The sequence below is a fragment of the Myotis myotis genome, unplaced genomic scaffold, assembly GCF_014108235.1.
Source record: "Myotis myotis isolate mMyoMyo1 unplaced genomic scaffold, mMyoMyo1.p scaffold_m19_p_6, whole genome shotgun sequence".
Classification (NCBI taxonomy): Eukaryota; Metazoa; Chordata; class Mammalia; order Chiroptera; family Vespertilionidae; genus Myotis; species Myotis myotis.
The window spans coordinates 6,027,543-6,096,806 of record NW_023416368.1 but is presented as its reverse complement, the minus strand read 5'-3'; the positions used below and the strand labels follow the sequence as shown (position 1 = coordinate 6,096,806).

The window sequence follows — 69,264 nt, the reverse complement described above, 5'->3', positions numbered from 1 at the left end:
GTATTTTCTTCACTGTTTTCTGAAAAGCACCAGGATGAAATTTCTACATAGTAAAGAATGTATTAGGTCAGGTTACTGCTACGGAGATGATCAAAACGAAATGTCTCACGTTGTTATGGCATAGCTACAGATGCAAGTAGGCACTATAGAAAATTTCCCATTGCTTGTGCATGCAGTTTTCCTTATGAAAAAGTGTTGCTTGTGAGGATTTGGCTAGTAAAATCCCTTCCAGATGGACTTTGAGAAATAGCAAATTTCTGCAGAAACTCTTGAATTAAGAGGTGAAAAAAAATCAAGACTGTTCTTTATAAAGAACATTGTTTATGAATAGAAAAATGCCATCTTGAAATAGATTATACTGTACTTACCATGACTCATGAAATAGATTTTTGTATCACTTGAACAATTTTATTTTTACATGGATGTTGCTGAATTACCAGCATGAGAACAAGTACAGGGTGGGACAAATGTAATTACAGTAAATTATAAGAATGCTGTGTTTTGCATATTTACAACTATAAGCCTACTTTTGCCCCGCCCTATAGAAATCATCTGTAAGTAGAAATTGACAATGATACTTTTCCTTGTATAAGTTTTTTTAAAAATCTTAATTATCTAGAGTGAACCTTTTTGGTGGTAGAGTGAAAACTAGGTATGTTGAGCTGTACAAAGAGACGGGGTTTAATTTATTGGTTGTCTGAAGTGCTGTGGTTCTTTAACCACATTTCTTTTTTTTTTTTTTTCCAGGCTATTCAAGATCTCTGGCAGTGGAGGAAGTCTCTTTAAGAAAATAGTTTAAACAGTTTGTTAAAATTTTCCGTCTTATTTCATTTCTGTAACAGTTGCTATCTGGCTGTCCTTTTTATAATGCCGAGTGAGAACTTTCCCTACCGTGTCTGATAAGTGTTGTCCAGGCTCCATTGCCAAGAATGTGTTGTCCAAATGCCTGTTTAGTTTTTAAAGATGGAACTCCACCCTTTGCTTGGTTTTAAGTATGTATGGAATGTTATGACAGGACATAGTAGTAGTGGTGGTCAGACAAATGGGAATGGTGGGGAGACAAAAATATACATGTGAAATAAAACTCAGTATTTTAATAAAGTAGCACTGTCTCCATTATTCTCTTTATACTTGGTCAGAAATAAATGTACACAGTTAAGTGTCAAATAATATCCTAAAATCTCATGAGAAATAGTCCCTCTAAGTAGTTATGCTTCTCACAGCTAACCAATCTACTGTTCATGTTTTTAGTGCTTATACCTTCTTGTCTCCTGATTATAGTTAATTGTAACCATGCTAATGTGTCTCCAAATGGTCCATCAGACCCCCTATTTAACCAGAACAGAAAATGGACTACTTTCTCAGCTGCACCCCCCCTCCCCCAGATTGAGCCCACAACCTGGGAATGTGACCCTTGACTGGACTCGAACCTGGGACCCTTCAGACTGCATTTTGATGTGGTCTGCAGCCTTTTAATCTGGATGATTTTCCAGGGTAACCTTGGTTTAGAGCAGCGGTTCTCAACCTGTGGGTCGCGACCCCTTTGGGGGTCCAACAACCCTTTCACAGGGGTCACCTAAGACCATCGGAAAACACATACATAATTACATACTATTTTTGTGATTAATCACTATGCTTTATGTTCAACTTGTAACAATGAAAATACATCCTGCATATCAGATATTTACATTGATTCATAACAGTAGCAAAATTACAGTTATGAAGTAGCAACAAAAATAACTTTATGGTTGGGGGTCACCACAACATGAACTGTTTTAAAGGGTCATGGCATTAGGAAGGTTGAGAACCACTGGTTTAGAGGGTGGGGGAAGGATTGGTGCAGTACTTAGCCTTTGGGTCCCAGTTCCAGGTGTCAGTTCATTTACTTCAGGTTGTAGTTTTCTTCATTGATCAGTTCTTTCCAGGACAGTCTGTCCTCACAACTTCCCTCTACTTTTATTAATGGAGGCTCAGTAGGAGAAGGTAAAACTGCCTCACTGGAAAGTTCCTGTATTTAAAAAAAGACGTTTATATACTTTAAATTGATAAGACAATCCCAAGTAAAACACTACAACCAACCTGCATATTAATTAACAAAGGTTGCTGTGTGTGATACTGGAGTATGGTAGGTAGTTGTTAGTATCAGTTAACATGTTCAGAAGTAGAAGTGTAGTAGTATAAATGTCAACCAAAAGTAGGTCTGAAATTTTTAGTGTTTTAGTGCTTTGTGTAGAAGTTAAACCTTACCTTTGGTTTGGCTGATTATTTTTTTATTTCTTATTAAGGTATTACAAATGTGTCCTCATCCCCCCCATTAACCCCCCACCTCCCCCCCTGATTAGCACTTTTAAACGGGTTTAAAACCCAAAAGGACTTTACCATTCTGAGGGGAAGCAATTGGCCTTACTGGTGGTTCATGCTTATTTTAAATAAAGAGCTAATCAGATCCACCATTGAAAAATGTTCAGGCAGGGCTTAGTTATTTGGAAATACAGAAATTAAAAGAGTCCTCTTCCCCCACTGTCACTAATAGTGCTAGTTATACGTCAGCCAACTCAGTGTATACTGACAGTGATCTGAAAATGGAACTCCTAGGCTCTGTAACTTAGAAAATAACCTTTTTAAAAAATGGACTTTTCTTAGCACAGTGCAGACTGGTAATGTGGCCATACTTGGGTCAATGTAGGTTTAATTGCTAAAAGCAAATATTAAGGTACCTATTATGGAAAACAAAGTTTTGTTTTTAATCAGCATTTTTTAAGTTTTCTAAGACCAATAAGGGAAAAAACGATTTCCTGTGTTTCCTAGTAAAAAATCTTGATCAATAGTGGAGGACGCTGTAAGAGAAGCTGGTTTATTATCAAATTTGGGGTTTAGAGTGCCTTCACTAGGATGCTACTTGGCTTTAGGTGGGTCTGCAGTTTGCATTTTTAAAGTACTTGCTGCTTGAATCACCTGTATTTCCCATAAGCCAGTCTGCTGAACATGAACGTTAAACGATTTAGCCTAAGCAAAATACCATTCATTATTCTGCAAGCATTTTCTTTAAAATCCCCACTTTTATTGCCTCCATTTGTACCTAACTTTGAAAAATATTTTTGAGGTTTTATTTTGCCAATTTTCAGGACGATGGATTCATGTCCTAGCAACCTCAGAGTAACTAGTGAGTTTAAGTATCCCGAATCCAGACTTTTAGGTATTTGTGTTTCAGTCCAGTGTATTTTATCTTTGTGCAATGGCATCCCCTTCAAGCTTGCTCCTACCATCACAGACTCCAGTAGTCTTTGATGTCAAGCGTCTTCATTTTTTCAGACCTGGATTGCTCCATTTCTCCAAGGAGCTTTGGCTCTTGAGAAAACTGGTATTCAGAGACCACAGTGGGTGAGAGCACTGCTTGTTGATGTTTAGCTGACTGGATGAGCTAACCCAGTCAGCTCATCCCTTTGGGAAAAGCAAGGGGGGGGGGGGGGATTGTAAGAGCACTTGGAGGATGGCTGCAGGAAGCTTCTCTTCATTCGATGTCTTAATTGTGTAAGGTTAGGTCATGGGTGAGAACTAGAGCTGTTACCTTCAGCCTCACCAGAGAACAACATAGGTTAATAAGGCCGTTTGGGGAGAGCAGATTGGGCTGTTTGAACTGGATGGTGCAAAATGATGGGGCGTGATGGAGGGAGGTTTATAGTGGTATGTCACAAAGCTTGCAGAAGGGAGTATGTGGTTTTGACTACTAGCTCAATGAAGGGAGGTAAACATTGTCAAGGGTGGGGCTTTTATTCAAGGGCAGAATTTTGAGGGTCACAAATACTGAGCTTACTAATCAAAGTGAGTGGTGTGGGCTGTTGCGATAGTAGAGTTAAAGTTAGTTCTGAAAGTTAAGGCTATCTTCCACCCATTTCTCACCAAAGAGCCAGTTGCTCCGACTTACACTTGGCGGTAGAGGTGCTGTGAAAGCTTCAAGAGGTGGTTTTGAGAAAATTTTAGAGCCTCCTCTGCTAAGGGTGTACTTTCCTTATTAAACTGCTTGATTCTTTTGAAGACTGGAAGGCTGCGTGTGTCTTATGGTCTTGGGCTGAAGGTTCTCCCATCTTTGTTTAAAAAGTTTGTATTCTGCAGATTACCTGACACTTAAGAGTTTTATCATTGGAGAGAGGCTGAAACAGATTGAGATGCTGTTAAGTTTAACTTTCACTTGAAAATGAGATAGAAAGGATCTAAACATCCTATCTAATAAAAGAGAAACATGGTAATTAGCGTACGACCGCTACCCTTCCCATTGGCTAATCAGGGCAATATGCAAATTAACTGCCAGCCAAGATGGCGGCCGGCAGCCAGTCAGCTTGAAACTAACATGAGGCTTGCTTGCTTCAGTGACGGAGGACTCCAATGTTGCCTGCCTGCCGCTGCCGGCCTCTGAGCTGCAACTCTAAGCAACTATGTCACAAATATAGAAGCTAAACAAAACCCCAGAAACCTGCTTTAGTCCGCCGGGCTTCAGCCAGCAGGATTGCAACATTGTTTCAAATACAGAAGGTAAACAAAGGCCAGAAACCTGCTTTCAGCAGTGGAGGACTAAGAGCTGGAGCCTCAGAGCTAAAGCTGGCCCAGAATAAAAAAGAAAAAAAGGAGCGGTTGGGAGCTTCAGTCACCTGCCAGCCTGAAAACAGCCCTCAGCCCCTCACCCAGACTGGCCAGGCACCCCAGTGGGGACCCCCACCCTGAAAGGGGTGTGACCAGCTGCAAATAGCCATCATCCCCTCACCCAGGCTGGCCAGGCACCCCAGTGGGGACCCCCACCCTGAAGGGTGTGTGACCAGCTGCAAACAGCCATCATCCCCTCACCCAGGCTGGCCAGGCCCCCAGTGGGGACCCCCACCCTGATCCAGGACACCCTTCAGGGCAAACCAGCCAGCCCCCACCCGTGCACCAGGCCTCTATATAGTAAAAGGGTAATATGCCTCCCAGCACTGGGATCAGCGTGATGGGGCAGCGCCCAAACCCCCTGATCGCCCTGCGGCTCTGTGTGTGACAGGGCGGGGCCACAACCTCCCTATCCGCCCTGCTCTTCGTGACAGGGGAAGGCGCCCCAACCCCCTGATCAGCCCTGCTCTGTGCCTGATGGGGGGAGCTCCCCAACCCCGATTGCCCTGCGGCTCTGTGTGTGACAGGCTGCGGTGCCCCAACCCCCTGATCGGCCCAGCTCTGTGTGTGACAAGGTGCGGCGGCCCCCCCACACACACACACGGTCCCTGCTCTGTGTGTGACGGGGGCAGCGCCCCACCCCTGATTGGCCCTGATCTGTGCGTGACGGGGTGGCGCTGCAACCTGCCCATCAACCCTGCCTTGAGTGTGATGGGGCGGTGCCCCAACCCCCCAATCAGCCCTACCCTGAGCATGACTGAGGGTGGCATCGCAACCTCCCGATCCGCCCTGCTCTGTGCATGACAGGGGCGGCACCCCAACTCCCCAATCAGCCCTGCTCTGAGCCTGACCAGGGGCTGCACCTAGGGATTGGGCCTGCCCTCTGCCACCCAGGAGCAGGCCTAAGCCAGCAAGTCGTTATCTCCCGAGGGGTCCCAGGCTGCGAGAGGGCACAGGCCGGGCTGAGTGACCGCCCTTCCCCCTGAGTGCACAAATTTTTGTGCACCGGGCCTCTAGTCCTATATAATAAAACCCTAATATGCAAATTGACCAAATGACAGAACGACCGGTAGCTATGATGCACACTGACCACCAGGGGGCAGATGCTCAACGCAGGAGCTGCCCCCTGGTGGTCAGTGCGCTCCCACATGGGGAGAGTCGCTCAGCCAGAGGCCAGGCTCACGGCTGGCTGGCACAGCAAGTGCAGCGGCAGTGGCGGGAGTCACCTGCCTCTGGGGCACTGCTAAGGACCCCTTGGGGGGAGCAGGCCTAAGCTGGCAGTCAGACATCCCCTGAGAGTTCCCGGACCAAGAGGGCGCAGGCTGGGCTGAGGGACACCCCCACCTCCACCCCTAGTGCACGAATGTTTGGATATATACTGACTATTCAAGTGTTTAGGACTAGTCAGTAAGCAAAGCAGGTACCTGCCCTGCGGGGCTGACATTCATTGGGCTAGCAGTCAACATACCTTCTCAATTTTCCTTAAGGCAACCAGGGGTTTTGCAGATGTGAGATGTGAATCTCAGAAAATTGAGAGTTCACTAGCCTAGAGCTGGGGAATGAAATGCAGGTCTGATGGTTCCAGCAGGACTAGCATGGCCACCTAATCCCAACTACCGAACTTTGGCCTGGACTGGCAGCCTGCTCACTGCTGCCACTGTTAAGTGCTGCTAGTTCACCTGCAGTTTCTAAAAATGAGTTTAACCTTCAGTTTCAAAGCCTTTGATAAACTGTCAAACAAACTGGTATATCCACACTGTTGAGTACTACTTGACCATAAAAAGGAACACCTAGATAAAAGCAACAACAGACAAGGATGAGTCTCAAAAACAGGCTGAGCAAAAGGAGCTGGACACAAGCACCTAATATATGGTTCCATTATGTGAAACTAGAATCTAGGGCCAATAGATTAATGGTAACTTGGGTCGAGTGATGGGTGTGGGGAGGTTACCTGGAAAGGTGTTTGCATAACTAAACTCCATTTGTTAAACTCCAAGTACACTTGAAACATGCATTTAACTTTTTTATGTAAATAGTGCCTTTTAGGAAAAAAGGCCTTTGCAAAGGATGACCAAGCATCGCCTGTTCTCACCCTCATCTCCTCCCACTCTCCCCCCTGGCCAACCCTGCCTGCCACCCAGCCTTTTCCTACTTGCAGGCACTTGACGCCTTTTGCCTGGAATATTCCTTTGCACGGTCAGCTCTGCTTATTGGCCTTCTTCACGCAGGACCCACTACACCGGATCTCAATAAGTGCTAATTAAATTGAGAAATGACAAATAGTGGCACATACTAAGTGCTATATGAACACGCCATATTCAGATGGAAAGAACATTTAAGATTCATGCATGTTATGTGAGAACTATATGAAATGACTGGATTTGGAGTCAGGTTGAACACCTTCAACTGTAAATTGAGCATGCTCCCACCTGCCAACTGCATGAAATGAAAACAATGTGAAAATAACCTGGAAATCATAATGAGCAAATTAATAAAAGCTAAAAGCTCCTGGAGTCTTCATGTGTGCCTCACCTCATTCAGTAACACAACTGAGTGGTTACTGTTCTTAGCCAGGGTTTGTTGGTAGGAAGCACACACTTGCTGTAGTTTATAAGAATGTCAGAAGCAATACTCAAATCTAGGACCTCTGACTTGAGTTTGTATCCTTACTCAGAACTGTTCTCTTGACAACTCTTTGGTCAGTTGTATTTGAGTGACAGTCTTATTTGTGAGATGGACAAATACGCTTTGAGCATTGAAAAAAATTGCAAGCATTTTAGAACATATAGATCTATTCCATCCCAAAGTAATAGGGAACAGGATAGAAAACTTGGAAGATTCTTAGCCAGGAGATACTTCAAACACCGCAATTGGCCAAAACTACCTCTTGACTGGTGTCTCAGAGTTCTTCATATAAACAGAAGCTCCAGGATGGTGGTGATGGCTTGGGCCCGGCAGGGCATTTCTGTCCATGGCTGTGGCATCTGGCCATTGCACCTATCTTGGGGTAGGTTCGTTTTCTCTAGGACTTGGGACTTGCCAGTAACTGCAAGTCCAGTTCTGGCAATGAGAATGTCTAAGTATCTTCAGCCCAGCACTTCACACAAGAATTTTCCCGATCACTTGGCAGCTAGGTTTTTTTTTTTTGTTTTTTTTTTTTACATATATTTTATTGATTTTTTGCAGAGAGGAAGGGAGAGGGATAGAGAGTTAGAAACATCGATCAGCTGCCTCCTGCACACCCCCCAGTGGGGATGTGCCCACAACCAAGGTACATGCCCTTGACCAGAATCAAACCTGGGACCCTTCAGTCCGCAAGCCGACGCTCGATCCACTGAGCCAAACCAGTCAGGGCTGGCAGCTAGTTTTGAAAAGGTTTTCTGCACTTGTGTCCAATGCTGAAACAGGCTATCTGTTTAAAACAGCCTCAGCTTTGAAAGGGAGCCCCACATGGCTGGCCGAGAGGCCTGGTATTTTGGACAATTGTTGCCATTTCATATTCCATGACTAGGGAATAGCAGTGTTCAGTGGCACCTACTTCAATTTACACGCCAGTGAAATGGGAACATCAACCCCAGCCAATGACACAAGGAGGTTTTAAACCCAGTAATTTGGATTCCTGGGTTTTGTTTTTTTGAGCTTGCCGTCTGGGCTCTGAGTCCAGCAGTTGCATGTGACAAGAACATCGTTTTGAGGTTGGAGGGGAGGATGAGCAGCGCCTCAAAAGGGGCAGAGGCGGTGAGAAGAGATGTCCTCAGAGGGGTCCTGGTTAAAGGAGTCAAACTGCTTAGGATGCGAAGGCAGCAAGTCTCAAGCCAGGAGACCAGAGTTGGGCCTGGAGTGGTCGCTGACCAGAGTCCTGCTGGCTCCTCCCGGTCGTAGTCAGCCCGGGCTGGGGTTGCAGTGAAGCCTCTGAGCCTCTAGGTGGCAGCCATGCGTTTCCAAAGCTGGCTCGTCTACGGGAGAGCCCGGCTGGGATCCCGAGTACCCAGCCGCGAGCCCCGAGGGGAAGAGACACCCTGGAGACCCCTCCCCCTCAACCTCACAAGGTTTTCTGCACTTGTTTGTATCTAATGCAGGGAAGGAGAGTGGAAGGGGATCACTTAGTGTGGCCAGGTGTCTGAGAGGGCAGCTGGGACACGCCATCATCCTGCGTGGGCTCACAGGGCGGGTGAAAGTGACCCCTCTTAAAAGGAGCCGCCCAGGGGCTGGGCCTGGCCCGCCCCCTCCTTGCTCCCCTACTCAAGCGCTAGTGGGTGTGAGAATGAGGAGGGAATGTGGGCGAGTGAGGACGTTCCGCAGCTAACTGCGTTCTAGGGGACCACTGCCTGCCCAATTCGGGCACCTTTTGCGCCGCGGCGCGGGTCATTGCTCGCTGGCGCAGAGCTCCGACGGCTTCTAACGCTTACCAGCTCCAGTCTCGCGGGCTCTGCCCCTTTGGAGCTGCCGGTCCCGTCGCCGAGAGTCTGAGAGCCTCCCTCCAACCGGAGCCGCCAGGAGAAGGAGGAGGCAGTGGAGAGGCCGCGGCAGGCAGGCTAGCAGGCAGGGCCGCCTTTGATGTGGGCGCGGCGCACCCAGGCGAGCTGAGCGCCCGTCCGGCCGCGCCCCGAGGGGGGAGCCCCCGGGCCCCGCATCCTCATTGTGCCGGCTCGGGCCCGGGCCCGCCCCCGGCCCCCCGCCCCCTCGCCGCCCGCGCGTAGAAAACGCCCCGGCCGCCGCCAGTGGTGGGAGGCGGCGATGCGCACGGCCGGAGAGACGCGGAGGAGGAGACATGAGCCGGCGGGCGCCCAGACGGAGCGGCCGTGACGCGTTCGTGCAGCAGCCGCGCGCTCCAGCCCTGGAGCGCTGACCCCTGGCCCCGCGCAGCCCCGCGCCCCGGCCAGAGAGCGCACCCTGCTTCCAGCCCCGCCACGCATGCTGTCCCCGGAGTGAACCGGACAGCCAGTTTCCCGTGGACGCCCGGACGGCCGGCCGGCCGGCAGTGAGCAAGCTTCCCCGCACCGGCTGGGCGCCTCCTGCATAGCGGCGGCCGCCCCGCAGCCCCCGCGCCAGCCCGGAGGGCGCAGCGCTCGGGAGGAGCCGCGCGGGGCGCTGATGCCGCAGGGCGCGCCGCGGAGCGCCCCGGAGCAGCAGAGTCTGCAGCAGCAGCAACCGGCGAGGAGGGAGCAGCAGCAGCGGCGGCGGCGGCGGCGGCGCCGGCGGAGGCGCCCGGTCCCGGCCGCGCGGAGCGGACATGTGCAGGCTGGGCTAGGAGCCGCCGCCTCCTCCCCGCCCAGCGATGTATTCAGCGCCCTCCGCCTGCACTTGCCTGTAAGTGCTCGCGCCCGGGGCTCCCCATCCAGGGTCGTTTGTCTGGGTGCCCGGGCTCCGTCTGCACGCCCGTCTGACTTTCGGACCGCGTCTCTGTCTGTCCGCGCGCCCCCCTCTGAACACCTCTCCTTCTCTCTCCCGCAGGTGTTTACACTTCCTGCTGCTGTGCTTCCAGGTACAGGTACGTGGGCCCCTGACTCTGACCTCCTCCCGCCCCTGCTTCGCGGTACACGCCGCGCCCCCTCCCTGCGCCCCACCCCTCCCGGGCGCCGAGCCCAGTGCACCTGTTCCCAGGGCGCGGAAGGGCGGCTCCGCGCGCGCCCTGCGCCGGCGGGGGACTGGCCAAGGGCAGGGGTCTCCGCTTCGGGGCGCGCTGGCGCGCGGCCCCCGTCGGCCTCTGCTGGGAGGGGCTGCTGGAGCCGGCGGGCTCAGCCGCAGCAACGCGCCGCTCCGAGCCCCCTGCCCGCAGCCGGCGAGGAGTTGGGACCTAGGGATTTTCTGCCATCCGTCCCTTCACATCCCCGATCGCTCTTCCAAACAAAAAGGCTCCTTTCAGCCGAGTGGATTTCGAGTCCGGGGAGAATTAGCTTCAGTTGTAAATTACTCTGTGGTTTTTAAGGCATTTGCAGCATTGAGAGAGACAGACAGACAGACTGACGAACACCGAGACGCGGGACTAGGGGCGATGGGTCTAAGAGGGAGCAGAGCAGGGCGCTTGGGCCGCGGGGCTGTCTCCGCGAGGCCACTCCTGAGCCGGCCCCGCTCCGCACACCCTCGCCCAAGGTGGTGCAGCCCTCGGCGGGTTCCCCGCCTCGCTCCCCGCTCGCTCGCTCGCTCTCAGTGAATCAGAAGAGGGCTTGGCGCGCAGCCTGGAAAGCACTTGCTAAAATCTGATCTGTTACTTCAGCAGCTTTCAGACTCGGGAAGGTCTTGGCACGCAGACAGTTGGAACACTCCGGCTTCCAAAGCCGTGGAAATGAAGGAGGGGGGGGGGGCGGTGGAGAGAAGAGGGAAAGAGGGAGCCGACTTCAGCCCCGATTAGAACCAGACCAGGGCTACCTCAGCACGGTGGTTGGCGGGGGTGGGGGGTGGGGTGTGGGTGGGTGTGGGTGGGGGGGTGTGTGTGTGCAAAGGGAAAGAGAATAGGAAGTGCCAGCGGCCCTCGCCCCCCACCCACCTAGAGCCGCAGGGGAGGGGCCCTCCGAGGAGCTGGACTGGGGCCAAAAGAGATTATCTTCCCTGTCCACCTCTGGGTTGCAGGCAGGTGTCCTCACAAGGTTAGGGAGGATGCTCGGGCTTTAGGCTTCTGGGTTCTGGAGGGGCTGAGGGGGCCTTGAGCAGGGGAACCGGTGGTTCTCAGTTTCCCAGCGTGAGGAGTGCTGTGTGCTGGTGGTGGGTCTGCTTATTGCCCTCCCACTTCTGGGAGAGGATTGCTACCATCCGTCAGGCATTGAGCTGGGGACAGCTTTTGGGGCTGGGGACTGGAAGGAAGGATGGACAGATAGATGGATGGATGGATGGACAGACTGATGGGTTCTTTCCTCCTGTTGGTCAGGCTAGGGGGTCCCCAGTGACTCCTTGAATCAATACAACTGGAGTCAGTAACTTAAGACTGGCTGTTTGCCAAAGCAGATGTGACCCTGTGTGGTGGCGGGGGCGGGGGTGGGGATGGGGGAATGGCTGGTGTCAGAGAGAGAGGCCAGTGCCAGGCATGGCCTGCCTGGGTTGCAGCTGAGTCCCTACGCAGAGGGCAGGCCCTAGGGTCACGCTGGCGGATCTGCTTGTGTTACCAGGGCAAGAGCTCTCTCCCCGAGGGCTGGGCCTGCGGAGAGATGGCTGCGGACTTTGCTGCCTCTGCGTCCTTGAAGTGGGGCCCAGGAGGGGTTGCTGTGTGGTCTTTGTGTTCTCGGGGGGGAGTGTGAGGGAGGGAACCTGGCCCCTGCATCCCACCTCCACCTCCTTGGCCAGAGCTGGAGCCAGCCTCCCGGGAAAGAGCTGGGTGGTCTGTCTGGGTTACGTCCATCTGGGTGAGGACTCCAAGCAGGTGAGGGAGCCCCCTCTCCTACCTCCCCTTTGCTTTGCAGCTTTCCCCCATTCAAACTGCCGTGGGACTGATGTTTTTAACCCCTTCACCCTAAGAGGGTCTCAGGATGGGGGGCGGGGGAGGGCCCCCCAAAACATTGCACCCAAACGGTGTCCAAATGTGCTTGTGTCTGGGCTGGGGTTCCCAGCTCCCCACAGATTTCAAAGGCACTAGGACCCCTAACAGATGAAGAAACAGCGCCACAGGGTGTCACAGCAAGGTCGGCAGGCTCACGTCCCCCCTCATGCTCTAGGGACAAAGGTGGAGTGGCCATAGAGATAGAGGTGGGACCCAGGAGTTAGTTGTGGGCGTCTGAAGTCTGCTCCCTCGGGCGGGGATGTGGGGCAGATTCCTGCAGCAGCGCTTCCTGGGCTGGGTGAGCTTCGAGGGAGGTAGCGGGAGGTCCCCCGTGAGCAGGGCTGGCCCCCTGCACAGTGGAGGGGCTGTGCAACCCCGTCTTTCCCTATCTGCCCACCCCCGTGTGCCTGGCTTCCTCGCTTCCTCATTTGTGAACGGGGCGGCCCTGGTAGGTGTGCAAGAAGTCTTGCAAAGCCGCATCCACCCAGGAGCACACCCATGCCCTCCCCCCACCTCCATGTTTTGGGGGACTGGAGTAGTGAAGTTTTGGGGCTCCTCCCCTCTTCCCATTCATCAGCCCCGGGCCCACAATGGGCCCCCGCCCGTCCCCCAGCCACAGTTCCCCCAGCATAGTCAGTGCCAGGCTTGGTCCTCCCCATCCCCGCGGGGCGAGCCCCGCCTTCCCGCCGGCTACCCCAGGAAGTGGGAAGCTGAGATTTAATAAAATCCCTTCTCCACACGACCTGGGACGCCGCGGATAGCTCAAATCGGAAGAATTTTAAAAATTTCCAAGGGGAGCAAGCGGCGTGACCAGTAAATTGCTTTTCTGCACTTGGCTGAGCGCTGACAATGACACCGGGCTGGGCCTTTCACGCAGCTCCGCCGGCACCTGCCCGGCATTGTTCCCGCCGCCAGGCTCGGCTAGGTCCCGGCCTTCCCGAGACAGCCAGGCTGAGGGGCGGAAGGGGGGCCCCCCCGGGGCCGGTCCCTCCTGCAGCGCCGCTTCCTCTCACCGCCGTGCTCCAGTTTCCAAGTTTCTCTCCATGCCCCTCGCCGAAGCCTGGCACTCGGACCCGCGCCCGGCCTCCCCAGGGGGGTTTACCCTGCAAGCTGAACAGGATGGGAAGCTGCCCTGTCTGATAGAACTTCTAATTTAATTTCTTTACTATTTATTGTTGACAGTATTACAGATGCCCCCATTTCGCCCTCCTTTGCCCCCCCTCCGCCCAGCCCCTGCCCCAGGCCCCCCCACACCATTGTCTGTGTCCATGGGCTGTGCCCATGTGCATGTATGTTCTTGGGTTAATCTCTTCCCGTCCCTTAAAGCGGTGACATCATCTTTTCCATCCATTCAGTCAGATGTTCATTCAACAAACACTTGCTGGGAGCCTGCTTCCTGCTGGCCCCGTGTTGCTGGCCTCCAGGGTTTCCGTCTAGAGGGGTGCAGCGTTGGGGAAACAGGAGCTCCTTTACCGCCCCCCGCCCCCGCCTTGTCCCCCCCTCCCCCGGGCTGTGACGTGTGTGTGTGTGTGTGTGTGTGTGTGTGTGTGTGTGTGTGTGGTGGGGCAGGTGTGTCCAGCTCAGGTGGGAGAAACCACCTGCCCCTCCCGACAGAGCCCCGCTTGTAGGGCTTTGAAAGCGGTTCTTGCATCATGCGCCTGTTTTATTCTTCCTCCTGAAGGAAGTGAGGGTAACACTCCTACTCCACAGACGGAGAAACTGAGGCACAGAGCAGGGAAGGGATTTGTTCAAGCCCAGGGTCTGGATTCAGGGGCGTGTATTTCTTTCCACCACACCAGGCAGGTGTTTTCAGGAAGAATAAGGAAATTATTCAGAGAGACTACTGGTGGGGAAACGGAGTCCCAGGAGGCATGCTGGGGGTCCCCGGGGAGAGCTCCCTGTGGCCCCTGTGGTGGGGGATGGGCTTGCCCAGGGAGGGGTCTGCAGTGGAGGGCACCCGGCTCAGCCTGCAAGCTCTGAACTCCCTGGAATGTTCTGGTCTGAAGGGTCTCAGAGCCAGTGATGGGTGTTTTGGGGGGTGGGGATGGGGGGTGGGTGGAGGGGGGATTCGGCACTCCCCTCCCAGCTTCTTTCCCAGCCTGGAGGGGGAGGGGCACCCTGCCAGCATTCCTGCAGCCCGGGGGAGGGGGGTGTCACCTGCCCTGAGATAAGAAGGTGGATTTTTAAAATTTCTGGTGGTCGGCATGGCCAGTGTCAGCAGGCTCCGGGCTTTGTGTCCGGGCTGCAGCACTGCCCCCACCCTGCCCTGGGCATGGGGCCCCCAAAGGGAGCGGGCGGGGCAGGGAGGGGACTTCCTGTCCTCGGCAGGACTTTTTGGCTCTGACCTTGTCCTCCAGCAGGAACGCTGTGAGTGTGGGAATCAGAGTGCAGGCTGTGGGCCTGACAGGGACACCGAGCCGCCACTGGGACAGGCAGGCGCTTTCTCACAGCTTCTGGGGCGGCCTCCCAGCCGCTGGGACGCGGGGATTCCGCAGGTGAAGACAGTGAGGCTCAGAGCCTGAAGTAAGCTGCCATTGGTCCAATGGCAAGAGGAGGCGCAGGTGGCTTCACCTCTGAGTTGTGCGGCTCTAGGACCTGGACTTCTTTTCAATCTTCATTGTTGAAAGTTTTACGTTTGTCCCCCTTTTCCCTCCATTGACCCCTTCCAGCCCGCTCCTGCCCCCCACCCCCAGGCCTTCAGCACCCCGTTGTCTGTGTCCATGGGCCATGCATATGTGCATACAAGGTCTTTGGTGGATTACCTCCCCCCCCCCCTTCCCTCCCAGATTCCGCACTCTGTCCCCTGCTTCCAGGCTCTGGACCCACTCCGTTCCTCAGTTTATTTTGTTACTTGGATTCCACATATGAGTGCGATCATGGGACACTTGTCTTTCTCTGACTGACTTATTTCACTTGGCGTGATACTCTCCAGGTCCCTCCACACTCTCTCAAAGGGTAAGAGATCCTTCTTTTTTTACAGCTGCATAGTATTCCACGGTGTAAATGCACCACAGCATTTTTATCCACTCATCTACTGATGGGCACTTGGGCTGTTTCCAGATCTTAGCTATGGTAAACTGTGCTGCTATGAAATTGGGGTGCATATATCCTTTCTGATTGGTGTTTCGGGTTTCTTAGGATATATTCCTAGAAACAGAACCCGGACTTCTTAAATAACAGTGTGAGGGCTGAAGTCTGCCAGCCTGGCTCAAATTGTTGCTCGGCCTTGTCTTTGCTGTGTGACCTTGGGCAAGTTACTTAACCTCTCTGGGTCTCAGCTACTGCACAAGTAAGATGGGAAGAAAACCACCAGCAAGACGGCCCCTCCTCCCTGAGGGTGTAGAGCAGGGGCAGTGGGATCCCAGCCCTTTGACCTCTCATCTGCATTTCCAGACCTGGCCCTGAGCCCCTGGGAGGCCTCCCTCGCCACCAGTCTCCTGTCAGTGTAGTAAGTCCCTTGGCCAGAGCACGGCCACCTGCTGGTCACAGGGAGAGGGGAGGTATTGGCTGTTTCCTTCCCGAGGGCAGGGGCTGGCTCCGTATGCTCTGTATTTTTTGTTGGGTGGGTGTCCCCACTCGAAAGGCCGGTGGCCGAGCACTCCGGGACGGGCAGCACTGGGGCCCTGCCAGTGTGGGCTCGGCTGGGGGAGAGCTCCCGGGCCTCAGAAAGTAATGCGTAATTGAGGCCCACTGTCCGCACTTTGGGCCTGCGTGTGGCCATTGGGGATGGGCCGTCAGTGAGTAAGCGGCCCCTCTGGCTGTCGTCAGGCTTGCTGGGAGGGGCCAGGAGGTGTTCGGATTTCATTTGCTGTGACGTGGAAATGGCATAAGCCTCAGGCCCATTTAAAATGCTGCTGGGCCGAGGATGGGGCCCAGGACACATCTCCTGTGCGTCACAGAACACAAAAACTCTCAGGGTCCCAGGGATTCTGGCTCATTGGGTGACCTCCCTCTCTGTGCCTCAGTTTACCATCCTGGGTACTAGCAAGGTGAGTTAGGCGGCTTCTGTGGTGCTCGCATGCATGGGCTTTGGCCAGGAGAGACCTACATTTGAATCGTGTCTATGCGGCAAATCTCCTCACCCTCCTTCAACCCTCTGCACCTCGGTTTTCCCATCTGTAAAATGGGTAACCCCTTTAAGGACTATTGCGAGGGCTAAATGGATAATGCACGGGGAGTAGTTAGCACGCAGCTGACACGCAGTAAGTAACTGAGTAATGGTGATGGCCCAGTCGATTCTAAGTTAGGTACGTAATATGCTACAGGTGCCGGAGAAAGCCAGAAGGACACCATCAGGCCTCCAGTCGGAGGCTTTGGACCTAAGTCTGCATGGCATCCTCACTGCACCACTTGCAGGCTGTGTGGCCTGGGGCAAGATCCTTGACCTCTCTGAGTCTCTGCCTCCTCATCATGGGGAATGGGTCGCAGACGACACTGTGGTCCCTGCTGGGAGGAGTCACTGAAGCTGGTCTTGGACCAGCTGAGAGCAGTAGGCACTCAGCACACACTCGAGGGACGCCCGCTGCACGGCTGGCCCTGGACTGGGTTTTGAGGGGCATAAAGCAGACATCCAAGGCTTCAGCTTTGTCCTCAAAGTGCCCCCTGGGGAGGGGCGGCCGGCACTTCAGGCAGCTTTATTCAGCACCATCCCCCACCCCCTCCCTCCCACCCCACCTCCGCTTTGGGACCCCTTGGCCTATGACCAGTGTGTTCTCTGTTGGGGCTCTCAGGGATGCAGAGGAGCTCAGGCTCTGGCCCAGGCCCGCCCCTGCCTTCCTTCACACCTGCTCGGCCCTTGGGAGCCCTGTATTGAGCAGGTTGCCTGAGCTCTGTGTGGCTCATCTTTCATATGCGCATCCGGAGAGAGCCTCCCTCTTGGGGTTGCTGTGAGGGTGGGTTGTGGTCCCCTGGGGATGACTTGGCAGGGCACCGGCTCATTGTAAGTGTTAAGTGAATGAGCTGGAGTGACTGGGGGGCTGGTGTTTCTGGAGGCCTGCTTGTCAGCCAGCCCCTGGTTCCTGGAAGGCAGGGGTGGGGGGGTGGGGGGGGGAGTCCTGCCCCATCCCCCGCCCCTGTGGCACCTGGCACAGGCCTGGCTGCAGGAGGAATGCGGTCAGTGCTGGCTGGCGGGGAGGGGAGCAGTTTCTCTGGGGGCTGGGCACCTGGACTGAGCACCCCTCTGCACACCCCAGGGTGCCAGGTATGTGGCACAGGGGGTTCAGGGTCTGCCCTGCCCGTGGGGACTTGAGAGTGACCTGAGGGATCTGTGCAGGGGACAGGGTGCCATGTGTCCTCTGATGAAGGGCCCAGAAACCAGACGCTGGGGCAAGAGGACCCGGCTGGGGATGGTGCCCCATTTGCATCTTGAAATAGGAGCCAGCCAGGTGAGGTGAGCGTGTGTGTGTGTGTGTGTGTGTGTGTGTGTGTGTGTGCGCGCGTACCAGCCTTGCAGGCAACAGAACATCTGTACACAGAGCAGGGAGCGTCCTAATGTACTCAGGGGACTCCCAGCCGCCTGGGGTATCTGGAGCCTCAAGTCCAGGAATGGGGTTGATGTAAAAGGCCGTGGTGGGCATTGAATGCTGAAATAAAGGGCCTGTTTATTTATTACCCTGTAGGTGTGCATGACTATCTCCTCACCCAAGAGCTTTAAGGGAGAGGGAGTTGAAACGGGGCAGGCGGGGGGGGGGGGGGTGAGGGGGAGAAAAGGGAAAGAGAGCAGGGGTCGGTGGGTCTCTAGACCCACCCCCAGCCTGCCCCTCCCCCAGGCTGGCTCTAGAGCTGACCGCCAGCAGCACCCATATTGATGATCTGTACCGAGAAGGCTGATGTATGGGAGAGGGAGCTCCGGTCAGCTGCCTTGGGTGGCAGCACCCCCCACCCCCATGCTGATGGCTCAGCCCTGCCAATCAATACATTGATAGCCCTGGGAGCTTAATGGCCAGGCTGGGGGTGGGGAAGGGCTGGGTTGGGTGTGGGGAGTGTAACAGGAGAGGGGGGAGAAGCCTGGGGCTGAGCAGTGGGTGTGGGCATCGAGCTGAGCCAAGTGCAGATTCAGGGGTGGGCCTGGCCTTCCTCCTCTTCTTTCTGTCTGGGGGTGCCAGCTGGGAGAAATTTGGGGGCTCTAGAGCCAGTGATGGGCTCAGATCTTGGCTCTGTCACTCTCCGTATGGCTCGGGCAAGTCCCTTGGCCTGTCGGTCTCCCTTTGTCCTGGGAATGGCAATCATCAGACCTGCCCAGGTCATGCAAGGAGGAAGGAGACGGTGCCTGGAAAATGCTTAGCTTGGGCCTGGCACTGAGCAAGCGCCCACTGAGTGAGAGCCAGCGTCAGTCTCGCTCTCCACGATAATAATAATCCACGGAGCCCTGGGGCTGGCAGCCGCTCCGGCGCCTGCTCCAGGCCGCTCGCTCTCGAGGAAGAGTTTGGGGAGCTGCATTTTGGGGTGGAGAGTGGGGCTCACTCTATCAGGGACCACTCCTGGAGTACGGGGTGCAGGTCTCAGGTTCGAATCTAGAATTTGGAGAAGGCTTGGGCACGGCTGGCACATGCTGCTGCCACTGAAGGAGGCTGGCGGTGGTGGAATGTGGCCGGAAGTCTGTGGGCTGCCCCTCCTGGGACCAGGGAGACCCTCCCTTTTCTGGGCAGGCTGCCTGGAGACAGGGGCACGGCTGGCTTGTATGCGGCCTCAAGGATGGGGACCTGGGCAGGAGGGGCAGTCTGACCCCACCCTGCTCTCTTGGGTCGGGGAGTGAGCCCAAGGCCTTCAGCCAGTCCCTGCCCCAGCAGTGGCTTGTGGCCAGAACCAACTGCTGTCCTGCTTAGGAGAGAGGGGTGGGTGAAGGGAGAAGGAGATGGAAGCCGGCGAGGGGGAGGTGGTGAGAGCTGGTTTCTAGAATAGACAGAGGGGGAGCTGGATTTGAATCAGGATTCCTATTCTCACCAGTTCTGACTTTGGACGAGGCCTCAGTTTCCTCATCTGTAAAATGGGGATAATAACCATACCAGGTCCCAGGGCCGCTCTGGGGATGATGTAGGATCATTAACGTGGTTCTTAACACAGAGGACATGCTCAGGAAGTAGGCTGTTTAGAAAACCAAACCAAAGAAGGAAAAAGGTTGTGGCTATTGCTATTAGTATACTTTTTTTTTCTGAGATAAATACTGTGAACAATTCCCATGCTGCTAGTGAGAAAACGGAGGGCCACAGAAGTCAAAGCAGGGGGTGAGTTGGGGTGGGCCAGGTTCTAAGTTAGGTACATAATATGCTACAGGTGCCAGAGAAAGCTAGCAGGACACCAGCTGGGGTCGGTGCTGGCTGTGGGTCGTTGGCGTGTTTGTGTTGTGTGTGCGGGAAGGTGATGGGGCAGATGTCCGTGGGAGGTGGGTCTGTGGCCCGGGAAGAGACAGGAAGCCCCGAGACGTGTCTTCAGAGCCGCGAGTGGGTGGGTGAGACCGAAATCTCCCGGGGAGCTGTGGCGGCTGTTGCGCTGGTGGGAGTGGGGACCTGGGCTGATGGCTGGGAGCTGCACTGGGCTGGGGGCTCACCCCAGCCTCTTTTTATCCCATAGAAGGTCCCCCTCGCCCCCCAGGAGCCTCAGAGAGGAGGCTTGGTCGGCAGGGGCTCGATGACAAAGATCGTTCCCACCTGGGGACGCGCCTGTGGGTGGTTCGGGCGGGCGGGGCGGAGCTGGGAGCAGGGAAACAGCCTGCCCTGTGCGTTAGGGAGCTGGGCTGCCGAGGGTGAGGCTGCAGTGGAGGGGGTAGCCCAGTCCCACTCGCACCCTGTCCCTGCGGGAGCCTGGGGGCAGAGCTGGGGGGAGAGTTGGACCTGTGGGGTTCTTGCTGCTCCTGGGCAGCCCTGGGTCAGGGAGTCAGTAGTTAACCCCCCACCTGGAGGGGTGTCCCCGGCAGAGAGCAGTGCTGACTGTTCTAGGAAGGCCCGGGAGACAGGCCGCCTCTTAGGCAGCGGGGCCAGTGACCTGCGTCCCAGCTCGCAGGAAAGGCGGGGAGATGGTTCCTGAGTGGGCTGCTTGTGTGAGCCCCACGGGCAGACCTGGGAGCTCTGTGGCCTGGGGAGCTGACGCTGAGGTCCCATCTGTGCAGTGGGCTCTCACGGGTGCCCCCCTCCATGGGTGGCTGAGCGGCTCAGATAAGGTACCATGTCTAGAGGCTTCTTAGCCGAGGAAAGCTAGCAGCTGATGGCTTTCATCCCCCTGGGGTCCCTGCGTCGGGCCCTCTGGGTGGTGAGCGGTGGGCTGATTTGGCCGCCAGGTTTCCCTTGTCCCAGCCACAGTCGTTGAGCATGTATTCGCGGGGTGCCTCCTGGGGGCAGAGCCAGAGATCCAGGATGACCCAGACCAGCTGGGCGCTGGGGACAATAAGCCATTACAGTTCCTTCCGGAGGCCCCAACCTGACCTGGGGTGGGCGGGCAGGAAAGGCTTCCGGCCGAGGCACCTGAGGGCAGGGGTCAGGTGTGCAGAGGGGGCAGGGTGCCCTGCGCAGAGGACACGGCCCTCCCCTCCCCCCCCAAAAAGGCCTGGAGCCCTCTGAGGTCTTCCCCAGAAGCCCAGGGGCCTCCTGCCTTTTCGGGAGGATGGAGTGTTTCCGTGTCAGAGGCCACCCCCCTGCCCCCCTAGGGATGGATGGGGCCACAGAGTGTGGCTTGAACGGTGGAAGCTGGGCAAGATGGATTATCCCTCCCACATCCGGGGGCAGGGCCACCAGATAGCGCCTGCTGACCCCGGGTCACCGCCCGTCTCCGTCCAGCGCGCCAGGGAGAAAATCGGTAATGGGGGGCTGGCTCTGGGCAGGGCAGCTCCCCTCGGGGCCCGGGGTGAGGAGATTGGTTTGACCTCTGGTCGATAAGGTCTCCTGTGAGCAGGAGGAGACTTGGAGGACAGGGAGGGAGGCTGGACGCCTGCCCCTGGGGGAGGGGACAGGGCCAGGCCACCTCGGGAAGGTTGAGGGCCACGGGTGGGAGGTCTTAGGACACATGCCCACTGGGGGGTGGGGGGGGGGCGTCCCTCCCTGAGCATCAGGATGTGACACGATTGGGTCCTGGCTGTGGATGGTGGTGGGGAGCGGGGAGGAGAGGGAGGCGGGGAGAGCTGGCGGTGAGGGTGGTGGAGTGAAGGGTGTGCACGCTCGGTGGGCCAGCGGCCAGGCTCCACGTCACCAGACTGTGAGTCAGAGCAATCGACTTACCCTTTCTGAGCCTCAGTTTCTCCATCTGTTGAATGGCTGCGTTAAGCATCCTCATGTCACAGGGTTGTCCAGGCGACCCAAGGCAGCAGTACTTTCGCAAATTGTATCTGTGCCTCAGAAGTGCCTCCTTAGGGACAGGGCCTGTGATCTGCTTGCGCCGCAAGAGGCTTCTGTTGGCGGGCTTCCCGGGGAGCCGTTCGAGGGCTGCCTGACCTTCTCCTAGTAGTTTCTTACCGAGACTTACTCTGCACCCGGCACTGTGCTAGGACTTCGTGCGTTTGAAGCCAGCACCCTGGTTTTAGAGGTGAGGATACAGGCCCAGTGAGGTTAGTAACGTGCCTGGGGTCCCTTAGCTAGGGAGCGGCACGCCCTGGGTTTTGAACCTCGGTCCTGCGCCTGATGGCCCTGGTTGGGCGGGGAGAGGGGGTGCGGGGGGGGCGGTGCGGGGGGCAGCAAGATGGGGCTGAAAGCTGGGCTTTGGAGCCACGAGGTCTGGGCTGCCATTGCCTGATCTGTGACCTTGTCAATTCAGCTTTGGAGCCTCAGTTTCCTCATCTGTAATGTGGGTTAACCCTTCCAGTCGGAGGATGGTAGTGAGGGTTAAATGATGTGGTCCCGCGGATGTGCCTGGGGGTCCCGGCTGGGGTGGAGGATGATGTGCAGGTCAGCTGGGGGACAGAGGCCCCGGGCTGGGCGTGGGGTGTAGCCATGAGGGAAACACGGTCCCTGACCCCGGCCGCTCACAGCTGAGGGCTGATGCAGCCGCAGCCCAGGTCCCAAGAGCTCTGCTGTGGGCTGAGTGGGCTGAGGTCCTATTGCCTAAATGGGAATAAGCCTGGACCTTTAAGAACTGTTCAGCTTTCTGGTTAAGATGAGTTAGGGCAGGCGCGCCATTAGCAGGCCGTAGAAAAACCCAATTTAATGTTAAATGGAATGACAGGACTCTAGATCTTTTCAATGTTAATTTGTTCATTTCTTTTTTCATTCATTCAACAAATGTTTGAGTTTCTACTGTGCTATACATGCTGGGGATAGGGCAGCCAACGACAAAGGGAGCATTTCAGCTTTCCCGGTGCTGCCAGTCTGCGCGGGGAGGACAGACGAAAGCCAGACAAAGAGATGTTATGGCAGGTTGATAAATGTTAGAAAGAAAAACAAAGGGTGGTTGAGAGACGGATAGTGACAGAGTGGGGCCTGGCCTCAGAAAAGCAGGCAGGATGTGACATTTGAGCAGAGACCCAAAGGAAGCAGGGAGGCCAGAATGTGAAGATCTGGGGAGAGCATGGAAGCGGTGGGAGGGGCCAGTGCAAAGGCCCTGGGGCAGGTGTGCACTCTGTGTTTGACATGCTCTGCGGTGTGAAGTGGCAGCCCGTGGAACTGGTGGAGAGGGGGTGATAGGAGATGAAAGCAGTCGGGGTGGGGACCTCATCTAAACGTGATGGGAGGCCCTGGAGGGGGAGGATCACAGGAGGGAGGGAGGCGACTGGGTTTGCCGGAGGATAGACAGCCAGGGGGCAAGGGTGTGCGGGTGAGAGGCTGTGCTGGTGAAGGGAGGCTGGAGAGTAAGTGTTGGCGTCGCCAGAGGCGGCTTCGCAGAGGATGTGGGGAAATGCTTGGTGGCCTGGGCGAGCATGAGGACCCTCAGGGCCTGGGAGGGGCTCCCTCAGCATCAGGCTCCGGGAAGAAGTGACATGACCTGGCCCATTCTTTCCGGGATGAGATGAGACTTGTCGGGCCTCCCTCCTCCCCGCCAAGGACCCGAACAGCAGTCATATGCTCCCCACCCCTCTCCCATCTCCATATCCTCACAGCCCCCTGGGATGTGGCCGGAGCAGGGGTTCTGGACTCTGAGACCAAGCAAATTGTGTGCCCAAGGTCCAAAGAGAAACCTCCGTTCGTTTGTTCGGCACTTCTTGCTCTGATGTGAGGCTGTGGTGGGAAGATAGTGAGCTTTGTTTCAAACAGACCTGGGCCTGATTCTTATCTTCGCCGCTTCCTGGCATGGCCACCTGGGGCAACTTGCCTCACCTCGCTGCCTCATGTGGGAGATGGGGGTGGCCTCGGGCAGCTGTGCGTGTGCGCCGAGGCCTGGCCCAGAGCTGGCGTAGAGGAGGCCCTGGCCTGCAGGGGACCCCGGACTTCCAAGGGTCTCACCGTCGCTCCTTGCCCTGCCCAGGTGCTGGCGGCCGAGGAGAACGTGGACTTCCGGATCCACGTGGAGAACCAGACGCGGGCTCGGGACGATGTGAGCCGTAAGCAGCTGCGGCTGTACCAGCTCTACAGCCGGACCAGCGGGAAGCACATCCAGGTCCTGGGCCGCAGGATCAGCGCCCGTGGCGAGGACGGGGACAAGTATGGTAGGTGCCAACCCCCTCCTGCCCCAGCGTGCACATGCTTCCCCACCCCAGAGACCTCAGGCTCAAATCTCAGCTCTGCCCGGCCTTGGCTGTGTGACCTTGCCCCTTGCTGGCCTCGGTGTCCTCGTCTGTGACACGGGGGTGCGGGGTGCGTCCCTGAGAGCCTCGTTGGGAGGACTAACGGAAAGGGGGAATAAGAAGTGCCTTTGCGGGTAAAGGCCCATCAGTGGCCCACAGTGGATGGCTTAGAGCCGGCGGCTGTGCCCCACGGCATTGCTCACCAGCCCTCGGTTCTGAGGCTCAGAGGGGGCGAGCCTCTGGGAAATGCTTTTGGAGGCTGGTGGTGGTGAGAAGCAGCCTGGTGTGTGAGTGTGTGTGTCTGTGTGTCTGTGTGTGAGTGTGTGATTGTGAGTGTGAGTGTGTGTGTGTGAGTGTGAGTGTGTGTGAGTGTGAGTGTGTGAATGTGAGTGTGAGTGTGTGTCTGTGTGTGAGTGTGTGTGTGAGTGTGTGTGTGAATGTGAGTGTGTGTGTCTGTGTGAGTGTGAGTGTGTGTGTGAATGTGAGTGTGAGTGTGTGTCTGTGTGAGTGTGTGTGTGTGAGTGTGTGTCTGTGTGTGAGTGTGAATGTGTGTGTGAGTGTGAGTGTGTGTCTGTGTGTGAGTGTGAATGTGTGTGTGAGTGTGAGTGTGTGTCTGTGTGTGAGTGTGAATGTGTGTGAGTGTGTGTGTCTGTGTGTGTGTGAATGTGAGTGTGAGTGTGAGTGTGAGTGTGAGTGTGTGAATGTGAGTGTGAGTGTGTCTGTGTGTGAGTGTGAATGTGTGTGTGAGTGTGTGAGTGTGTGAATGTGAGTGTGTGTGTCTGAGTGTGAGTGTGTGTGTCTGAGTGTGAGTGTGTGTGTGAATGTGAGTGTGTGTGTCTGTGAGTGTGTGAGTGTGAGTGTGTGTCTGTGTGTGAGTGTGAGTGTGTGTGTGAGTGTGTGTGTCTGTGTGTGTGTGTGAATGTGAGTGTGAGTGTGAGTGTGTCTGTGTGTGAGTGTGAATGTGTGTGTGTGAGTGTGTGTCTGTGTGAGTGTGTGTGTGAATGTGAGTGTGAGTGTGTGTCTGTGTGAGTGTGAGTGTGTGTGTGTGAGTGTGTGTCTGTGTGTGTGTGTGAGTGAGTGTGTGAGTGTGTGTGTGTGTGAATGTGAGTGTGAGTGTGTGTGTGAGTGTGAGTGTGTGTGTGAGTGTGAGTGTGTGTGTGTGTGAATGTGAGTGTGAGTGTGAATGTGAGTGTGAGTGTGTGTGTGAGTGTGAGTGTGTGTGTGAGTGTGTGTGTGTCTGTGTGTGAGTGTGTGTGAGTGAGTGTGTGAGTGTGTGTGTGAGTGTGTGTGTGTGTGTGTGCGAGCTTGAGCTTGAGTACCTGCGAGGCACGGGGACAGTACCTTGGGCCACCGTCCTCTTAACTTGGCCTTGACCCTGGAATTCGGTGTTTGGGAACCATCACCTGCCTTTGCGGAGGGGTTGGGAGGAGTAAGACACCTGACCCCTTCTCTGCCCAAGCCCCCAGCCCACAGAGACCCTCCGCTGTGAGTGTCACGGACAGGATCCAACTTCCCAGCGCTTGGAGGGGGTTTGGGGATAGATGCTGAGCAAATACCGACCATGCCCCACCATCCCTGCCTTCTCAGGCCAGGTTCTGGGAGCTGTTAGGCCGGGAAGGTGGGGGCTGGGGCTGGGGCTGGGGCCGGGGCCGGGGCCGGGTCTCGCGTGTGCTGGGGGCCTGCCAGCCCGGCTTTTTTCTGGGATGATGCCCTGTCGGCCCCTGCCCATTGCAGTCAAGACGTGACAACAAGACAAATACTTTCTCGGACCTTTTATCTTGGACACCATTTATTTTCCCTCAGCCCCAGGGCAGGACTGACCCCGTGGTCGGGCCCTAGTGTGGCAGCTGCACCGCCCCTGGGGGCTGGGCCAGGCCGGGCGGGCAGGGCTGGGCCACCCTGGCTCGGCTTCTCCAGGCCAGCTGCCTCCCTCCCGCTCCCTGCCCATCACTCTTTCCTGCTCCATTCCCCTTCCTCCTTCTTTCCCTCCTTCCTGTCTCGGTCTGGCTGCTTCTCCCTCATCCAGGTCTCTCTCCTTCTGGGTCCTTCTCCCTCCCTCCTGGTCTTCCTCCCTCCCCCTCTGTGTCTGGTCCTCTCTGCCTGCCCCCTCCCCACCATCTCTGCCTTTCTGCCTCCTTCCCTGGACCCCAGCTCTCGCCCCTGGTCCCCACCGCTCCCAGGCCCTCTGCTGCCGCCTCTGCGGGGCCTCCATCCCGCCGTGCCCCCCTCTTGGACGTCTGGCTGTGCTGGGCAGACCCAGGTGGCGCTTTTCCCTGGGAGCTGCTGTCCAGTTGCTGCCAGGGAAGGGGCAGCTGGCTGGCCCGGGCGGGAGGGAGGTGCCCTCCTGGGGAGTCCCCCCAGCTCTGGCTGGCCCCTCCAGGCTGGGAGAGCACAGGGGGGACAGATTCTGGTCTGAACCATCTGTCCACGCCCTGAGACAGGAGGCAGGAACTCGGGAGGGAGAGGCGCCTGTGCAAATAGCGGGCCCTTCCCTCCAGAAGCCCCTGGCCTCCATGTTTCCTCTGCCCCAACTAGAGTCCCGGGGAGTCTCACCTGCTGTGTGCCCTCAGGCGAGCCCTTGGCCTCTCTGGGCCTCAGCTTCCCTCCTGGACACGACCAGGGTGGCGAGAGCAGTGACCGCAGTGGGAGTCACCGAGGGCTCTCGCTCAATGTGATGTTGGCTCAGTGGGTCTGGGGGCCCGGGCCCTGCTTTTCTCACCAGGCTCAGGCGGTTCTGGTCCTGCACGTGGAGGGTCCGGGCCCAGCCCATCTTGGCTGCTTCTCCGGCTCCATGAGCTCGGGCGTTCATAAGTCCTTTTCCAGGAATATGCGCTTCGCTCCCCCCCCCCCCCCCCCAGCACCCAGGGCAGCACGGGGCCTTGCTGGCACTGAGGCCACTCCATTTAAATGTCGCATTAGAGACACAGATGGGGGGATGGGACCCCATCTGTGAACCCCAGGAAAGGAAGTGAGACAATGGAGCCAATTGAGGCTTCCAATCTAGATAATCAATACCAATATTATTGAGAGGGTGATTTATGTGGCCAAGCCACGCCAGGAGGACGGAGCTGTGTCGGGGGCCTGCCCTACCTGTGGGGGAGGGGCAGCCAGTAGTCCCCGGTCAGGGAACCCCGGATGGCCCAGGAAACTGCTCGCTCCATCTCAGGGCCCCGCATTCATCCCCGGTTGGAGCCCAGCCTGGGAGTTTCAGTGAATATCAAGCACGAACAGGATCCTGTTCATGCCTGGAACCTGGCATCCCCACGCACACTCCGGACCTCAGATCCCATGCCAGGCTCCGTGGGTGGGCACGGGGTACAGGCGCACCCTGGGGTGCCCTGCCCAGGCGCTCTCTGCCTGCTTCAGGGCAGTGAGCAGTCTGGTGACATCTGAGGGGAGTCGGTGGGGCACCCGCAAAATGCCCTTCTGCAAGAGGGTCTCCCCGTGGTCTCCGGCTCCGTGGACTTGCCTTTCAGGGACCTGGGTTGGCTCCCCATGCCGTACTCACTCCCCTGACCAGATCTGGCATTTCTGCTGCTCTCGCTGTGGTTTGAGCCTTGGGTGCTTCTGAGGGCTCCCCACTTTCCAGTATCAGCTTGAAGGTGACCCTCGGGGGACCCCTCCTCCCTCAAGGGCATTTGGAAGTGGAGCTGGGAGGGGTGGGCCCTGACCTTTGGCTCTGTGGGCTTCTCTGCCCTCAGAAAGTGAGGTCACGGTGAAGACCTTTGCTGCCCACCTTTGGTGTCCACGTACTCGTTCCCCAGGAAAGAGACTGGTGTCGGGGAGCAGCGAGGGGTGGGTAGACGGGCTGAGACCAAGACTTCTGGGTTGGTCAGCCTGGGTTTGAGTCCTGCCTGGGTTTGAACTGCATCACTGTGTGACCTGGGGACTCAGTTTTCTGACCTGTAAAATGGGGCTGGCTTGTGTGGCTCTGCAGGAAGATATGTGGGGAGGGCTGGGGTTTTTGCTGAGCTGGTGATGAGAGTGACAGGGGATGCTCCAGCCCTCATCACCTCATTCTGGTACCTGCGGGAGGGCTGTTTGAGCCAGGAGCAGGGTCCCAGGAGCAGGGTCCCAGGAGCAGGGTCCCAGGAGCAGGGTCCCGTGGGCTGGCTGGTGTGGCTGAAGCAGCCGAGACCCTGCTCTCTGAGCCCGACGCCCAGTGCTCACCCTCCACACGCAGCCAAATGCAAGGCGGTCGCTGCTCCCAAAGGCTCTCCTCTCACTTCGAATTCATCCAGGTCAGGGCCGCCTGACTCGTGGCGGCCGCTCCCACCCCAGGCTCTCCACGCTGTCCACGCTCTCTCCGCTCCATCCTGCGGCCTTGGACATGCTGTGTGTTCCCGGCTGGGAGCCTTCGTGCTGGCTGCCCCCTGGGCCCGAGAGCGCTCCTCTCCAGACACCTCATGGCTTCTGTTCCGCTGTCCCCTCGCAGAGAGCGCCTGCCCCGGCCCGCTTGGGAACATTTCTCGTGCGAGCACTTCCGCTGCCTGCCGTCCTGCTATCTGTTTAGTTATCCCTCTCCGCCTCTCCTGTTACAATGCATGCTCACTCAGGGCAGGGTTTTTGTCTGTTTCGTCCACTGCTGTGTCCCCAGGCACAGAGCCAGCCGTAAACAGGTGCCCATTAAATGCCCGAGCCAGTGCACGGATGGCTCTCGTGTGCTTCCGGGAGTGCTGAGGGCAAGGGTCCCCCAGGGCAAGTGCTCAGCACACAGTAGGACCTGCTGCACACAGTAGGTCCTGCCAGCCAGTGTGCTTCTTACTGTGCAGCATAGCCGGCTTCCCCTCGGGGCTCTCCCAGCTGGGAGGGGCACTGATTCTCAGTCTGAGCTCATGTCCCACGAATTCTGTCCCCAGAGGAGTGGCCACCCACACCTCGCTGACTCCACAGCTGAAACGGCCAATTAGAGCCACAGCGAGGATGAAATATAGCCCCGGATCAATCCTATTGATTCTTCCCCTCTTCCTCCCCGGCGAGCCCACGTGGCCTGCCAGCCTCCTCGGGGACATGGGGAGAAGGAGAGCCATGGGCGCCTCTGTAGAACGGCCATCGCGTGTGATGCTGAAACATCTCCAGAAAGGACCCCTTCTCCCCTGCCCCCCGCCCTCTCCCTTCCTCCCGACCCGGCCCCGCTGCAGCTGCAGCGTGGAGGAAGGGAGCCTGATTCCTGGGCCCTCCCAGTGCCTTTGTGGCAAGGACAGCTCCTCGCTGCAGGGTGACACCTGGAGAGCGGCCAGCAGCTCCGTCAGCATTGGAAGGTAGCGGCCAGCCTGCTGCCGGCCGCCCTGCACCGGCCCACGTGCCTCTCCTGGCTCCCGGCTCCCCCAGGGTGCTCACGGGTCTTGGGGTTTACGTGGAGGCTTGGCAGGTGGAGGTGGGAAGAAACCCGTTCCGGCTCCCCCTCGCTGGTCCTGTTTTCCCGTGTCTCTCTTTGTACGTGTCCCTCTGCTTCTCCCTTCAAACCAAAGTCTCAGACCAAAGATTCCCGCTAGGGAATCACAGTGGGATCAGCCAATCAATCACCCAACCAATCAATGCCCCTTCTCTGTTCTGGGCCATCACAGGCCTGCTGCTGGTCTGCCCCCTCTGCCTACCTCAGGCTCTGTCTGTCTCCGACTAGCTCTGGAGTTAATACTCTGCCTGTGTCAAATCCTGGCCCTACTGTGTGACTCTGGCAAGGAGCTTCACTGCTCGGTGCCTAAGTTTTTTCATTTGTAAAAGGGACATACAGGGCCTTCCTCTTAGGGTTGTGAGGAGCTAGTGAGACATCCCACAGTCAGACTCCAAGCACAGTGCCCAGCAGAGGGTAAATGCTTAAGTAAGTATTAGCTGCTGTTTAAAAAATTACCATTGTTACGCCATCCACTTCGGAGAAACGGGGGTCGCATCAGGGGTGGGGTGGGGGGGGGGCAGCATGTGTTTATAGAAGGGCTTTCTGGCCAGTTCCTTTTTCTCTCACTCTTTTCCCTTTTCTGCTTTCCTCTCTGGATGCTGCCGGCCTGGGAGCTCCTGGGCCCAGCCATAGGCAGGTGCTGGGCTCCCGCTCTGTGCGGAGCCTGCTGAGACGGACTCTGTTTCCTTTCAGGGGCCTGGGTCACGGGGTTCCCTATCCCGTACTCACTCCCTTGACCAGATCTGGCATTTCTGCCCCTTTCGCTGTGGTTTGAGCCTTGGGTGCTCCTTAGGGCTCCCCACCTTCCAGTATCAGCTTGAAGGTGACCCTCTGGGGGACCCCTCCTTCCTCAAGGGCATTTGGAAGTGGAGCTGGGAGGGGTGGGCCCTGACCTTTGGCTGTGTGGGCTTCTCTGCCCCTAGACCTCTGCCCTCAGAAAGTGAGGTCATGGTGAAGACCTTCGCTGCCCACCTTTGGTGTGCACGCACTCATTCCCCAGAAAAGGGGCTGGTGTTGGGGAGCAGTGAGGGGTGGGTAGACGGGCTGAGACTAAGACTTCTGGGTTGGTCAGCCTGGGTTTGAGTCCTGTCTGGGTTTGAACTGCATCACTGTGTGACCTTGGGACTCAATTATCGGACCTGTAAAATGGGGATGATAATAATAGTTCTAACCTCATGGGATGGTTGTGAGGATTAAGTGAGACAATGCATGGTAGGTTGTTAGAATAGCGCCCAGCACATCATAAGCTCTAAATGAATGGAAGTTACTGACACTTCCTAGGGAGGCAGAATGGAACAGGGCCTTGCAGGTCACCTAGTCCTGGCCTAGAGAGGGACAGGGTGCTTCCTTTTGTCACACAGCAAGTCAGAATATGTGATGGTCGCCCCGAGGCTGGGGATGGGTGGGTGGAAGCTCAGAGACCAGGGAGTGGCGGGAGAGACCCCACTGGTGGGGAGGGGAGGGGCTATGGGTAGTGGCTGTGGAATCAGAGCCTGGGGCCGAACCTCTGCCCTGCTCTGACCAGCTGTGCCTTGGGGCACGTCTCTTCACCTCCCTGAATCTCATGTTCTTCATGTTACTCATTCCTCCCTCTCAAGCGAATTGATGCATTTAGTAAACTTGACTGATTGGTCATTTACTGGGAGCCCGGGATGGGCTAGTGCTGGATGGAGATCACAGCGGCGAATAAGACAGGTCAGGTCCTGCCAGCATGGAGCGCACCTCTGGTGAAGAGAGACAGACAATAAAAACGGTAGCAAATAAGACAATTGGAGAAGAGCTCTGAGGACAGTGGAGCAGGGGGTGGGGTGCTGGCTGGGGGAGGCTAGTAAGACATTGGACAGCATGGCCAGGAGGCTTCTCTGAGGAGGTGACACTTGCGATAAGTCACTAGGGGAAGCTCTGGGCAAAGCATTCTCCAGTGAGAGGGAACAGCCAGTGCAAAGGTCCTGAGGCTCCAGTGTGCGGGATGTGTTCGAGAGGAGCAGCAAGGGGGCTGGCTGGCTGGAGGGCTGTGGGGAGGGGCAGGAGGTGGGATGGCCAGCAGGCACCAGATCACGCACCCTTGTGGGTCCCGGTAAAGGGGCTGGATTTTCAGTGGCTCGGAGACTCCCCGGGGGGCCTTTCAGCAAGAATCCCCCTGGCGGAGGCGTGGAGGGGGAGACTGGTGAGGGCAGGAGTGGCAGAGGGAGGAGGCTGTTGAATTGTGAAGACTGGAGGGGCTGCCAGGGTGCTGAGGAGGTCTGACGAGGAGGGGGGTGAGAGAATGTCATCGCCTCCTCCTGCCTGGCCTGGTACAGGCCTGAGAACAGAACTGAGTGGCGAGGAGGGGTCCCGTCCAGCTGCACTTGGGCCTTGGGGCTTGGGGCTTGGGTCATGGAGGGAGGGGCGTTGACGCGGAAGACCAGGCAGGCTCTGGGGAAAACCTGGCCTGGGTGGGTGGGGTCTCTCTCTTCCCCCCTCTCTCTCTCCTTCTGAGAACTGCTGCTGCTATTACTCCCTAAAGACTTTACATAATTCTGGCCCGGCTCCCTCCTCATTATGTCATGCGCGCCCAGTGGAGTCTAGGCCAGTCCAGGGCTTGCTGCGGTTGGGGGAGAACAGACTTCTGGCTCCCCTGGCCCGGCGGCCGGCACAGACCCTTCCCACACTGGGGTGTGGGGGAGGGAGGTGCAGTCCAGCCCCAGCCCCAGGCCCTTCGGGTGCTCCTGCAGAGGCCAGGGCTGCCTGCGGTGGGCTGGGCTGTGGCTGATGAGGGGGGGAGGGCTGCGTTCGGAGCTAGTCTCCCTGAGCTGGGTCCTCCCCTGGAGCCCAGGCCCCAGCAGAAGGAGGCAGGAGACCTGGAGTCGGCCCTCAGTTCTCTCCGCTATAAAATGGGGACAGAATACTCAGGCGTGTGGGGATGTGTGACTCCAGATCGGGCAGCAGTGGGAGCTGTCCCCCCGGGGAGCCACTTCTGGTTGCCTGCGCCCCAGCTCTGTGGCCTCATCTCCTTCCTAGTGTCCCGTCCCTGCCCCTGCCCTAGAGCCTGCCCCCAGTCTCCGAGAGTCAGGATAGGGTTTGAGCCCCCGCCTTGCACAGGAGAGGAAACGGAGGCTCACAGGGAGGGGGTGGAGGTCACGCGGCCCAGGACGGCAACACCGGAAAGGGAATCAGACCCCTTAAGTCCCAGCCCGAGGCCTTGTCTGATGTGTGGGGTGCCGGCGACCCCCGAGGCCGCTGAGGAAGTTCAGGCGGGGGGCAGGTGTGGTCCACCTCCGCCCTTTCGCACGCACACCTGGCTTTTCACAATGTGCGTATATTTTTCTTCTGGGAAAACAGTTTTGTTTTGCGGCTATTAGGACACTTGAACAACAGGTACCGAGTTTCCCCCACCCCGCCCCTGAGGACAGGAGCCAGGCCTTTGCAGCATCGTTCTGGGTAGTCCTCATAGTAACTATTGAAGATCAGGGATGCTTGCCCCCATTTTACAGGCGGGGAAACTGAGGCCCAAGGTCATGCAATTGGGCCAGCGATTTAGACTCAGGTCTGTGCTCTCCAAAGCTCTCACCTTCCCTGACACACGCTGCCTCCTTCCGAAGCTCCTGGGATCGCAGACCCTCCTGATCCCACAGCCCATCCCCAGGAGGGTCTGAGGTCCCAGGAGCTGTGAGGGAGGCAGAGAGCCCGGCCCAGGGCTGCTGGCATGTTTGGGCCTGGGTCCCAGGGACCGAGCTTCCAGGGAGAGTTATCGGGCGTTTGAACTGGGGAGCAGCGAGGGCCTGCAACCCCTATCTCTGTGTTGGGGAATGTTCTTGACTCGATGTTTACTAGGGATGGGGGAAGGTGGAGAGAAGAATGTGCCCTCCCCCTTGTTTCTAGAATTACTAAATTCTTGTTAGATCTTTAAATTTTATGTAAATTCTTCTTTTTTTCCGTGGAAAGGTGGGGTATCATATTTTAATTAGTAGTGGTGTCAAAGGAGGGCTAGATTAATTATTGGAAATCCTGCTTTCCAGATGGTTTTAATTTTCACAGCAGGGCACCAGGGTATATATTTTTAATTTTTTTTTAATTAAAATCATACCTCGTGTATTTTAGGGCCACTGAGGTCCGCTCTTTGTGGCTCCAAGGATACTGTACTGAGGGCTATGATTTTTGTTATGGAGAAGCAAGTCCCTTGTCACTGAAATTAAAATTTTGTGGCTGAGGGAGGGGCAGGTGCTGGGAAGCAAAGGGTCAGAGAAGGGAGGGTGAGGATGGGAGGGTCACAGGCAGAGAAGGCAAGGAGGGGGCAGCAGGGGATTCGGGACGGAGAGGAGAGAGTGCTCAGAGAGTGTGCGTGGCCTCCCGACGTCACACAGGACACTACGGGGAGGAAACGGACTGGCAGAGGGCGGGGAGGGGTCTGGACACAGCAGGCCTACCAAGGGGCAGTTCGCCTTTGAGCCTTTGACCTTCAAGGCGTTGGGGGGATCAGCTCTGGAGACCCCCACCCTGAGGAGCATGGGTGGTGTAGGGTGCGGTCTCCTACTCAGGACCAGGGGGCACTGGTCCTGATTGGGACGTCTGGGCTCCTGGGAGTTGGGTGATGACCTTGATTGAGGAAAGTGGAATTCTGTAGACGGCCTCCGCTCCCTGGGCCTTCCCCACTTCACGTGGCAAAGGTGCGGAGGCAGGAGGGACACTCACATGTTTTCCCTGGAGGAAGGAACCTCTGCTGTCCCCCAGGGCAGGGTGTGTGCGTGTGTGCAGTGCGTGTGCAGTGTGTGTGCAGTGCGTGCATGTGCGTGAGCGTGTGTGTGCTGTGAGAACTCACATGCATTTGTCTGTGCCCTTATCGCAGAGACTGCTACTGCTGATGTGTGGGGTTATGTGTATAGCTCTCTGCCCTGCTTTGGGGAATGGAGCCGAGGGGCTGGGGGAGCTGGGTAACGAGGGGAGAAGACACCCTGGTATTTAGCCACAAGGGACAGAATCCCCACTCGCTGGAGCCATCTGGGTCCCAAGTGGAATCGAGAGAGGCTGGGGGTGGGGAGCGAGTGGGAACGGCTCCCTCTCCCTGCCTGGAGGGTGCTCGAGTGGGACGCGGCAGAAGCCTCTCCCAGGCCTGGTTTCAGGGATGTGGGGGTCCAGGATGGGGTCAGGGATCCTGCCGCTGAGTCTTTAGGCCAAGCCTTTGCCCTGGTAAAAAAACGTGTCCCTTTTCTGCTTCTGCCTTTCCAAGCCCAGCTCCTAGTGGAGACAGATACCTTCGGCAGTCAAGTCCGGATCAAGGGCAAGGAGACGGAGTTCTACCTGTGCATGAACCGGAAAGGCAAGCTGGTGGGGAAGGTGAGTGATGGCCGGAATTCCGGGCATTGGGGCGGGTCCTCCCTGCAGCTCTGGGCAGCTGGAACGGGGTGCCAAGGCCATGGTGCCCCAGATGGAGACAGGCCCCGGTGAGTGTGGGTGAAACTCCCCTTACCATCCCTCCTTTCCCCCTCCCCCCTTTCCTGCCCCACTCAGGCAGTATCTGAGGCTGCGACTTTGGGGGGAACGCAGGGCCCGATCTCTCCTGGGGGCTGGGGAGCTCTGGCTGGAGAGGGGGGTGAGTCCCTGCCTGCAGGTACCTGCTGTCTGGGCACAGGGAAGCTGCGGTGGCCGGCCCAGGGCTGGGCTGCAGCGATGTTTTAACAATCGCCAGGCTCCGGAACCCAGCCGCCGCGTCAGCGCCGGGCCTCACGGTTCTAGCATTTCAGGGAGATTTTATTACTTTGGAACGGGCAAGAGAGCCGCATGTAACAAATTAGGGCAGGGGTGGGGGTGCGGCCGGTGGACCCACGTGCCAGGCCTCTGAGCCGCCACCGATGCCGCTTCTCAGGGTCCCCCCTTTCCTCTGGCTGAGCTGGTGTGTGACGCTCACACGCCTGCGGCCTGTGGGCGTTCAGGGGAGGAGTGACGGGCAGGACCTCCGTGTGCGATCACGCCTGCAGGGACCCTCCTTCCCCCGGTGTCCAGCTGGGATAATGGGGGGTCTTCTGCTGCAGGTGGAGTGGGGGTGCGGTGGAGAGTGGGCCCAGATGCCAAGGAGGATGGCGTCCCCTGCTTGAGGGCGGGGCCCTGGCTGATTATTTACATTCATTACACCTAGTTGGGGGTTACCCAAGCCTTGTATAAGCCATGCATTTATTTATTTACTTATTTATTTAAAAAACCTTTATTGTTGAAAGTATTCCATATGGCTCCCCCTCCCGTCCCTCCCCCATTGACTCCTCCTAGCCCAGCCCAGCCCTAAGCCATGTTTTTTATTTCCTGAGTCTCCCCACTCATCCCTCTTGCTGTCCACCATACCCAGGCGGCCGGGGACAGGTCACAGGCCAGGGGCAGAGCCCAGGCATTGTGCTTGTTGTTAATAGTAGCGGTGCCGGCAGCGCCCTTCACTGAGCACCTGCTTCCTGCCAGGCACCGAGCAGGCGCGCTGCCCAAGATCCCTGCCACCCCCGCTTCGCAGATGCGACAGGGGCCCCAGGCCCAGGCCCCAGGGCCCTCCCTAGAGCTGGGCGGGATGCGGGGCCCAGTTCGGAGGCAGAGATTCCAGCCGCGCTGCCCACACCCACTACAGCTGCCCAAAGGGCAGACAGAGTAATAGTAACCGCGGCTCAGGGACGCCTATGGCTTCAATCAGTGATTCACTTTCCATGTCGGGAGGCCGGTGGCCCGGAGCGAGGGGTCCGGGGCAGGGGCCCGGGGCAGGGGCGGCGGCCCCTCTGGGGCGCTTTGTTCTCCCGGCCGCCTGCCCGGGCTGCCTCCCAGGCCCGACCTGCTCGCCGTCAGCCGGAGGCTCGGCTCGGCCTTCTCTCTGGCTCGGCCTTCTTTCCTTCCCTCTCGGAAGGAGGGGTGCGCGGGGCCTGCCGTGCCCAGTGCCCGCGCGCCCCTCCCTCCCGTCTGCGTGGTTCCCGGCATCTTGACCCCAGGAGGGCCCTCGTGGGGTCAAAAGAGCAGCCCCGTCCCCTTGGGCCGTTCCGCCGCCCTCGCCCGCCCGCCCACCGGCTGGCCGCTGAGTCACCGCTTCCACAGGAGCCGGCTCCGATTTCCTGCCCCCTCTCCCTCTCCCGTCATTAATATTGGGGACGGTTCAGCTGGAGGCGAGGGAGCTCAGCAAGGTCCAGGAGGACCGCCCCTCGCTGGGCTCCCCATCATCTCCTTCCAGGCTTCTGTCTTCTGGGCTGGCCTGGGGGGCTCCAAGGGCGCCCCCAAATCCACCTGTCCCGACTTTGCCAGGGGCAGGTCCCCCTGTTGGCCTCGGCCCAGCCCGGCGCCCCCTCACTCTCTCTGGCTCCCACAGGGAAACCCTGGGCCCGGGGCTGCGGTTTGCTGTTCTGCTGTCTGACTCCCTGGCCAGCCAGGCCTTAGGCCCTGCACTCTCCTTCCCTAGCCAGGCCTCCGCCTGGCCTCAGACCTTACCCCAGCTCTCCCTGAGGTCCCAGCTCAGGCTGCAGCGCCAGGCCTGTCCCCACTGCCCACCCTCCGCTTTCTAAAGCACCAGGGGTCGGTCTCCCCTGCCCTCCAGCCCAGCCCAGTTCAGAACCTGTCCCTGTGTCCTCACCACCCACTGGAGAAGGGCCACACTCCCTGGGGAGGCTCCCGGACCTCAGACACATGCAACGGGCAGGGCTCTGCCAGCCTCCACCCCCTCAGGCTCTGTACACGCGGTGCCCTCTTCTGGGGCTGCCTTTCCCTCTGCCCTGCGTCCTGGCTCATCCCCAGCAGCCTCTAGCTTCGCTGACCCCTCCGTCACCCGCCCACCTGGGAGCCCACAGCCACCCCCCCCCCCCCCCCCAGCCCTCTGTTGCTTATCTGCTCACCTGGGAGCGTCTTCAGACCTACACTCCTCCGAGGGCCCATTCTGGATCCTCCCCTCTGGGTTCCATTAACCTGCCCCAAAGTCCGCACGGGCACCAGAGAAATGGAAGTATGGTTATTGCTTTCTGAGGACTGACTCTTACCCTGTAGCCAGAGTTACCCACATCTGGCCAGGGAGTCCACGTGCCCGGACCTGGCTGAGCCTCAGTGTCCTCACCTGTGAAATGGGATGATCATGCTGGCACTTCGAGGCATTGACTTGTTAAATGTTAGTTCCCTTCCCCTCGGAAACTCGGAAACCAGATCACTCAGTCACTCCTTCGCCTGTGGGCACCTGGGCCTCAGCATGGGCTCTGGCTCCTTTGCAATGGCTCAATAGGACAGCTTTCTTGGGCCGTCCTGACCCTGGGTGCCAGCCTGGCCACAGCTGGGCACATCATTGGGCCCCTAACCCAGCCTTTCGGGTACTCCAGGCCCTTGGCTGTCGCTGCTCTCTCTGCTGCCTTGTACCAGCCATGTGCCCAAGCCCTGCCCCAGCCCCTGCCTGCTCAGGCAGCCCCTCCCCTCCTCCCCTGGACCCCACATCCATCTGGCCCAGGAGGTCTGCTTCCTTTCATTCCATAAATAGTTGTTGAGTGTGGTGCATTATGTACTAGGCTTTCCCCCCCCGCCCCCCCATCTCTGGAGACAGATGAGAAAAAAAAAAGGTGTTTTTTTCCTCCTCTCTCCCCTCCTGTGTGATCCCTCTTTGGGGCAGCATAGGCCCCCAGACTGGGGGAGGCGGGGGTGGGAGGATGGTCCCTGCCCACCACCACATCTCTGTGAAGACTGCTTTGGTTGTGACCGAAACCCAATTCAAACTGCCTTAAGCGACAAAAGGAAAATTCTGCCTGTGTAACCGAAAACATCCAGAGGCTTGTTCTAGTTTCAAATAAGACTGGGTCTAGGGGCCAAATGACGTCATCAGGATTCACATCAAATGGAAGGAACGGGACTCCAGTTTGGGCAGAAGGAGGCTGGAAGTGGCAGTGGGGGAGACGATCAAATTCCAGATCCCCGAAATCCTGCTGATGTGCCTTGTCTGAGCCAGTGGAGTCAGCATTGCTGGGGTGAGCCCAGCCACAGGGGTCTCTGAACCTCAGCAGGCAACAGGGGGCCACAGAGGTCATCAGGGGCGGGGCGAGGTCCAGCCCAGGCGCAGCTGCGTGGGCGTCTTATCCTCTGTGTCTGAGTTCCTGGTGGGGAGCATGTGACCACCACAGGCCCATGGCCACTCCCAGGGGCTCCCAAACTCGGGGGTGTTGAGAATTTCAGCCCCAAGTCCAGCTCCCCAACCCTCTAAGCCAGCGGTTCTCAACCTGTGGGTCGTGACCCCTTTGGCGGTCGAAAGACCCTTTCACAGGGGTCGCCTAAGACCATCCTGCATATCAGATGTTTACATGACGATTCATAACAGTAGCAACATTACAGTTATGAAGTAGCAACGAAAATAATTTTATGGTTGGGTCACAACATGAGGAACTGTATTTAAAGGGCCAGAAGGTTGAGATCCACTACTCTAAGCAAACCCAGGCGTGTGTGAGTACATGTGCCAGGCTCTGCACCTCCTAGAGCTTGCTTCATGCTGATGTGGCTGTGTGGGCCTGGGGAGGGGAGGTGTTTTGATGGCAGTGCCCATGCTGCCATGCCTTCTCTCTTGTGGGTGTGTCTGGAACTGGACGGAGGAGAAGCGAGCGGCAGTGGCAAATGCAGGTTCAAATCCCACGACCTTGGATAAGCCCTTTTGCCTCTTTGAACTCTGTTTCCTTCCACCAGGCAGAGTCTACCTCGGTGGGTTAAGAGGATTAAATGAAGTGTTGGGTGTGGAACTGTCTGGCCTATGGTTGACAATGAATAAATGCTGAATGAATGCGTAGGGAGATGGAGTGGGCCAGGCACAGAGCTCTATTCTTCTGCTGGCTCTGTCCCTACATCCCCATGATGGGCCTCTCCTAGCTCATGACTATCTGGGGGACATTAGCAAGGGAGCCAGGAGGCCGAGTCTATTTTCTTTCGGAGGGAAACCCTTTCCCTGTGTTGCTCCCATCATGTCTACCCCAGCAGAACTCACATCCATTCAACCACGAGAGCGCTGGGCAGCCCCGTCTGGGGTTACGGCCTGTGCTGAGCCATGAGAATAGCCAAGAAGCAGTCCCGCCCTCCTGATGCTCTTGGGCTGATGGGCAGGCAGATATGGAATCACTCTGTTGGGTGGGGGGTAGGAGGAGAAATGGGTGCCAAGGCTGGTCTAGAAGATGGAGTATTTGAATCCAATATAGCTTGATGCGTGAGTGGAATCTTGAAGGAAGAGGCAGAAATACCCAGGGCGGTAGGTGGCAGTCAGGGAAGGCTTCCTCGAGGAGGCAGCTACTGCACTGAGCCTTGAAGAACGAAAGCCATGCTCCAGGCAGGCTTTCTAGGGTGGGGAAGCAGCATGGCGTGGCTTTTGTTCATTTGCTCTGATTGTTCCATCGAGACCGGCCAAGGGACCTGGACGCAGGTTGGACAGGCAGCTTCCAGAATTATTCATGGGGACTCAGAGCCCAGAGACCACTCCCATCTCCCCCCACCCCCTTGCACATGTGCTCTGGCTTCCCGCACTGCTCAACCCGCCCTCCTGTCTCCTGGGTCCTGCGTGTGTCTCCCCGCCCCGCCCCGGCCGGCTCGGCAGCCTCCTCGAAAGATCGCACCCTCCAGAGAATGTTTTCTTGCCCTGCCTGTCCCTTTCTGCAAAGTTCAGCACTTTGCAGAGCCCAAGCTTGCCCTCCGCTCAAAGGTGAACGTTCCTGGAAGCCCCAGCCTGTTTTCCACTTCAAACAAAAGGCTGGAGCTCGCACCTCCGTCTCCGCGCACAGCCAGCCGCGCGGCTTCCAACTTGGCCCGGCACCCGTCCGTAACGAGGAGTGGGCCCGGCCCGCATTTGGAGATGTTCGCTGGAAACTCCAGGCTGCTAATTCAGGCTTCCAGCTCTGTGTTTCCCACTCTCCCACTTCGAGCACCTCGGCTGCCGCGGGTGGAGACTTGGAGCCTGCCACCCACCACCTTCTGTCCAGACCAGGCCCCAGGAGGGCAGCCAGACCAGCGAACCACCTGGTCTCCAGCCATAATTTAGCAGGCCCCTCCTGTGCGCCAGGCTCAGATGAGCACCGTTCCTCACGTTTCTATGACACAGGGGTCCCCGTCCCTGTTTGGTGAGGCCAGGAATCGAGGTTTGGAGCGGAATGAACGAACCTGAGGTCGCACAAGGAAGCCTTAGAGTTGACTCGGCTCCTGAGTCCGAATCTCGTGCCGCTCGCCCCGCACGGTCTCCCAGGGAGGCCACGCGTCTGCTCGGGAGCTGGGTGTCTCCGAAGCCAGGCGACAGGCTCCGGAGTCTGGCCACGCTAAAGCTCTAATTCTGGGAGGCTGTTTACACCAAACATGGAAATGCAGCACACGCCACATTAAACGTAACTGATCTTTAACGGTAGCAGTGGCGTCGAGCGGCAGTCGAGTAGCTGACTTCATGTCAGGTTTCGTGCACACCTGCCGGGACTCGCCCCTCTTGCAGGTGCTAGAACAGTCTCAGTGGTTCAGAGGACACGGGATAAACTGGCCCACGTTGCCGTGGTAACTGGAGCGTCGGGGCAGCCTGGTGCAGAAGCTGAAGGATGTGGCCAGGGCTTGGTTGCTCTCATTCTCTTGCTCTGGACTTGGCTTCCTCCATGCTGGCTTTGCTGTCCCATAGGATTTCCCCTCGTGGTGACCAAATTGTGGCCTTCGCTTCAGCCTTACGTGTTCCCCGAGTTTACGGCAGCCTATGTTTTTAGCCATGGCTCGTGCAGGGGTCTCGAGGAACACGGATTGGATGGCCCTGACCCCATGGCCGGCCCTGCACTAGCCCCAGGAAATCATGTTTTGATCGGCTACGTCTGGGTTTCTTGCTCTAGTCGAGTGGAGGTGGGGGCTCCTGGCTGCAGGGCAGAGAGTGGGGGAGGGAAGGACTTCCGGATGATCACGGGAGCCTGTTACGTAATTGTAACCGGGGCCAATACAACACGTTCGCTTCACAGATCCAGGGCGTGGCATGGCCGAGGCCAAAGCTTGGGGGAGGCCCTCTCTCCTGTGCTGCCCCGCGCAGCTGCCCTGCCGTTCTCACCTCCCCTCCTCCTCCTCTCTCCCCCCGCAGCCCGACGGCACCAGTAAGGAGTGCGTGTTCATCGAGAAGGTCCTGGAGAACAACTACACGGCCCTGATGTCGGCCAAGTACTCCGGCTGGTATGTGGGCTTCACCAAGAAGGGGCGGCCGCGGAAGGGCCCCAAGACCCGGGAGAACCAGCAGGACGTGCACTTCATGAAGCGCTACCCCAAGGGGCAGGCGGAGCTGCAGAAGCCCTTCAAGTACACCACGGTGACCAAGCGGTCCCGGCGCATCCGCCCCACGCACCCCGGCTAGAGGCACAGCGGACTGCACCAGAGGAATATTTTTACATGAAAAAGAAGGAAGAAGCTCTATTTTTGTACATTGTGTTTCAAAGAAGACAAAAACTGAACCAAAACTCTTGTGGTGGTGGGGGAGGAAGGGGGGACGATAAGGATTGTTGACTTGAACCCCCCCGCCCCCCCCATCCCCACCCCCCGCCGATGACAAAGACTCACGTCACGCAAAGGGACTGTTGTCAGCGCACAGGTGCTTGTCTCTCTCAGAACAGACAACTCTAAACGCGTCCCCGGAGGAGGACTTGAATGAGGAAAACGACACTCTGAGAAACCAAAGTCCTTTTTCCCAAAGGCTCTGAAAGCAAAAGAAAAAAAAGCAAAAAAAAAAAAAGTAGTCAACCACCCCCCGCCCCCCACAAAGAACTCCCCCTCTTTTCCAATCTCCTGTCCTTGCCCCAAACTCCAACAAAAATCGCTCTCTGGTTTGCAGTCATTTATTTATTGTCCGCTGCAAGCTGTCCCGAGACACCGCGCAGGGAAGGCGTGCCCCTCGGAATTCTCGGCGCCTCGACCTCCGACGACAGACGGCCTCGTCCAATCACGGTGACCCTGCCTTGCTCGCAGCCTGCAGGATGCTGCTATGGACCTTCCGTGACCCACGTGACCTAGCACACCAATGATAAGGGAATATTTTAAAACCAGCTATATTATATATATTATATATATATAAGCTATTTATTTCACCTCTCTGTATATTGCAGTTTCATGAACCAAGTATTACTGCCTCAACCATTAAAAACAATCGACAAATTATTTAAAAAAAACAAACCACGAGGCATTGAGTGGTGGCCGGGGGGCAGGGCAGGGCAGGGCAGCCCTCTTGTGTTTCGTTCTTCTGGGTCTGTGGTCTTTGCACGGAGAGCTGGGGCCTTGCTCATTCATTCATTCACTCATTCATTCATTCACTGATTTATTCAACACCTGCTATGCTCCTGGCACTGAGAACGCAGCCTTAAACATAGCAGATGGCAATCCTGGCCTTCAGCGAGATTACATTCTGATGAGCCATTGGTTCGATGATTGACTCAGTTGTACGGTCGCCTACAGATACTCTCACACCATTTACTCAGCATCTCTGATGTGCCAAGGCTGTATTTGAGGCCCTGGGGATTTATCAAAGAACACAAGAAAAACATCCCAGCCCTCAGGGAACTTTTACTTATCATAATTCATCGCTTCATTCATTGATCTATGGATTCATTTACTCAGTATGTATCTCCTAAGTCCTCAGTAAGTGCCAGGCACTCTTTTAGGTCCTGGGAATTCATCAAAGACCCAAACAGACAAAAAATAAAAATCATGCCTCATGGAGCTTGCAGGGCAGGGATTACTCAGCGAGTCATTTGTGGGGTCCACTCTGGCTGAACAAGGCAGGGCGGCCCCGCTCTCCTCCGCCTGGTGGTGGAGGAGTCAGAGGGCAGGTCAGTGGGGGCCTGGTGTTTCCCTCCTTGGACCCTCACGGGCTGGAGCACAAGGAGTCTGTCTGGCCTCGTCGACTCCCAGGGCCTGTTCTAGGTCTTCCCAGGCTCTCCAGGAGCTTAGGGAGAGGCTGGTGAGCAGACTGGGCAGGAGATTGGCTGAGGTGGGTCCTGCTGGGGTCACCTGCCTCCCGGCCAGGAGAGGTCTCCCATGAAGCCCTGTGCAGAGAGGAGGGGGCAGGACGGGGGGTATGAGTACCTTCTCTGCAGGGGGTTCCTGGCTGTGGGGGGCTTGCCTGCCTCTGAGCTGTGTTCCCTCTGCAGCCCACGCCCACCTCGCAGCATAGGCGGAGCTCACCCGCTGGCTCTGTCCTGACTCTGCACCGAGTGTCTCTCTTCGTCCCCGGCCCCGTCCCACGTGTCGTGGCTCACGCTTCTGCCTGTCCCGGCCCATCTCCTTAGGGCTTCAGGTGCACAACCTCCTCGTGACCTCAGGACAGCCTGTGAGGAAGGTTCTGTCATTATCCCGGTTTCATAGACGGGACTGAACTCAGAAACGTTAAGTCGCTTTCCCAAGATGACAGAATGAGAACGTGGTGGGGCCGGTATCCAAATCCTAGACTCTCAGGACTCTAGGAGGTACCACTTGGTCAGTGCCTCCTGGGTGTCAGCCCCCTGCTGGGTGCCTCACATGCAAGCCTGGATGCCCACCAGACCTCCCTGTGTGGGACGCAGGGACTCCTGGCCTCCACGTCTGGCCAATGAACACAGCGGCTCAGAGAGATCATTGCGGTGCCACGGTCTCCATAAGCAAGAGACTGAGCCTGGGACCCTTGGTGATGACAACAGTGATTGTGGTGGTTGTTTACTGAGAACCTAGTATGTGTTAGTTCCATTCACATTCTACTAATTCCATTTAAACAGTAACCCTATGAGCTGGGTGCGTGCTCTGTTTGGAAGTTTTGGTGAAGTGACATGACCTGCCCAAGATAATCCAAATTGGAAAATAGCAGATCCAGAATTCCATCAATCGTCCATTCATTCGTCCAATAAATGTGTTACTCTGTGCCACATGCTATTCCAGGGGTTGCAGGTACAGCAGTGACCTGAGCAGAGCCCCTGCCGTTGTGGTCATACATTTTCTCGGGAAAGAGCAATAATAAACCAAATAGTTATAAAATCTAATGGCAAATGGCAGTCAATCATAAGGAAAATAAAATAGGATGAGGGGATAGAGGATAATGGGGCTCCAATGTTAGATAGGGTGGTCGGGCAAAGCCTCTGGAGGGGGGACCATGCAAACACTGAGGGGAAAAGCATTCCAGGCAGAGGGAACAGAGAGTGCTAAGACCTGGTGGTCTGTCATAGAATAAGGAGGGGCCAGAGGGGCTGCTGCAGAGTGAACAGGGGCGGGGACAGAGCTTTCGAGGGTCTCGGGGCATGCCCAGAGCTCTTCATCGGAGTGAGACCAGATGCTCCATGTGATACCCCTTAAAGGGACTGCTCTGGCTACGGTGTGGAGAAGGGCGGGCAGCGTCCAGCCTGGGGCCACCTGGTGTGAGGTCAGACCTGGGCTCTCACCAGGACCCACCGCCTGCCCCTTCCCCTTGCATCCTCTGGCCTCCTCCGGCCTCCATTCTCTGCCCACAGGGCTGCCGGCACCTCCCACACCCAACACCTTGCCCTTGCCCCACCAGGGGCCAGGGGCCAGGGGCCCGTCGTAGTTCCCTTTCCTGCCCCTCTGGACACTCCCTGGCTTCGGAAGACGTGGGACCAGCTTCTGTTCACTGTAGACAGAGCTTTCTGGCCATTTCCCGGGCTATGAGCAGCTTGTGAGCGATACGCACAGTGGGCTGGCGGGATTCCCCAGCCACGGGTGATGTCTTCTTCGGGCACTTGCTTGGGGGAGGAGCCAGTGAGCGTTTCCACGGTCCAGCTGAGGAGGGAACCCCAGTCATCACCCACCACTTTGGGAGCTTGTGCCAAGCACAATCTTATCGAATCCTCCCACCCAGCCGTTGGGGCGGGCATTTTGGGCCCCACTTTCTAAGGGGAGCCACGCAGCTAGGAACAGAAGAGCTGGGTGTGGACCCGTCTGCCTGTCCCTAGAGCTGTGGCTCCCCCTCAGCTGGGATGCTTGGAGCTCTCAGCCTCTTTCCCCTCAGTCCCCTGGACCTGCCTCGGTGGCCATCGTCTCCCAAGCCACCAGAGGGAGGAGGCAGGGCGTCCCCGTTCCCAGGGGCCTAATGACAGCCCTTTCCCCCTCGGGGTCCTCCCCAGGATGTCCGTGTCACGAGGGCGTGGGGATCTGGGACTAAGGCCCCTGAATTTGTTTTTGTCTTGGCCGCTTCGCCAGCTCTGTGACCTCGGACGCGTCCTATCTTTCCTGTGCGGCTTGGATTTCTCATCAATCCAACTGTCTGCCTTAGGGGCCGTTGCTGCTCAAGAGAGACAGCAGAGCAAATAACTGGGGATTATTCCTGCCCAGCAGAGCTGGAAGGGACGCACGCGGGGTTTTACCCACTCAGTCTTCTCCCTCCTTCTCCCTTCACCCTCGTCCCTCAAGGGAGGTAGCAACAAGACGCAGAGGAGAGAAGTGACTTGCTCCGGGCACCCTGTGAGTTAATGCCAGAGCTCGTTAGATGACCGATGACTCGGGATGACAGCAATATGACCAGGAGGGGATGTGGAAAAGGTGGCGAGTCGGGGCTCCTCCAGGGAGCTCAGGGCCAGGGAGCCACTTCAGTGACCAGCCAGGTCCCTCTTAGCATCCTTCCCAAATCTGCGTCTCCGACCCAAAGAAGCGGAGGGCAGGGAGGAGAGGGCTGAGGTCCCTGTGTCCAGACCCTCATCCTCTGCCCCTCACCCCACAGCGACGCCATGGGAACAAGTGCCAGAAATGAGGAAAGAGGGGCTCTTGCCCTAGCGTTTCAAGGGGTCGCGTAGGCAAGAATGGGGAGACCGGCCCCTGCATCAGGGAGAGATTTGGGTTTGGGTGGGAGGGGAGGATATGACAACGAGGAGAGGCGGTGTCTGGGGTACTCCTGCCAAGCAGGTGAGCTGTGGGGACGGCACCGAAAGCCAGGCTTTGTGCAGGAAGCAAGGGAGGTGCCCTCGGGCTGCGTGCCCAGCTGGAGCCTAACAAGGCTGGCCTGGGATGCCCGGGGCTTGAAAGCCCCATAAACGGGCAGAACCCTCCCTCCGCAGCCAGCCAGCCAGCCGCAGGACTGGGCTTCCAGAGAAACAATAGTGAATTAGGTGTGAAAGATGTGAAGGCTGCTCCCCAACCATGCAATTAGGTAGCAGGTCTGTTACAAACATTAGGCGGGGAGTTGGGGACCAGATGGCGGCCGGCTCACCCTGGCAGTCCGGTCCCAGGACCGCCTGGCTTCCTGGCGGAGGCTCCCGGCTCTGGCGAGGAGGGCAGGCGGCAGGTAGGCCGGTGTGCGGCCCCCTGCAGAGCAGGCCGGTAATTAACCAGGCATTCCTCCCCTCCCTCGGGTGGCTCCTGACCTAATTAGCACTTGCTAGAGTTTCTGCCCGGCCCGCTGCTGGTGGAGGGAGCCGCTCCTGCAATGTGACAGCCTCCCCGGCTGACCACTCTGCAGCTGCAGGCCCGTGTCACCCTCTGGGGCTGGTCCGAGGTGCCGGCTGATGTTAAGTGTCACAGACTGAAGTCTCACTTGCCCGGCCCATGGGGCTCCTTGTCCTCTGCTGAGCACCGGCTTTGTGCGGGCACGTTATCCAATTCTCTCATGGAATTCTCGCCATCGTCCCCTGAGATAGCTACGTGTATCTGTCCGACCAAGGAGGAAACTGAGGCGCAGAGAAGGGAAGTCCCTGGCTCAAGTTCATCTGTCTGGCTCCCCAAATCCTGCAGGTGACTCTTACACCTCAAAGCCGCCCCGCACCTCCCGGGAAGCTGGGGGCCACCCGCTGTCCACAAGGACAGAGGACCAGCGAGGCAAGGTGACAGGCTCCCAGTCACACGGGTACTGACCAGTGAAGCCAGGGTTTGAAACGAGGTCTGTTGGGTTCTGGAATCGTCCCTCGCCACTCCTCCCGACCCTCCACTTCGGTTCATGTGTTCTTCCGGCTTCTTTGGACGACAAGGGACAGATGCACGTGAAAACTGACCTAAGCCAATAAGGAAATTTATTCGAATGACCGTATTCAAGATTTGGAAAAGGCATGCTGGGAGGTGCCCACCTGGGCGGGGGCGTTCTGCTGCGCGGCCACCGTTCGTGGCGACGAGAACGAGCCGGGTGCGTCTCTCCATCCTTTCTCGGTCACTTGTCTCCGTGGAGGATTTTGCCCGACTTCGAGGTGGAGGAGGGGAAATGCGCCAGACCTCCTCCCTCCCGGCCAGCTTTGAGGAAAGCATCGCGTTCTCAGAGGGAAGTTAATGTTTTCTACTTTCTTATAAATTTATGCAGACTTGCAGGGGAACTACTTCACTTAACTTCTGCAAAGAGATTAGTGGCTCTATAAACTTATTTTTCACTTGGGAGTGACTATCTCACGTATTCATTCTCAGCGTGTAGCTATTGGATTTAGATGAACTGAATTGCGTATGGTGTGGATTTTACCGAAAAGGTAAAATTTTCCAAAAAAATTGTTAGGGGTTTCATGAGCAAAAAATGAGTGAAGACCTCAATCTAGTCCAATCCATGCATCTGTACGCTCTACACCCACACAGACGTCCAGTCCCCTGGACTCTGGCTGCTGGCATGCCTTCCCCAGCTGCCAGCATGGAGGTGCCTCATCTGGTCCTTGGGGGACCCCAAGAAGTAGCCCTTGGGAAGCTCACAGTGGAGTCCCGTGAACAGCAAGAGAGAAGTGCGGAGGCTCAAAAGCTTTGGGTGCACAGAAGGCGAGGGGACTCACTGGAGAGGAGTGAGGGGCCAGGAGACCCTGGAAGGCTGAATGGAGTTTAAACTGCAAGGAGAAAGCAGGGAAGGGCAGAGCAGGCGGAAGGAACAGCAAGTGCAAAGGTGGAGAGGAGGGTTTACAGAAATATGGCACAGCCAGAGCCGGGAGGCCCGTGGTGCACTGACGGGTGATGAAGCTGGGAGGGGAGAGAGGTGAGGTGGTCAAGGCTGTGGGTCTCCCAGGCCCCCATGTTGGCACAGCACTCGTGCACTGTGCACAGACGTTCATGTTCACACACACTCTGCCCTGCACATGCACATGCACAGTCACATCCAACGCTCAGCCGAGTGCTACACCAGCACGGTGATAGCACAAAGTCGTGCCTCTCTCTGCCCCCTTCCTCCCTACTTGCAACATTTGCCGAGTGCCCACTCCGTACCCGCTTCCTTGGGGATAAAGCAATGAACTTGACGGCCTCTGTGCCCGTGAGTCTGATTGAGGAATCAGACAGTGAACAATCATCTGTCCTAAGGGGCACAGTGGGCAAGGATTGTACAAAGGGGGAGTCAGAGAGGGCTTCCTGGAGGAAGAGGCATGGAAGCTGAGACCTGATAGAAGGAGGAAGCAGGAACAGCCAGAGGTGGGAAGGGGTGAAGCACTGTACGTAGAAGCAGCAGCAGATGCCAAGACCTGGCCAGGAGAGGCATGTCCTGCAGAAAAACAGCCAGGCCAGGGGGTGACTTCTGATTTCCGTAGAGGAGCGGCAACTTGTTTGGCAAAAGTGGGGGAGGGGATGTTACTTGGGTTTCTGTTTTGCTAGGGAGGCTGGGGCTGCTTTCGGAGTCCGGGGTGGTTCCGTCGTCCTCATCAGCTTTCACCTCCTGGTTTCAGCAGCCAGTGAGGATCATGGCCTGCCTGGGCGGTTCCCCACCAGCTGATTTTGTCCCCTGGGGACACGGCGGTGCGTGGAGATACTCCTGGTTGGCACAACTGGGGTTCCGCTGTGGCTTCTAGTCCACGGATGCTGCCAGACCACTTACACTGTACAGCAAGCGTGTCAAACTCGAAGGCTAACACGGGCCAGATAACCAAGGTTGAAGTGGAGGTGGGCCACAGACAAACACAAGCTTCCATTTCCATAGAAACGCAGGTTTATTTCGATAGAGACGTGCTGAATACAAAGGGCTGGAATAAATGAGTCATCGTTAACATAAAATAATAGAACATTTTCATAAAAATTAATATTTTTTTCTTGAATGTTCACTTACCAGACACTGAATAACTGCACAAATTAATAAGCGTAACACAAATAAACCTATTTTTCTTGTTCTCCGAAAGCGAAATAGTTCCTGTTGTGCACATCAAAAAAGTCAGTCCAAGACTAAGGACGTGGCCATCGGCTGCTAAAATATTCGCTGCTGGTATTAGTGGAGAGAAATGGTGCACCTGTGCGTAAAGGAAATGAATGCAACACGATTATAGTAATCAGTCATTAGTGAACGTTGTAGTTCGTTATTAATAATTATGTATAACAGGATATTGTAAAAATTAAGCTATGAAATTTTTATTAAAACGATTTTTACATACCGTTATATTGGCTGGGCTGCAAAAATATTCGTTGTGGGCCGCATGGGGCCTGCGGGCCTCGAGTTTGACATGCTTGCTGTACAGGACAGCCCCAAGCCACAGAGGCACCTGACCTCAAACATGAACTGTGCTGAGGTTTAAAAACCTTGGCCTAGATCCATTCTCTCAGGAGGATGGCTGATTGCTGATTTCTGGTTGTATCATTCCTTCTGCATTTATTGGCTGAGACTCTCCTACAAACCAGGAATCCCCCCACCAACTATTCAGTTAACCCCGGAAACAGTGCATACAGGGTTCATACAGAACAGAAAAGTGCCTGACTCTTTATTTACCCATTTTCAGAATAATTAGTTAACCTGCATCCTCCTAAGACCAATACTTTTTTTTTTTAGTATAATCATGGGAATTTAAAAAAACTTATTTAATGTCTTTCAATCCATGGCAGCAAAAATGATTCTTTTTGAAGGTCAAGCCCTTTCATCTTCGGCCAGTGAGGATGCCTTCCAGTGGCCCTGGTCAGCATCCCAGGGTTCTGATGGCTTCTTTGCTTCCTGGTGTGACAGGACGTTCCCACCCCCAACCTGGGACCAGCTCTTTGTCCCCGAGCCCATCCGTGTTGGTGTAGAATGTCAGGGCCGAGTGAGGGTTAAAAGAGATGATCCACATGCAGCTCCTAGCATGGGGCCTGGGACACAGCAAGTGCTCACTGAGTGCTGCCGTGACTTTTGAGAACAGAAATGAACTCCTCCCAGTTGCTTTCCTCAGCCTCTGGCGCAGTGGTTCTCAACCTTCCTAACGCCGCGGCCCTTTAATACAGGTCCTCCTGTTGTGGTGACCCCCAATTTCATTGTTACAAATTGAACATCATTAAAGCATAGCAATTAATCACAAAAACAATATGTAATTAGATATGTGTTTTCCGATGGTCTTAGGCGACCCCTGTGAAAGGGTCGTTCGACCCCAAAGGGGTCGCGACCCACAGGTTGAGAACCGCTGCTCTGGTGCTTTCTGACACTCGGTGTCTGTACCGCCAGATGCCCTGGGGGAGGGGGGCAGGGGGGAGGGGGAGAGGCTGGGTGAATGAGGGTTCAGGTTGGCCAGGGAGGGCTGGGTGGACAGCTTTGTTGGGCAGAGGGACCTACCAGCCAAGAGAGCACTAGTCCATTAGGGAGAAGCCAGGTTAAGCCCACAGGAGAGAGAAGCAATTAGTTAATTCAGGAGTCAAGGCCTTGCTTTTGTTTTCATTGTCCGTCTTAATCCTCAGTCCCCTTTGACCTAGGCCCCGAGGCAATTAGGGCCTGCTGGGGAAGCGGTGGTGGGTTTGCGCTCTGCCTTCCCCCCCAGGCTGAGTCAATACCTTTGTATTCTATTACAGGTAATTGAGGTAAAGGGTTTACTTAAGCTAACGAATGATGACTTCCCACAATAGGGCCTCCAACCCAGTGAGTGAATTGGCTCTTCCAGGCATCCTGTTTTGTCTGCCACCAAAGCCTGTGTTTTATTGACCGCTTTGTCCTCTTCTCGCGTTCCTCCTTGCTCCTGTCTCCTCCTACCCCTCCCCTTGGCCCTCGCAATTCAATTCAGTAAATTCAGTGTAACCGGCACTCACAGGGCACCGGTTAGGCAGCCAGGCCCTCGGGTCCCAGTACATCCTGGCCCATCCCAGAAGGATCTCATAGCCTAGTGACAAAAACAGATTTATAAACAGGAAATTATAAATTATTAGAGGCCCAGTGCATGAAAATCGTGCTCTGGTGGGGGGGGGGGGGTCCCTCAGCCTGACATGCACCCTCTCGAAGTCCAGGACCCCTCAGGGGATGTCTGCCTGCTGGCTTAGGCCCGATCCTCCTGGGCAGTCAGACATCCCTCTTGCAGTCTGGGACCCATCACCCACTTGCAGCAGAGGTGGGAGAGGCTTCTGCCACTGTCGCTGAGCAGTGCTCCCCCTGTGGGAGCGCACTGACTACCAGGGGGCAGCTCCTGCATTGAGTGTCTGCCTCCTGGTGGCCAGTGCACATCATAGCTATCGGTCATTCCGTCATTTGGTCTATTTGTATATTAGGGTTTTATTATATAGGATACTGGGTGTGATAAGTGCAAAGTAATTCAATAAGTCTTGACAAAGAAGGCGGATGGTGTGAAGTGGTCTTTGTGCAGAAGAGTCTAGAAGGGGAGGCAAGGTTAAGACATTTGAACCATCGGACAAGAGGCTTCCATGAACCAAGTAGGGGTTTTATCCATGTGGCCTGAAAGGGTAATTATTTAAGAGAACATGACAGACTTTTCACTACAGAACGCAGATTAGGTTCAAGTTCCCTGATTCCCTATGGGGTCATGTACTTAAGAAAAGCCTTGTGCCATCCACATCCTAAGACAGGGAGTCTTGATCCTTCAAAACCAATCATGCTAATTGCATCCCCCTGCAAACTGATAGGCTTAAGAGGGGGCATGTGACTCTATTCTGGCCAATGAGCTATAAGCGGAAGTCTGTGGGCTCTGGTGATTGGTGGACATGTCTCTAGGGTAGTTATTTAACTTTTAAAATATAGACACAAGAGAGTCATGGCCCCTTTTCTGAGTCTGGAATTTGGTGAGGATGTGATGGCAGGAGCTGTTGCAGCCCTCTTGTAACCACGAGGAGAACTAGCTGCTGCACTGAGGATGGCAGAGCAAAGAGATAGAAGGAACCTGGGTCCTTGATGCCACTGTTCAGCTGCTGAATTAAACCATAAGGGGGCCTTCCTGATTTGAGACTTCTCATCGTCTGAAGTAACAACAATTTATTGTATTTAAGTCTCTTTCATTTGCATTTTTCTGTTATGTGTTGCTACGAGCTTTCCAGCTGTTACAGAGGGAGGCAGAAATGAATGAGTCACGAAGAGAAGGGATACAGCCCAGGCAGAGGAACTGAGAAATAGGAAAGGCACACGGGGTGGGGAGGACGGTCAGTGTGCGGACGGTCTAGTTCTGAGAGGTGAGGTCAGATGGGGCTCAGCCAGGGTAGGCAACACCCACTTCCCCCCCCTCTGTCTGCCTCCGTCAGTCCCTTCATTCCCTTGAGGGCTTCTTTAGCCAGTCTCCTCTCCAAATGTACCTGTCAGGGAGACGCAACCTTAGCCTGGAGAGAAAATGTTCGATGAGTATTCACTCTGTGCCAGGCCCTGCGCTGGGCTGAAACGCACAGAATATGGTCCCCCTGTGAACAGAGCCCCCAGTCCAGGCACAGGGACAAAAACATAAACCGCGGTTTCTAAACATGAGATCAGTCTCAGGTGAGAGGATTTCACATGGTTCAGGCGCTAAGATTTAGTTTTTATTTGAGCAGTTATGAGTTTATTTTGATAGTCAATCTCTTTGTATGGCAGAAACATTAAGTTCCCTTTTCAGTATATTTAAGCAAAGAAAGAAAAGGAGTTAATTTAAGGAAAACTAGTTGGTAATATCATAGGTGGTATGTGAGTCTGGTAAAACTTGTGCAGTGGGCGTGTGTGTGTGTGTGTGTGTGTGTGTGTGTGTGTGATATGTTTGTGCCCAGTCTTTTTTCCAACCATATGAGAGCAGGTTTCTGTTCTTCCAGGAACGACTGTCTCTGCATTTTTTGTGATTTCGCTGGGAGATGCCGTGTACATACATGACCTTCCCTACTCCCACCATATTCAGTCGGTCCCAGGTTTTCCCTGAGGATTTTTCAAACCATGAACGGCCCCTGTCCAGTGGCAGACGCTATGAGGCACGAGGCTTGGGAGCCATCGTCTTGTTCCTTCCCTTCCCAAGGTTCTGAAGTGAGGGAGACAGGCAAAGAGAAGGAGAATCAGGAGAGACGGCCGATTCTCCTTATTGATGGTAGTTACGTTCTGTGAAGTGGCCACACACTCACTGGTGACGACTGAAACACGGTTCTTCGGGGAAATACAGGGTTAGGTTCCTGTGAGCCCCTGGTCAGGTCATGTTCACCAACTGATCAACACATCATCTTGTGTTACCTGTGTTCCTGTTTCAAGACGCCTTATTTAACACACGGTTGATTGTTAACAGAGAACTCACAGCCAACGGCACTATAAGTCAGGCCTGAACAAAGGTCATACAACACGTATTTTCTCCATGAAGGCACATCCCAGCCCCCGTGAGCTTAGGAACACGAGAAGGTACTTCGGCACTACACGGGTGGGTGGAGTGGGGATTGGGGGGGGGGAGAGGGAGACCGTTTGAACAGTAAAACCACCAACACAAAACTTGAAAATGAGAAGAGCATGGCAGCCAATAGATTACAAAAAGGACACTTGTTTACCTTTTTGCTGTAACACAACGCCGCCTCGCTCGACGTCAGCTGGGGACGCGAGAGTTGGGTGACTCAACCTTTTCACCACTCTGTGCGTGTCCGTGGATAGCTGTGAGAGTGCCACAGATGTTGATTTGGGGTGGCAAACCATTTTAGCAAGCAGGCAAATTCACAAATACAGAACCCGTGAGAAATGAGAGCCAACCGTGGATAAATCAGATTAGAGAAAGGCAGCGAACGCTGGCTTAGCTCTGGTGGGGTTGAGTCATGGCTCTAGTTGCTTCCTGCCCTTCTGGTGGTTTGAGTATTCAGTTTTTGTTTGATTATACGACATAGTTCAAGGTCACTTCTACCTCCCACCTCCTTTTGTTTTACCCTGAGCTGACTCCATTGGAGTTTTCTGTTGCTTGCAACCAAATGAGTTCTGACTTAATCTAAACACTAGTAAAGCCTTTGGCACACAGTAGGTCCTCCATGAACGAGGGTCCCTTCCTTCCTTCATGGAATGCAGGGTTGGCTGAAGGTCACCAAGGCATGTATAGCATAAGCAGAGACTGTGGTGAGGAGAAGGCAGGCTCTGTAATAAAAAAAATAAATAGGGAGCAACATATTTTCAACTCTTCCCTCAACCCTTAGCAGCAGCAACAATTCCTTGCCATGTTCCAGTACAGATGGAAAAGTCACTGAATTACAAACCCAGTTGCGAGCTATTTTTGGTGGAGTTGTGGTGTGGTGTGTGTGTGTAATGTACGCACTGGGATTCTTGGCCACCGCCTCTGTTTGTATCAGCTGTCAGCAAATCAGAGGCGTTATACACGTTTGTTATAATTCATTACATTAATTAACAATGTTTGAGCACTGGGCGCAGGCCAGAGGGGACGCGGGGGAGGGAGGCCTCCCCTTTGTTGTGTCTGAACCTCCCGGGTCAGAATTTCCACGGTTTGATGGGCTGCCATGGGCTGCACATGTGTCCCCTGACACGCGGACCTTGATGAAATCATCATGTTTACATCTCTGAATAGTCTCTGAAGATGATGCCCGTGGCGGGACGCCAGAGGCAGAGAGCATCCCAGAACTTGGCTCTGCAGGCCCATCTCTGTACCCAAAAGAGTTTGGAATTACCCTGACGTCCGATACCAAACCGGGCATCCTTCTCTAGCCCGTCCCTCTCTGGCCGGCTCCCTGGGCAGGCTGCCCGGCGTAGGCCGCTGCAGGACAAATAACGCCGACTCCACCACCCCGAGGGCCAGTGGAGTGGAGCCTTCCTCTCTCTACCTCCCCCATTTCAGTGAATGGTGCCATTGCGCCCCCCGCCCCCAGTGCCCCCAGCGGTGGGTAATTCTTGACTTTTTTTTGCCACATCCTGTCGATTTCCCTTTAGTATCATTTTTCAGGCCCTTGCTCTTCTTCAGCTCCACGTCCATCCTTCCGGAGGGATTTTTCTAAAATGCACATAGAAACATGTCCCTCTCCTGTTGAAATTCCTCCCGGCTTTGGCATTGACCTTGGGATTCTCTGGGATGGCTTACAAGGCCCGTCCTGGCCGGGCCCTGCCAATCATGGATTCCCGTCCACCGCCAGGCTGTACTCGCCGGTCTCCCTAGCAGTTCTTCCGAGAAGTTCCCTTTGCCCAAGTTAGTTTCTGTTTATGCAACCAAAGACCTGACTCCTGCACCAGCAGCGATTCTATTTGTTCTGGATGTCGGAGTAAGGGCAATTCTGTTTATATTTTTTTCAACAAAAATGCCCTATGCTCTTACCATGTTATCCGTAACTGAGCCACTAGTTAGAGTTTGGCCACTAGGTCTTTGCTGCTTAGAAACTAGATCCTTAGTGACAGAACTGAAGCAACGGAAACGAACCTTACCTGAAGCTAGTGCCAAAAAACTGCCAGTGTCTCCAGCTGACAGATTCTTCTTACGTGTAAGTGTTCCGCGACTTCGCATGTGACGTAGACAATGAATGACGGATGGCTTTTGGACAGAGACAACGCCTGCCTCACCCGACCCTAACGACCCTAACGATCTCTCAGGCTGGGCTTTGTGTTTGTATTCTCCAGGCCGATTCCCAACCCCTTCCCATCTCACATCTACCTCGTGAAGAGAGTAAGTGCCCTCTGCCTGTCACTTACAGCTTATAACGCACTCTCCTGTCCCTTAACTCATTTAAACCCGCCACCAACCCTGGGAAGTGTGTGGAATTGCACCCATCTTACCGATGAGAGAAGAGAGGTTCAGAGAGGCGACAGGCCTGCCCAAGGTCACATGGCTAGTGAGACGCAAGGATCATGTTCAAACCTTGTCCTCTGATTCAGAACCTGTGCATTTGCTTCTATTTGTGTATTCATTCATTCACTCAAAAACAACAGAGACGATCGGGTGACTAGTATCTGCAGAGATCTTGCTAGACTTTGGAAATAATCAGTAAATAAGACAGAGTCCCTGTCCTTAAGGAACTTACTGACTAGCAGGAGGCACAGACCACGGCAGTGATCTTCGATGTGGGGGTCGGGGGGGCCCTCTTTGTGCTGAGCTTGGGTAGCTGGTCAGCAGGCCACCGCGGGAGGGATGAGCCCCCGCTATTTCCAGTCTCTTCATCTCCAGGCATCTGATTCAAATTCCGGGCTTGGCTGGGGTGGGGGCAGGTGAGAGCCGATGCAGTGGGCTGTGTAATGGGGAACCGGCAGTTCACAAGAGGGACTGGGGCATTGGGAGAGGGAAGTAGGAACAGCAAATGTCTAATTCAGGCCACTTACCGGATTGTAGGGTCGTTAATGTCGGCTGACGGTCAAGAGTTATAGTGGCTGCACTCTAGCTTCTATTAAGTAATTTCACAGTTTTTGGCATTAGGACTTTGTTCCCTTGGGTCCTTTTGACTTGTTTTGGAACCATCTCCTATGAACAAGAATGTTGCTGACGCTCTTAGGGAGGAGAAGGTAGAGGCTGGTGAGCAAGGCCCATTCTTTCGGGTGAATGTAAATATATAGGCCATACTCTCTAGCCGCCACCCATGGCAGACATGGCTAATCAATTCTGGAATTCTTTCCCACTGAACCCAAATGAAGCCCCACAGATCTTCTTATAGTCCTTCAGGTAGTCATTACCCATGGACGAGTTAGCACAGGAGGTGAAACCTACTTGCTAGTCCTGTTTCTGGGACTGTGGGGCCTTGGGAAAATCCCTTCCTTTCTCTGGGCCTCAGTTTCCCCATCTGTTAAATGTGGCCCAAATGAGCTGTAAGGCTCGTTCTAGTTCTGATGGTGTGAAAATGAAGGTCTTTAAGTCCTGGAGGGGCAGGGGGCAGGAAGGCACCTCGTGGCTGGGGAGCTCTAGATGGAGCTCTCTCCCCACCCCCTCCACCCTGGGGCCTTCAGGACTGGGAAGTGGGTGGGACTCAGGTCACGTGCTGGGACACAGACTAAATGTTTCCCTCACAGTCTGTGCAGGTAACACCGCTGGGGAACACCGAGGCTCAGGGTGTGGCCAGATGGCCAGGATGGTCACCATTTATTGAGCGCCTACTGTGTATGCCTGCCCCACACGGACTCTTGGGCATGGCCATTCAAGTTCATGTTCTTCTTCTCATTTACAGACGAGGCTGCTGACTTCAGAGGGTCGCCACTTGCTCCCCTAGTGGCAGGATCAGCACAAGAACTGGGTTTCTGGGTCTATAGCTTCCCCCCAGTTCCACCTGCCTCCAGGTACAGAGGCCTGAGGGGAACCCCAGCCCCACCCTGCAGCCCCCTCCCTTTGGGGTGCCACTCTATCTGTTGTTGCTCTACCCAGAGTGCCTCAGTCCCCTTTCCTGTCTGAGCCCCTCCCTTGGCCTGTGTTCTCTGTGTCCACCAGCCTGGCCTGCACCCTCTTCGCCGGGTTGCCCAAGACTGGAGATGCTCCATCCAGATGTCAGCAGATGGTCGTGTCCGAGAGCTTACGTTTTCCTCCCACCCTGCCCCGGGGCTCCCGTGGCCAGCGCCTGCTGGACGGGTAACATCGGCCCGGAGTCTCCCCGCAGGCTCAGGCTGAGGCTGGGCCCTCGCTTGGCCTCTTTCCCTTCCCTGTTGTCCGTCTCCCACTCTCTCACGGAAAGCAGGTCCTCAGTAAACCACTGCCCTTAGGTACTCCCTGAGTGGGCTCTGGGCAATCCGACCCAGCGCACCTCCTTCCCTCCCTCTGGGTCTTAGGAAATGACCCAACCATCATCACAGATTGATGGAGTTAGCTGCAAAGCGTTTTGGATGATCTTACACAGTTCTTAGCACAGGCAGTTCTGTCTGCCCGGGATGCCCTCCACGGCCCCCTTCACTGCTGGACCCCATTCCACTTCCACTTCCGAGGAAGCTTCTGGGCTCAGCCTGATGGGGTGAGTTACCTTCTCCTCTCCTCTGTCTTCCCTGTTGTGGCAGAGACCTGCTAGATCCCCAGCCTGGCTCCTCACTTCCCAGCCTCCCCTGCGGTGAAGTGGGGCAAGGGTCTGGTTCCAGCCAATGGAACATGGGCAAGTGAGGGACGGGGTTTCCGGGCGAGGCTCTGAAGGGTCCCATGCAGCCCTTCATGACGCCTCTCTCTTGCTCATTGGTTGACACCCAGGAGAGGACTCCAAGGAGGCCTGGACCCTGTAATGGTCCATGGAGCAATGCGTTGACCGCGGGATGTCTTGTGAAGCCTCTGAGATGCTGGGGTTACTTGTCGAAGCAGCTTGCACGGAATGCCCTGACTAACACACCCAGCGCCTTCTACTTCATCTATATGACAGCAATCTCGCTGCGTTATGACTGGTTACTTATCAGTCTCACCCGATGGGCCGGAAGCTCCTTGGCATCAGAGACAAGGCTCATCTGTGCCCAGAGCCTAGCACTAGATGTTGTGTATGTGCGATGGATGCGTGAAAACACATAACATGCATGAGATGCCGCCTAAGAGTCACACCTGAGGCTCCAGACATGGAGTGACTGGGTTGAAATCCTTGCCTCTTTGGGCCTAGCTTCCTGATCTGTAAAGTGGTGAACTTAGAAGTATCTGCTCCATAGAATTGTCATGAGGATTAAATGAGGTCCTGTGTTCAGCCAGAGCCCGGGCGGTAGCAGACACTCAGTAAATGCCATCATTCTCACAGCTCTTATCACCTCCATGGACACGAACATGCAGGGAGGTTGCTGACTGACTGACCCAAGGTCACTCAGGAAGGGGCAGAGCTGGCTCTTGCATCCAGCTATTCCTCTTTCTGTTACGCTTGATGTCACCTTCGGCTCTTCCCCTGGAGGTCTGGGTGGCAGCCAGTACCCCCAGCAGGAGTGTGACCTGGGAGGTGGTTTTTTTGGGCCATTTTCTTGATCTTTTTTTATTTTTAAAAAATCCTCACTGAGGACATGCTTAGAGAGAGGAAGGGAGAGAGAGAGCAACATTGATCGGCTGACTTCTCTGACCAGGGATCAAGCCTGAAACCTGGGTATATGTCCTGACCGGGAATCGAACCAGCAACCTTTTGGTACAGAGGACAACGCTCAACCACCTGAGCCATGCCAGCCTGGCGACCTGGGAGTTTTAACGCCTTCAGGCACTAACTTGCGGCAAAAGGCCTGAGTGACTTCCCAGGGGAAGAATCTAATACAGTGGTTCTCAACCTTCCTAATGCCGCGACCCTTTAATACAGTTCCTCCTGTTGTGGTGACCCCCAATTTCATTGTTACAAAGTGAACATCATTAAAGCATAGTGATTCATCACAAAACAATATGTAATTATATATGTGTTTTCCGATGGTTTTAGGCGACCCCTGTGAAAGGGTTGTTCGACCCCCAAAGGGGTCGCGACCCACAGGTTGAGAACCGCTGATCTAATACTTGGTTGAAAGACCTCTCAGGGTGGAGACATAGTTTGGAGCCAGGGCCCCACCCTGGAGGAGCCAGGCCACACTGTGGGGGTGCCCCTTGTTGTGGGGGACGGGCATGGGCTTCTGTAAGAGCCACAGGAACTTGCGGCCAGCTTCGCCCATTTTCCAGGCTCTCTTCTCTTCCCAACTTCTAGGGCTCCTCCTCCTCCTCCTCCTCCTCCTCCTCCTCCTCCTCCTCCTCCTCCTCCTCCTCCTCCTCCTCCTCTTCCTCCTCCAGCTGTTGAGCAGTTGCCTAGCTGCGTTGGCAGTCTCTGAGCTTGAATTTCAAGACCCGGCCCCTGAGGACAGGAGCCCAGAGGAAGGCTTTTAGCTCCGAGACCAGACGGCAGGAAGCACTGGGTTTTCCTGAGGGCTGGAGGAGATAGGACACTCCAGGGTTTCCCCAGGCTGCCGGGAGGGGCCCCAGCTGCAGGCTGGCTTCAGCTCCCTGGGAAGCAAGGGCCTGGACCAGCTGGAGAGAGAAGGCCCACGTGGAATGCGGGGGAATTCCAGGGAATCCTGGCCCGGCTCAGTGGCGAGGGCCCCCAACAGTCCTGGGGACCCTGCGAAGTGCCCTGCTCAGGGGGTGGTGCACTGGGCCCCTCTCCAGGTCTCCTCTCCCACTTCCGGAACACAGCGTACGGGAGCCCACCTCTCTGCCATTTTCCTGGACTGCCCTTTCCTCCCCTCTGACCACCTGGTGCCTTGCACTCAGCTTCCCACATGCCCCCTGTCTGCGAGTCCCTGCAGCTGACCCACTGTCTGTGACTGTCCACCTTTGAGTGCATGCATCAGTGAATGAATGAAGGAACCAGTGAGAGAATGAATGAATGAGTGAACGAATGAACGGAAGAGTGGCTGCCTGCACTAATGAATGAGTGAGTCCAGGAGCGCATGAGGGAATGAATGAACTTGCTCCGTGGGAGTGAATGGGTGAGCTGGTTCTGGGGCGGCCCCTGGGGCAGAGGCAGCAGCAGCCACAGCAGGAAAGGAGGCCTTGACGGACGGAGAAAGGGGCTTGCCCGGCTCATTATGCGGGGACGCTCCACCGGTCAAGGGGTCCCTTCTGCCACGCACGGCGCCCTGGCTTCCCTCCTGGCTCCTGTGTCTCCACAGGCTCCATCCTTGGCCGCTCAGAGGAGAGCCCTCCTGGCCCCCGCCCTTGGGTTTTCTTGGCAGGAGCCTCCTTGGAGGCTGTTTCTCTTGGATGAAGCCTCTCCCTGACCCCTCCTCCCCTCCCCAAGTCCCCATAAAATGTTCAAAGTATTTTCTTTTACTCAATAAAGCAAACAAAGGCGAGGGCAGCCTTGAGGCCTGAGTCTGCAGCCCTCGGCTTTGCTCTGCCGAGCTCGCTAACCACCTCCACGCTGGAGTCTCCGGGGACCCTCCTGTGCGCTCCACTTCACAGACGGGAAAGCCAGGTGCAGAAGGGCCAAGGTCATTCTGCGAAGAGTGACAGGCAGACACTTGACCCTGGGCCGTCTGACTCAGGTCTGGGGAGAACCACCGCCATCGCGGGTCCCGCTCTACCTCACCTGGATTCTAGGGGCGACGGCGTGGGGAGGCCCTGGCAGCCTTGGGGTGAGGGCCTGCAGGTCTCTGCGAGAAGCCATGTGGCCTGTTCCTTCCTGCTGAGCATCCTCTGTTCGCAGGCAGATGGCTGTGTGGGCCCTGAGGACCCCCCCCCCCCGGGCTCCCCCCGGACCAGCGAGACTCGGGTGGGTGTGCAGGGCAGGCGGGCACACCAAGAAGGAAGCGAATGACTGGGCACTCTCTCCATGCCAGGCCTTCGTGACAACAGCCCCCGTGGCGGGCTCTATTCGAACCATTTCACACACGAGCCAGAAGGCCCAGAGAGGGGGCGGGCCTTGTTCCAGGTTGCAGGTGGAAAGTGTCGGAGCCAGGATAGGAACCAGCACGTGACAGACTCCGAGGCCCAGGTGCTAACTCGTCCCCCTGGTTGGGGGAGAGCCTGAGGTTGGAGGGGCAGGTGCGGGCGGGGGCTGGTGTCAGGCCTGCGGTGCCCGGCTCAGAGTGGGTCTCACCCGGGCTCCTGGCCACGTGCTCTCCCACGATCCAAGGCCAAGGCTGCTGGGGCAGACGGGGTTTCCGTTACTGCAGGAAAATGGACGCTCCCTGCTCCTTCAGTCTCTCTGGAAGCCTGCTTTGGTCTTCCATGGAGATAGATGCGCTCCGGCTTCAAGTGTGGGCTGGTCTCCCTTCTGCCTGTCCTGAGCCCACAGCACTGTGGTGGATGGAGCCGGCTCCTCAGGAAAGGGGGTTCCCTCCAGACAGCCCTGCCCTCCACCCCCCTTTGCATTGCTGGCCCTGGCCGGCCCCCTGGGCCCCGGCTCGAGAACAGACACTCACCCCTTTGCCAAGCACGGAGTGGGAAGGGAAGGGCTGCGGCAGCCCCAGCCAGGAGTCCCAGCCAGGGAACAGGATCAAGAGCGGATGGATGGCTGGGCTGCCGAGGGGCCGGGACCAGGCACAGGGACCTGGGGCTGGCTGGGCTGGGGGTGGCATGGAGGTCAAGGGAAGGGCAGGGGGCTCCCTGTCCCCAACTCTGCCAGGCTGTGAAGGTCAGGAGTCTTGCAGCTACAGTTGGAGGTGGCACAAAGGGGGAAACAGCCTTGACCCCCCGGCTCTCTTCTTAAAGGGCCAGGCCTCTTACAGGGACTTGCTGTGTTGGGCAGGGGCCATGGGCGATCTCAGCCTTTCTGCCCTGGGGTCTGAGCTCAGTGCCTTCCCGCAGCCCGTGGGGCTGTCCCTCTTAGCGATGCCTTGGTTTCCTGCTTCCTCATCAGAATGGCATCCAGCTGGGCCTGCCCCGTTGAGGGGGCCATGGGACTGACCCCCTACCTCCCTTGTCCTTTGTGTCCAGGCGACTTTGGTGAGGGGACCAGGTTGGTGCTGTGAGTTGGGACCCCAGACTCCAGCCATGGCCCGCCCCTGACTCAGTTTCCCCTGGGTCTCCCAGGGTGCTGGCAGGGATGAGGGCTGGCTTCCTGGTTGGCTGTTCTCTGAGCTCCCTCGCCCCTCAAGGTCTCCTCTTTTGGTGAAGTCACCTCCACTCAACCCCAAATTCCTAGCCCCTTGGAGCACCCAATGTGCAGAATGAGCTTTTCACGCATCATAAGTGGGCTTCACATCGAAAGGGCCTGACAGGCTGAGTTCAAATCCCGACTCTGCCCACTCCCAGCTGTGTCCCATCAGTGCCCATCAGTGGAGCCGCCAGAGGACTGTTGGAGGATTCGATCAGTCTATGCAGCTAGAGGGATTAGAACAGGTGCAATAGGTGGTAGTGGGGATTTAAACTCAGGTCCCGCTGGTGCCAAAGCCTGCCTTCCTTGTTTCACCATGTGCCCTGGATGGCACGCTCACTGGGGAGCTGGTGGCCGGTAAGTGCTGGGCTGGGGGCTGGAGCTGGCATCTCACCGGGTCCTGAGGCCAGTGGTCTCCAGCTGAACAGAAACGACTCCTCTCTCCCAGGAGCCTAATTCCACGGGTCACAGGACTGATGCACAGCCACACAGAGTAGAAAGGGCCCCCAGAGCCCCCAGGCCCTCCCCCTCCCCGGGCCTCAGTTTTTCTATCTGTAGGTTGGGAAGATCAGCAAAGGCAGCATGAGTCTCAGCTGAGCTATGGTGCGTGAGAAAGCTGAGAAAGCTTTCAGGACGCCCGGTGGGTGAGGCCTCCCAGGTCGGGGGACAGAAAGGGGCCTTCGCAGCGGGGAAGCGAGCTGGCTGTGTCCACAGCCTCGGACCTTGGCCTGGGCCGGCAGCTGGGCCTGGACTCCTGCTCGTGGCCGCCCCCTCTCATGGGCCTTCAGGGATTTCCCTGCTCCAGGCTGACCTCCTCCCTGCTGAGGAGGCTCCTGTTGCCCACCCAGCCGCTGTCTCTGCCGGGCCGGGTGCATCCGTGGGTGCGAATGTGGGTGGGGTTCTGTCGGGCGCTGAGATGGAGGGATCTTGAGCACATGCTGTGCCCGGCGCACCAAGCCCTGTGGAGTCCCCCTGGGCGGCTGGCGCAGCTGTCCTTCCCGGAGCCTCCGCGGTCCTGGCTGCCTCGGCAGGCAGATTCCCGGCGAATGGTGCTCCTGAGACTGCCCCGGGCCCAGGCTGCGTCATTCCCGCCCTCCCCGAGCCCTGGGACCGGCTGGGCAGGGCTCCAGCCCTGGGAACTCCGCCGGCTGCTTCTTTTTTTCTTCTTCTTCTTCGAAACTTCACTCTGGGATTCAATGAAATGTCCTCTGCTCCCCACTGCCTGGCTCGGCCGAGCTGACCTTGTAGGGCAGAGGGCACTGGACCTGGAGTCCAGGGTCCGGTCCGCGTTCTGCCTTGGACGCCCTGTGTAGCCTCGGGAGAGGCCCTTCACCTCTGTGGGCCTGTTTCTCCATCTGTGAAATGGAGCAGAGGCGGGGGGAGGCCGCCCTTAGCAGCAGGAGAGGGAAGGAGAGCTGCCTTTGCATCCTCTCACGTCTGTCTCCTACCTTCTTGGGGGGCGGGCACCCCTCTTTCCTTGCAGGAAGTTTACCCAGGGGTCTAAGCTGGACCCCTCCACTGTGTCCTCCGGCCAAACCAGCTTACAGGTCACTGGGCCTAGGCCTTGCCTTGGTGGTTGAGACCCACCCCGAGGCTTCTGAAGGTTCACCTGTAAGATCTCACCCCAGCTTCCCCCCTGCACTACCCCCCTGCCCCCAGGCTAAAGGCTAAGGCACCCCTCCATGTGGGACTCCACCACTAGAGGGCGCCCACCACTCCCCAAAACATGATTTAAAACTCAAAACCGAAATGCTCACCCCATCTGAACTTCATGATAAAGCCCCATTACTGAGTATGTGTCAGTGCTGTACCGATCTCCATAGCACCCCCAGGAGCTAGGGGTGCCATTGTCCCCACTGGACAGATGATGAAACTGAGGTCCAGGGAAGTGAAATGACTGACCCAAGGTCACTCAGCTCATCAGTGACAGAGCTGTGACCAGCATCCAAATCCACCCAGGGCCAATCTCAGGCCCAGAGCCGAGGGCTCAGTGGCCCCCAGAGTCAGCCATAGAGGTGGGGGATGATGACTGGGATGGGACCAGGAGGTGGAAGCTGGGACTGAGAGGATCAGAGACCCTCAAAGGGAATGGCTACAAGCTTTAAAGAAACCATCCAGCAGAGTCTCTGAACAATTACACTGGTCGGTCACACCCACGAAGTACTCACCGTGTTCCAGGCACAACACCGAGTGTTCCCTGTACACCAGCTCACCTAATACTTACAAATCCCCAATGGGGGTGTTTCTAGTGTGGTTTCCATTTTACAGATGGGGAAACTGAGGCTCAGCAAGGCCCACTGTCTGGCCCATGCTTCCTCATTTGAACCCAGGTCCGTTTGCCTGAGCGTGTGACTCTTAATGTCTACACTGTGCCGCCTGTTCTAACCAGAATCCCAATATTTAAGAGAGAAAAGTGGGCAGGAGCAGAGGAGGAGGGGCCATGGACGCCGAGGCTCCCAGCACAGAGCTAGAAGGCTCCCGATTGGATGCATCCCTCTCGGCCCCAGGAGGAGGAGGGACCTGGCCCCGGGCCCAGGGCTGGCTAAGGGCAGAGCAGGAGATGACCTCCCGGTCCCAGGTCCAGCCTTGGGTCCACCTTATTACTTTGTTAGAGTTGAATCTGGAATTTTCTGACTTTGCAGTGATGCTGCAGTGACTAGGTTCGCCTTCAGGATGGACAACAAACCCTGCAGCTGGGGAGAGAGGGTGGTGGGTCAGGCTGGGGCTGTGGGCATCAAAACTATTAACTGGGGACCAGGCCAGGGCTAAGCATGACTGCACTGAACCCTCACAGCAGCCCTTTGAGGTGGGAACGCATGAGCTTTCACCCCTTTTGTGCAGATGAGTAACTGGAGCTCACGGTGCAGTTAGAGAGACGAAGGCAGATCAGGGGCGCACAGTGCAAGAGCACTGGGCCACAGGCCCACGTGAAATAAGGTGACTAAGCGAGGGGGCCACGTGTAAGGCAATAGGGAATGGTGGGGAGTGTGGCGAACTTCAGGTTCACGTCTTAGGGTGGTGACTGCTGTCAGCTCTAGTTGCTTGTTGCTCTATGGGCCCAAGGTGGTCTGAGTCTGTTTTTTTAAAGCCAAATCAGAACAACAGGCAGTGGCGTTGCGAGGAGGAGACAGAAGGTATCCACGCTGGGCCTCCTCAGAAGCGTTCTGGAGGGCCCCGCATTTCCTGCGGCCACGTGGAATGGGGCCGGGTGACTGTGTCTGGGATTAAAGGGAAGGGTGGCCCCAGCAGACTTGGGTGACCCCTGATGAGATGGCCGTTGGTCGACTGCTGCAGGGCTCCGGCCATAGCCTGGAGTCACAGAGCGCCCCTCCGCCTCTGCCAGGGAAGGTGGCTGGACCCGGGCTAAGATGGCAAGTGTTTTCATCTCATGAGTCAGTTCTCACGGATTGGCCACAGCTTTGCATGAATAAGAATTTCGGGCTGTGCGGGTTGAGCCAGGAGGAGTGCGGAGATGGATTAGCCATGCCTGCCAAGGGTGCAGAGCCTGGAGCCGCTTCTGTTCCTGGCGTGCTGCATGCTCCGTTCACCCTCAACGGAGGAGAATTCTTGACTTTGCTCTTTAGTTCTTTTGACCCCTCCCTCGGTGACTTCAGACATTTCCCCCTCCGAGGGCCAGATTGTCGAGTGTGACTCACCCTCCCTCTGGGACTCGGTTTCCACATCTGTAAAGGGCTGATGGTGATACTAATCCCCGCCCTGCCCGCCTTGCAAGATGCCGGAGAGGTAAAGCGACCTTTGCTAAATGATCCCATTGTTATAAATGCTTGTCTGTGGTCTCCCTCTCAGGGCTCCATTTCAAGTAGTGTGACCTGGCGATGCATGCTCGTATCCGCAGAGCAAAACCTTTCATGGCTTTTTCTCCCACCATTACCCCTCCGGATGAACTCTGGGGTCATCTCATGAAGTTGCGACAAGGACTAAGGTCGTCTTTGGTTATTTTATAACGTTATGGTGTCCAATGCTTCATAAGGAGTGTGGGCTGTGGCACCCGACAGCTGGGGTGCACATTCCAGCCCTGCCCGCCCCATCTGTGTGCTTTGGGGCAGATCTAACCTTCCCAACCTCCATTTCATCATCTGTAAGTGGGGCTCATAGTGGCGCCGACTTTATAAAGTTCTTAGCGAAGATTAAATGAGATAATTCACGACCAGTGTTTAGGAACGTGCCTGACCCATGGCAGGCACGCAGTAACCGAGAGCCAGTGTAAGTGTCTTATGGGGTGTCCTCTCTCCTTTCTGTCACCCCCTCAAGCCTGTGGTCCATGTGCGGTGGTGATGATGGCAGTGGGTGTGGCTTGTGTGTGGGGTGCGTGGAGAAGCCAGGGGCTGGTGAAGGACTCCAAACCACACAGCACGCGTCTATGGCACAGGCTGCCACCTGGGCTGTCAGGATACATGTTATATGTCCCTGACCTCAGGGGCCACAGTGTGGGGTGGATGCAGGCATAACACCCCAGTCGCTGTGCAGGATGGTAGAAGGTTCTGTCTGTCCAGAGAGGGATGACTCACCCCAGGATGTCGGGGACGTTGGGACAGCCTCCAGGCAGAGGAGACCGATGAAAAAGCTGGGAGCGGTCAAGGATTTGGGTGCGGCCAATGCAGCTGCATGAGGAGACATCAGAGCTGTGCGTGTCAGCATGGGTGGTTTGGGCTTTATTCCGAGGGCGACTGGAAGTTAGTAAAAGTCTCACCAGGGTTGAGACCTGGTGAGAGTTATGTCTGAGAAATGAGAACTCTGGGGAGTCCTCTGTAAGGACAGCTCGGGGGTGCCATGTGGCCCCGCCAGACTCCCCAGCAGTGGGACCCTCTCTTCCACTCCAGCTCTGAAAGGTGTGTTGGGGCTTCCCATCTGCTCCGACTTCCTGAGAAGTCTCTCCCGCCTTCCTCCCCTCCCTCGGCCCCTCACTCCCTCCTCCATGCTTTCCCCGGCTCTCGGCCGTGTACCCCCAGCCCGTGCACAACACCCTCTTCTTGCTTTGGTCCTGTTGCCTGGTCCTGCAGCAGTGCCCAGCTTTGCTGTCCCTACAAACGGAGCCTCCTGTATCTGGACGCACTGGACAGCGTGGGTGGAAGCGCAAACAAAAGACATCTGAGCAGCCAAAACACGAGTCATCACGTTCGTATTCCGCAGGCACCGGAGGCTCTTCCCGCCCGGGTGCTCGCGTAGAGCCCAGCTCCTACGCTACCCATGTTTTGCGTGTTGTTTCTTAGCACGTTTCCAGATATCACGATTTGAAGCAACACCTTGCAAGTGCAGTCTAGAATTTGAATATATCATTAACCACTTTTTATTGATTTTATTATTGTTATTTATTTATTTTTTTTACGATTATAAGCACATCAGACACAGTAAATATTCTGAGAAAATGCACAGAGGATATGCAGGGCATTGAAACGACTCTGTGTGTTACTGCAATGGGGGGTACATGTCATTGCACGTCTGTCCAAACCCATGGACGGTACAGCACGAAGAGTGGGCCCTGATGCCAGCTATGGACTTTGGGGATAATGATGTCAGTAGAGGCTCATCGACATGACACATGTCCCACCCTGGAGGGGGACGTCGGAAATGGAGGAGACTGTGCCTGTTTCGGGATGGGGGAGGGTATATGGGAAACCTCTGTATTTTTCACTCCATTTTGCTGGGAACCTAAAATGACTCTAAAACCGAGTTTATTGATTTAAGGAAATCATCCCATCAAAACACTATTCAAGAGCAACATAGATCCTTTAGTAATATTTTATAAAATATTATATGATATATATATTATAGTATATGTCCATTATACTATATATGCTATTGGTATTATAAGCACATTCATTGATGCTATATGCACTGTAGACCTTGTCCAACGTGCTTTCATCTTATTTTGTCTTAGGTCTCTTTCACTGCTACTAACAATAGGTGAATATTTCTTTAATGGAGGAATATCATGGTTTATTTCATTAATTCTCTCCTGTGACCATTTGCATTATTTTCAATTTCTCATTATAAATGCCGTAACAAAGTTCCTATCTTTGTGTGTGTTTGCCCAAGTTTTCCTTTAAGATAAATTCTAGATGTGAACTTGCTTAGTTATCGTCCAAAAACATCGAGTCCATTTACAGTCCCACGGCCACTGTCCGAGGGGGCCTGCTTCCTCATACTCTCAGTACTAATAGCAGCCTTTCACATCTTCCCCCAAAGAGGCGGACGATGCCACCTTCGTTTCAGTACAGGGCTCTGTGCTCACCCACGGGGCGAGGGGTGTGCCCACATGTCCAGTGGTCGCCGTATTGCCTTTAAGTGTCATCGCACATTGTCTGTCCTCTCAATGGCATTGACTTGGTGGAGTATCTCTTCTAAGTATCTGCCCAGAGCTGCACAGGATGGCAGGCACAGCAAGTGAGTGAGTGAAAACATGAATGAAAGAGCAGGGCCACACAGGGACGGACGTGTCTATCGCAAGGCTCCTCATGTGAGGAAGAGGCTGGTGCCCCTGATGTTCAATACTCTGTTTAAGAACTTCGTACGGGGAGATGAGTTTTGGAGGAATTTACCTGCAAAAATCGTAGAGCTGGACGCTGGTGAGTTTTACTGAGAAAAGATAAAAAGAACAATAATCCAGGTAAATTCACGGTCTGACATCACCCTCCAACAATCACTGCTAAGTGCGCTCTGGAGAAGGAACGCCCACTGGTGTTCCAG

At 56.1% G+C, this 69,264-nt stretch overlaps 2 protein-coding genes across 3 annotated transcripts in view; both read left to right on the top strand.

The window, feature by feature from the left end:
• NPM1 (nucleophosmin 1) overlaps positions 1-1,104 on the top strand; it is a 15,666-nt gene extending 14,562 nt beyond the window's left edge. Inside the window, exon 11 of the mRNA XM_036312700.1 lies at positions 748-1,104. Within this exon, the coding sequence (XP_036168593.1) occupies positions 748-786 (39 nt within the window). The 3' untranslated portion in view covers positions 787-1,104. The remainder of the gene's footprint in view (positions 1-747) is intronic.
• An 8,284-nt stretch (positions 1,105-9,388) lies between these two features.
• On the top strand, positions 9,389-41,818 carry FGF18 (fibroblast growth factor 18). Of its 2 annotated transcripts, none has more exons than XM_036312703.1 (5): positions 9,389-9,948; positions 10,093-10,123; positions 23,492-23,672; positions 34,352-34,458; positions 41,177-41,818. In XM_036312703.1, exons 1-5 carry the CDS (start codon positions 9,917-9,919, stop codon positions 41,441-41,443), a joined length of 618 nt encoding a protein of 205 aa, XP_036168596.1. In that variant the 5' UTR covers positions 9,389-9,916; the 3' UTR covers positions 41,444-41,818. The 2 variants fall into 2 exon arrangements, with proteins under 2 accessions (XP_036168596.1, XP_036168595.1); XM_036312702.1 differs by having other exon boundaries at positions 10,093-10,129.
• Positions 41,819-69,264: the final 27,446 nt, after the last annotated feature.

Bases quoted from the DNA above. Each gene is read 5' to 3' on its own strand.
- FGF18 (XM_036312702.1), top strand. From the start codon at position 9,917: ATGTATTCAGCGCCCTCCGCCTGCACTTGCCT. The intron at 9,949-10,092 runs GTAAGTGCTCGC...TCTCTCCCGCAG, and splicing joins CCCTCCGCCTGCACTTGCCT to GTGTTTACACTTCCTGCTGC. The intron at 34,459-41,176 runs GTGAGTGATGGC...CTCCCCCCGCAG, and splicing joins AAGGCAAGCTGGTGGGGAAG to CCCGACGGCACCAGTAAGGA.